The sequence below is a fragment of the Lathamus discolor genome, chromosome Z (assembly GCF_037157495.1).
Source record: "Lathamus discolor isolate bLatDis1 chromosome Z, bLatDis1.hap1, whole genome shotgun sequence".
NCBI classification, from domain to species: Eukaryota; Metazoa; Chordata; class Aves; order Psittaciformes; family Psittacidae; genus Lathamus; species Lathamus discolor.
The window spans coordinates 88,153,680-88,219,281 of record NC_088909.1 but is presented as its reverse complement, the minus strand read 5'-3'; the positions used below and the strand labels follow the sequence as shown (position 1 = coordinate 88,219,281).

Here is a 65,602-nt window from a genome sequence, read left to right as displayed (position 1 = left end):
TAATAAGTCTTCTGAACTGTTAAATACTTGTCTTTCTATGAGCATTACATTTTCCTCACAAATATGCATCCCAGTTATCCTGTAGGGTCTTATCAAGACTAGATAAGGGCTAGACTTGTCTGAACCATACTGTAGATCATACTAACCCATGTTACAGATCAGCCTCAGACAAAATGATCAGTATTTCTGAATGAACCATTAAATGGAATGAACAGAAGGATGTTTGCATCATTGCATTGCACTGAATGCATTAGAAATGGGCGTTTACCATGCTTTTATGGCTAGGTGGAAGATGGTAGCCAAGTGTTGCATAAGTTAATTCATTCTAATAAATCCGACTCCCTTTGATCACTTTTACCGGGGGTAATTTGTAGTTGCAAGCACTATAAAGCATAAAATCCTGCTTGTTTTATCTAAGAAATTTCTTCTGTTGGATGTATAGCTTTATTTCAATAGTAGCTCGTAACTGCAATTGGAAAGAGTAGTATGTCTCTGTAGAAGTGATCATGTTTCATGGCTTCTATGTCATCCTCTGCCTATAAGATAAGAAATTTTTGCCTTTATTCTCTTTGTGGAGAGAAGCAGACATCTTAAAGGCGAAAATTAGTATTTTAAAGGCCGTATCATCCTTCCAGATCATAGTTCTCAGGAGCTTTATAAAAGCAGTCGAGTATCATTCCTGTCTGCTGCCTTCCTCAGGTTTAGAAGAGCATAAAAGGCCAAGTAACTATCCAAGCCTGCTGCTTCTATTGTTGATTCATGTTCTGAATTCCGGGCACGCACATGAAATGTAAAATGCTTAACATGGGTGATGAAACATCGCTGGTGGTGATTATACAGTTAATTTAAGCCATGTAAACTGTTGCTGCCACATGGTGCTTAGCTAATTGGAAGCTGTGACTTTTGGGCAGAGGAAGAGGTTTGGGTTTTGGGGTGGAGGGCGAGAGCTCTGTGAGATTCATTCTCTTTTTGTATTATGAAAGCGTGAACTTGTGAGGTAACTGAGATGGAGTGGAAGATGAGGTGCGTAGATCATGAGGGCTTAATGGCTGTACTGGTTGAAGATGACTGTGTGTGTGGAAGTGAGTGGGTTGAAAGGTGAGACAGAGCAATGAAATCAGTTTGCAAGAGAGAGGCCTTGATGTTAGATGGGAACTTAGGATGCTGATTTGGGACTTTACAGAAACTTGACTTTACCACTGTGATTTGATAAACTTTAACATCAGCTTTCCATATCACCTGTGGTGGTGGTGCTTTTGGATCATTGTGCTACAGTTGATGATATTCCCTTCCCAACACATCCTTTCTCTTTTTCTTTAAATATGGTTCTGTGTATCACTTAGCAACACTTTCTAATTGTAGTCTGGGGTTCGTTGTAGCACTACCTTGTTTTGAAAATGTTGCCCTTCATTGGCTTAGAACACAGACTGGTTGTGTGTCCTGAGAGGGAAAGAACTCTCTAATGTTCAAGCCCTTTAAGGCTTGTTGAGGGAATTGCAGTGCAGAAACAGATTTTTCAAGCCAGAATCTGTCCTGGAATTTTAAAAAATACAAGCGTGAAGTGTGGGAAGAGCGCTGTCTTTAAAAATAGCTGCTATGCTGCGCTGCAGTATAAACTTCAGTGCTGGAGCACCCCCGTTTGAGCTGTTGCAGTAATGCTTCAGATACTGTTTGAAATCCTGCACATTTAGACGTTGGTGTATGCTACAGGTTTTGTTTCAAGCCTGCTGCAAGGCACCACTATTTTTAGTACCTGACCACTGCTATTTTAATACCTAATACAGTAGCAATCTGCTAAAATGCACTGGAATGTGGTGTACCTATTCATACATTAATAGGTGATACTCTGTGTATGGGTTACAGGGCCTTTTTAGTAATATCTGAAATAAGTTCATTTGGACTTTGAGGATGTACCCAGTTGATTACCTGGTGCTTTGGACCACCATAAAGAGACTGAGGCTGATGTATGCTGGAGCTTTACATTTGATTACATGCAGCTAATTACCTGATGAAATTTGTTTGAACTGTTTCTTTTTTTTGCAGGGAAAAGGTAATTTATAATGCTTGGGAGCAGGCACATGCTTTTATTTAATCTGAAGCAGGAGAAAATTAACTATATCTGAACTTTGTCTATGACTGCAATGAGAGTTGTTCTAGTGCAGAGAAGAGATAGGAACTGTACAGCTGAATTCTGCTGATACGGCAGAGCACCATGGTGTCAATATGCAATATTGAGCCTCTCAGGCAATGCAGTTGTTTCAGGGCCCAGATACACTGGGGGTGCTGGAAGGACAGGCTATGCAAGTGTAAGGGTATAAGGAAAAATAAACAGAGTATCATCTTCCGTTTTGTGCCTGGTGCTTGAAGTTCTGTCAACTTGTTCTCTGCATCCAAGCCTTCCCTTCTTTTTCCTTGAAGTTTTCCAATAATCAACCAGTATTAAAAAAAATCGCAAACAACAAACCCAAACAACAAACCAACATGAAAACACAATTGTTCTTGGAAGTTAAAAAATTGTATTCTCTTAAGACTGCAACTGCTTCTTCCGTGTTGTTTCTGTAGTTGCACTTTTCTTGTTTGCTTTTGCAAAATTCCAAGGGTCTTCTCACCAACATTGAATGAACATTGAAATAGAGTGAACAGAATCTTGTATCACTGAATTGTGTTTTAACTGTCATTGGAGCTAGGGCTTTTCTCAGCATCCACAAAATCTCTTATGTTAGTAGTGGAAATATTTTTACTTTTTCCTAGTGAGATCTTTACTAACAATGTTAATTTTCATTGAGCCAATGTATCTCATGTAAATTTTATCTTAACTTTTCCACAAATGGTCTATAGCATTGGAAGAACATTTCCAACACACAGCGTAACCAGACCGAACAAATTAGAGTGACTACGTGCAATAGCTTTAGTATTTCTGAGGCACTAGCCCATGCAGTGTGGAGAAGCTACAATACAGTGTGTCTAGATAAATAGCTTGTCTATGTATGTTGCATGGGCATTGGCGATTACAGTTGGTTTGAGACAGCTATGATAATTAAAAATTGCAGAAACATGGGTAGCCTCCGTTCCAGAATTGAATGTGTAGTGCTTGAATATAACATACAGAAGTCGCAGTGGCTGCATTCATTTCAAGATAGATGTAATGCACCAAAGCCATCCAGATAGTGAAAGCAAAACCACAGCTGTCATATTAAAAGGGAATTACTGAGCTTTATGGGTTCTAGAGCTGATGACACCCAGCCACCATACACTTGAACTGAATGCCAGAATGGTTATTTAATAGCAATTCACAGGAAAGTTGAAGGTTGCTGATAGCTGAGTGTCTTGGCTTGAACCATGACCAGCAAAATTTACCAGTAGCAGTCAACTGTTTGGGAAAGGTCAGAGAAATGCCCATAGGATCTTTATAGTTCTGCTATCGATTTCTGTATGAGCAACACATCAAAAACTGGCTGCAGCCTACAGCTTGCAGTCAAAATAGCATGTCTGCTACTTTCCAGCCCGCCTGTTCCAGTAAGGGCCTGGACATGTTTCATCGCAATTTCCCTGGCAGTTGGCTTCTGTCCTGGTCCAGGGAAAGCTGTGTGTGAGAAAATCACAGAGCACAAGTCTTACGAGGAGCAGCTGAGAGAACTGAGGTTATTTAGCCTAAAGAAAAGGAGGGTTGGGGGGACCTTATCGCTCCCTGCAATAGAGGGACTGTCATCTCTTCTCCCAAGTGACAAGCAATAGGAAGAGAGGAAATGGCTTCAAGTTGCACCAGGGGAGGTTTCAGTTGGATCTTAGGAAAGATTTCTTTACAGAAAGCGTTGTCAAGCACTGGAACACGCTGCCCGGGGCAGTGGTGGAGTCTCCATCCCTGGAGGTGTTTAAAAGACATGCAGGTGTGATGCTTAGGGACATGATTTAGTGGTGGGCTTGGCAGTGTTGGGTTAATGGTTGGACTTAATGATCTTAAAGGTCTTTTCCAACCTAAATGATTCTATCATTCTATTCTGTGAAGCAGTAAAGGGGTCTCTGTGTATGGGTGATGTGAATGACCTTTTCTAGCATGGCAGGTAGTTTTCAATTTTATTAATGAAACTTGTGCTTCCACAGTAGAAATAAAATAGATATGGGGATGAGATTATTCCATGCTCTCTGTCCAGTCCGTCCCGTCTGTCTGTCCCCGTTCCACACTGCACCCCCCCCCCCGCCCTTTTTCCCCTCCATTGGCATGGATTGATTCGTCTTAGAAGCAGTCTTCTGTAAACAGCGCTCAGAAGTGACTGATATAAGCTGTCCCAGGTTTTATTACCTGCTTTCATACAGATACCATCAGTGCAGTACCAGGACACAGTTAACATCACTCAGGCAGTAGACAAACAGTGCCATCAACAGAGAGAAAAACAGGTAAATGAAGAGCCTGTGACACAGTCAAGAGCTTTCAGACAAGTATCTTCTGTAAATACAGGACTCTAATGAAGTGTTTCACTATTTTACGATTTTTGTGGCAGTAATGGGTTGACTGAGATTGACAGGATGCCCCTGTGCTCTTTGCTTTCAGGTGACAGTCAAGTGCAGATGCCATAGTGCTACAAAGGTGTCTTTTAAGGTTGCCAAAGTACCCCAAAGGCTTAGGATTTTAGGGGATTTGTAGCTATTCTGTAATTATTCTATTTAGTTAATACAGAGTGAAAAAAACCCTCTAGAATATTGTGGTTGTGGCAGTTTCTTACTCCAGGCTGAGTAACTGTTTATCTTGTCTCTGAAACTCTGTGGTAATTTTCAGTGCTGTCTGAATACTGCACTTTAGTCTGATCTTAAGTGTAAAAAAAAAAAAAAAACCCCAAACCCCAGGTCCCCAAGCCCCCACAACAACAACAACAACAACAACAACAGCAACAGAATCCTCATGTCTATATTACATTAAAATATGCAAGAAAATCATCTATGCTGGGTACCAGAAAAAAAAGAAAATCATCTATGCTGGGTACCAGAAAAAATAGGTATGTACTAACTTTGCTTTGTGCATGTTTTTAGAGGCCATATTAGAGACTGTGTATTACATTCCTTTCTTTGTAAATATAAAATGTTTAAACACTGTAACCCTGCAGTACAATACCCCGTGCTATAAATCACTATGCTATGTGCCTCCAGACCTACAGTTAGCTGTCTAAACTTTTACAGTGTCAAAGTTCTCACTATTGCTAACACTGGTTCTGAGCTTCCAGATTTGCCATTTCACTCCTAACAACAATACCAAAGCTAAGAATACTGAAGCTAAGCATCCTACGGAAATCACCTGAACAGTACTACAGCACATGAAATACCTATCTGTAGAGGTAGGCAGGCTTCTGCAGTCTGTATATGCACACATTTCTATAAACTGCCTGAAGAGGCCAGCCAGTTAGACCCTGATTGTTGTGGGTTCCTTACAACTGAACTAAAAATTACCACAGAAGAACTAAACAACAACAACATAAACAAATATCATTCCCCTTCCCCCCACCCTGCAACTGAAGTTAAACACATGAAGAGATTTAAAAGACTGCTCAAACCCTTGAGGTGGTCTGGGGAATGCTCCTGTTACCCCTTCATTTGAGCGGAGGTAACAGGGATAAGTGGTAACAGATAGATTGCTTTGTGGCAAAACAATGCATTTTAACTGCTAAGAAAGAACAAGGCGAACTCCACAGTGAAATGCAGGTTGGTTCCTGCCAGTCCTAACAGACATAGAGTGAATATAAATAAGGGAAGTGAATAGAACAGGTTTTGTTTTGGGGCCTCACTGAATCAGTCAAGCAGGACATACACAATTTCTTTAAGCTTTTTGTAAGATGGCTATTCTATAATTCATACTGCCTAATATGCATGAAAGTATTTGTGTGAATATGAGTTGTCCTTCACTTTTAATGAGAGAATTTTAAGAGATGTCTGTCTAAGGAGCCTCCGGTGCTTACAGTACAGTGGATCAATTTCTTTCTTCACAAAATAATTATAATAAAATGCTCTGTAAACTAGAGACAGCAACAATAAAGTGAGTAATCTACAATAGCTGCCAACCATTAATGCCTACAGAGTTCATGGGTGGGAAGCTCTCCTAAGATGGAAAACCAATTCAGACTCCTTTGCCAGAGATACATGATGGAGTCAAATAAAGAGGATATTAGGGAATACCCTTTTATTCCCTATATCCCAGTGATTTCTCCTCAGTGCAAGCTTTGGAGGGCTGAATAACAACTATCTATTCAGCTCCTGAAGTCTGTTCAACAGATACCATCATTACCTGCACAGTGAAATTGTATCGGCAACTACATCTCGTAACAGAACATGAATGGATTTCTATGCCTGTGTAGATAAACATGGAAGAAACAGCTTTAATTTGAAGCAAGTAAGAACTCCAGCACTAATACAGATACTTATTATCATCCTCATTTACACAGTGCTATTCATCTATGATAAATAAAGGTGTAAAGTTCTAATATATAAAGCATTTAATAGTGCTTTACACAGATGAATAAGCATAATTTTCTATTCCTATACTGGAGGCTTTTCACTCTTTTGGCCAGCTTTGAACAACTGGACAGCTTCTTTTGGGGTGTTAGACACTTTTGCTGGAATTTTTACTGAAGAAATTATCAGATCTGAATATTGGGTCTGAAACTGGTTGTAGTGAGCTCTCCTGATAACATTGTGCCTTTAAATGGCTTCCTGAGTGCCCTGGGACTAAGCACCTAACAAGAGGTACCTCCCTGGAAGGTTTTTCATACAGTTTCCTGGAAGTTTTGCCTGTGTGGAGACAATAGGATTTTCCACAGAATTGACTGCAATGAAATAGCTAATATATAATGAATTTATCTCACCAAGGAATTTTATTGAAGTAGATACTATTGTCACAACTGTCCTACTGTAGTCTTAATTACAGGTTTAAACTAACAATAGTGTGTGTGGCTTTAAACTAACATAGTAAAATACAGTAAATTGCTCTAACTTGCCAACATGTAGAGAGAAAGGTGTGTCCAGCTAATGGGGGAAGGAATATCACAGGATTTACAACAACTAAGGAGACAGTAAACAAGATTAAGGATGTCAGACTTCAAGACAGCAGAGTGGCACTCAACATGGAGCAGAACAGAAGCAAGGACATACCAGCTGCTAACTCAGCAGTGGGACCTTGCAAACATGCACAAGGACTGAGATAATTCAGTAAACACAGTGACGAAGAGTACTGACAACCACCGAAGACCCCCACTCAGCAAGAAAGAGCATGTGTAGTTAGGATGCAAATATTATAATTAGTTCCTGGAAATATCATGAATATGTAAATAACTTCATGAGAAATCTGTAAATATGCATGAATATGCTAAATAAACGGCTGCTGCTGGCAAGTAATGGGTGCGCTCACCTTTGCAAAACGATTCACGTGTGCACCCAGCTCTGCAATGAAGAGTGCTGCTTTCTAAACTCCAAATTGAGTCTTAGAGAGTTCCTCTGACCAATTTTTACAGTAACACTATGTGGTCCTAACGGCTTCATTCAAGCATTACAGGTTTTGGAACTGGATTTTATAGTATGGGAAATTATGTTTTGAAATTTGAAAAAATATGAAGAAATTATGGCTTCAGTTTGAATTGACTTGTCCCATGAGATTTGGTCCAGATGTCAAGAGTGCCAGCTGGTTTTGTTTGATGTAGTCTTGGGGAGCAAACAAACACTCATGCTCAGTTTGTGCTGGCTTACTGCTTAGCTCCATTTTCAGATGAGGATGAGCAGCTCTTGCAGGCAGTTTCACTGTCAGGCTCATCAAGGCTTTTTGGCTGATCTCCATGCTAGTGTAGTCACCCAAGAGTGGTACGGTAATGGAAATGATTCCTTCTTTTTCACTTGTTACTACTTCTTCAGGGATTTCTTCCTGCTTTAGGCTTACGTCTAAGTTATTGCTAGGTTCTTCTGACTGCCCAGTGTTACATTTGCTGTCTTCTCCACCATCTGTAAAGAGGTCTAACTTCAAAGGAGCCTTTGTCTCATGCTCGATGACATAAAGACTGGTGGTAACATTGTCTGACAGGGCCTGAAGCAGTGACCTTGAAACAGGTTTCCAATTAATCTGCAAGACAAAGCAGGGAGAAAGAATAATTTTAGTGTCGTAGAATCATAGAATATTTAGGGTTGGAAAGGACCTTAAGATCATCTAGTTCCAACCCCCCTTCCATGGGCAGGGACACCTCACACTAAACCATGTCACCCAAGGCTCTGTCCAGCCTGGCCTTGAACACCGCCAGGGATGGAGCATTCACAACTTCCTTGGGCAGCCCATCCCAGTGCCTCACCACCCCAACAGTAAAGAACTTCTTCCTTGTATCTAATCTAAACTTCTGCTGTTTAAGTTTGAAACCATTACCCCTTGTCCTATCATTACAGTCCCTGATGAAGAGTCCCTCCCCAAAATCCTCATAGGCCCCAATACTCATATGTCATACTTTCATGAAATGCAATTGTCAATTTACTGAAATAAATAACAAAAAGATAAGAGACAGGCAGCCTGGTCCTACCTATATAATATGCTGACTAATACATTTGATCTCATCTTCATTGATTTTAGAAAATTGAGTGAAAAAAATTGATTTCACTAACTCAGAGGACCATCTTCTCCTCTCCCAAACTCAATAAGCAAAGTTTTTCTTGCTTTCATGTGTGATTGGGATGAAATGTAGTGATGATAAAATGTAGGCTTCATGATGTGCTATTCTGAAAGTTTAACAAATGTGTTACTATAAAAAGGTGGCAGCTTGAATTGTACAGCAGCTGAACGAGCTTTATCTACCAGCTGCTGCTACTGGTTTGTTATTTAGCTTAATGCCATCTTGTGATCCAAGGGTTAAATGGGTACCTTGGGTTACAAGTTTTTGCAAGTTCTACATGATTAAAAGGAGAACAGTTTGTAAGTCTTCCTTTCCACTTTGATCGTTCTGCTGGGTTTGCCCACTTTTGCCAAAAAGTTCCTTAAATTATTGCCAAGCTGGTAAATTCTCTGGTATAATTATTTGCTTTTTTTTCAGCTCTTTTTTTTTTTTTTTTTTTTTTCTCCTCAGCTGTTCTAAATTTGTTAAAACTGCTATGGTTCCTTTGCAAGAAATAAAAGTGTATTGGTTTTAATTTTCTTTCTTTTTACAATTTGTATTCTAACTTGGAAATTAGTATGCTATTCTTTGAATTCTCAGTAATCCCACATAAAATATATCTCTCTTGTAATGGGGTAAGCAGGCACCTCCACATGGTCAGATTTTGCCTTGTTTTAAATAAGGACCTGTGTGATATGTACCTCCATTATCATATTTATTATGAACAGCAGACCAAATCTAAAATGAGCTCTATGTGAGCTTCTGTCTGAAAGAGGCAATGATGGATGAAGAGAAAGCATCATCTTTTAAGAATCTTGTCTAACCATGAAGAACAGGACACTGACAGGGTGGCTGGCTGGCCATCTTGGTCCCTGTAGCTCATTTCCCCGGGCTCTGTGTCTGACTGAATGGAGAGGGTTCCCAATTCTTCCTACTGCTCTGTACTGTGGGATGTTATCATTGCCTTTGATTGCAATAAAGAATGCTCTGGATTTAAAGTACAAATTCTCTTGCCACCTCCCTGGACTACACGCATGTGTCTGTCAAGAGCTGCTACATTGCTCAACTAACCTGATGGGGCTCAGTCTTGAAACAACCTGCAAATAGAATAAATATACAGAATATAATAAGATTTACTCCTTGCCTCCATTTTACAATGCTCATTTGGGGAATACTTTTCTCCACATTTCATGAAGTGTTCATAATATCAGATTACTTCTAGGAAATATACCCAGAATATATCTTTATTGTGCTGTCTCCTCACATAGAACTTCTTCTGCTTTCCACCAAACTCTTACCTGATACCTGTAATTTCTGTTTCTGCTGTGTTATCAACCTTACCATGTTAATCTGCCAGTCTTGGCTAATACAGACTTCATTTTCTTTTATAGTTACTTTGCTTCTGCAGGAGTAGCTTAATGCATTTTAAACAGGTATATTTTGCTTTTGCATTATTTGCTTTTGAGCTACAAGTGCCAAATAAAGTTCTGGCCTGCCAGAAAAATCAAAGAGATTTAGAAGAGAGAAGCAAAAATATAATGGTTGGTGGTCTGAGTCTTGGGAGATAAACTGAAGTGCTTCTTCAGTCCTGAAATTCAGGTACCCTTTCCAAAACACATGTGAAAGCCATGGGCAAGATTTGAAAAAGCTGCTGAACCCTGGTGCCTGTTGACTAGTAGATGGTCCTCAGCCAGCTACCAGCTGACCAGACAAAGCCCCTGGATCGCTCTTTGGGTAGGTAGAGGCTGAGGGGTGAGAAACAGATATCAGAAAACACCATTTACATGGCCTTCATCGGCAGAGTTCTTTGGAATTAGGCTGCAATGTTAATTTGTATTTTGCGTAACTTGTAGTTAATTATCAGTTCTGTTGGTGGAAACTGACTGGATAGAAAACCTGAATTTCTCTCTTTGGATTCCATCTCCACCCGTTCAACTTGACTTTGTTCTTCTATCAACCGTACCTTTCAATACACTCTATCCTGTTCTAAAAAAAGTCTGAGAAGCTTTACTAAATTAAAACCTGCATACAGCCTCTGGCTAAACAACACTAAACCCTCCCCAGTCCTGTATTTCTAGTATTACACTAGCTTCCCAACTGTTGATATTAGACATTTGCTGGGGTGAAGTGTGAAAAGACCAGTAACTAGCATTACTGATTAATCACTAGAAGGATCTCCTTTGTGTATTTTTTCACACCATCAGAAGAGCACTTGCCATATTTTGGAGTGCACTGCTGTTTCTCGGACTTGGTACACTGGGCCAGCATGAAATTTTCAGCCTGTAAAGAAATATTTAAATTTATTTTCAGGTTAATTGACATATCCTGTTCATTTAAATTAACTGCCATTTATACGTAACATTTTATTGGTATTTTCATGATCATAAAACCAAGATGTTCTATGATGACTATTAAGCATAATGCCAGTTAAAAACAGAAGGCCAAGCTTGGTCTACACCGAATGCTGAGTTAGTGAAAATTAGAATCTTTGTTTAAAGACAAAGGAGCTGTGACAGGAGCTGTTAATGTCTCTTTCTATACATTTAATCATTGTATTTTCCTAATTTTCTATCATTTCCACAAAACCTCCATCTTTCTTGAGGACTTTGGGACACCCAGGAAGATGCTTGTTTTAGTAAGTATTTGTTCCTGGGCTTCTACTTAGAAGCTTACTTTCCCTCCAAGAAAGAGCAAGCAAGCTATTGCTGTTCTTATTTTTGGTGCAGCGACACTGGTGGCCTTGAAGAAGGTCTCCCTGGTAGCTTCAGACCAGAACGGGGTACATTACAGCTCCTGCTCTTTCCTCATCATTTTGAGTTCGGCTTTTTCTGGGAAGGGGTTTCTAAGGTAGAGCTGAGTTTTTCAATAGAGGTGTTCAAATGAATTTCAGCTGGCTGAAAGGTCTTCCATCAGAACCCTTTTCTTCATGCTTCTTCCTTGCATTGAAGGACTCAGAAAGAAAACTGGCAACAAGCTGCTATGTTCTCCAGCCTCCTTGGTCCCCTTCTGTCATGGGTACTACCTTAGGCACTGTCATCCGTGTGCCTTCCCAAGCAGACAGGCTGCAATGGTGACCTGACTATTATTCCCACTGCCCTGGGATGCTGGTGCTGGCCCCAGTCTGGCAGGGTCTAGCTGTGATTTCCCTATGGAGGGGCAACAGAGGGGTGTGATGGGAATTTCAGAAGGAGTTTCTGCTGAGTTGTCTGGTCCCATTGGCACCAGTTTGCCCCTGGCTGCTCATGCCTGGCTTCTGTGGGAGTAGAATAAGATAATCTCTTGGCATTTGTGAGGTGATTTCCCTGTCAGTAGCTGCTCTCAGAGTACCCCCCTTGGAGTTTTGCGCAATGACTCATGTCCATGGGCAAAATACTCAACACAGCTGTGAGAGGCTGTGGGAGGCTGTGTAGCCCATCAGCCTGCCTTGGTGTTGGTTTCAGTGTTGTCTGGTTTTCAAATCAAACCTAGATTTCATTAGCTGAAATGTACTTTGCCTCTGTTTAGCCTGTGGTTTGAGGTGAAGCCTGAGGTTGTAGAGTTACTGGTTCTCTGATCTAGGTGAAAACTTCTGTGTAAGTCTCAGAAGCTGTTCTCAAAGACACTGGATCAGATGTAAAGCAACTTAAAGTCAAATCTGAAAAGGCAGTGCACAGGAGTCTTAATGTGGAGTGCAGCCTGTTTCCCAATGGCAAGGGCAGGAGTTTAGCCTGATGCATAAGCTGAAATGAGCTATGTCTTGCCATACGGCTTTCAAGCTCTGTTTTGTGCCATCTGTCTGTTCTGTCCTTCAGCAGCTGTGTTTTCAGCTTCTGAGGCTGGTGCTTTATAAAAAGTAGAAAAATGGAGTGTAGTATTCTAGGACACCAAAACAATCATATGAATAGCTGCATGAAACTAGGCTTATCAGAAAATGAACATTAGAACCCATTACTATGCAAACCACTTTTCTTATATGCCCCTAATATTGCACCTCAGATTAATTTGAGAGGGTGGTGGTGGGGTGGTGGTGGTGGTGATGTACTCTATTGCTACAGAGAACAATTTCTCCTAAAATAAGAGAACCTCATCCATACCTTACTACGGATGAGGCACCCTAGTTACTCTCTTTTCTTCCTACTCATCCATCTATTACTCCTCCTCATTATGTGCTTATATGCATAATTCATACAGTTGACATCCAAATGTGTTTGCAGGAAACTGCTTAGATAGCAGCATCAGTTTGTGTATGCCACACAATGGAATTTATTTTTGTATTTCAATATAAGAGAGGATTATCAGTTGGGAATGAAAGTGCAAAAAAATTGAATGCATGCTTTTTCCATATATATAACCCATTTCCCACTGTGAAGAATGGTTCTTGCTCTTTTCAAGGGTGTTTGAGAGAGGAGGTAGTCAGATAACTGTATTAAAAGTGAAAGATTATTGATTTTGAGAAACTGATCAGCTTATAGTGGTTCGCAATTGCTCTTACTTTGTAAATGCAAGGTGTGGCTTTTGTGTTGTGTGCTTTCTAACTTGCATTGCTTTTAATGACAAAAAGGGCCCAGTGCTATGAAACTCAGGGTTAAACAAACTGGAAGTGCTGCTAACAACTTCAGTCAATATTCCCTTACCTTTTAAGCACCAGAGAACAAGTGAGAGGTGCAAAAACCAGAATGAATATTGTGCTGAAGCAAAGGCCAGTCACAAAACCTTCAAATTCTCCTTTATCTGGTGGGAAATGGAGAGATTGAATCAGCTTTATGGTATCAAGTATAGAAAGACTATTTGCCTACCCAAGAGAATATTTCAAACAGAAGTCAAACCTTACACATGTTCTGGGATGCCTGTAAGTGAAACCTAGTTAAAACAAGACCCGGGTTTTCTGGGGGGTCTGAGGCTTTCAGGTTTGTATTTTTAAATACCTAGATTTATGTGCTGAATTATTAACCCCACCATTCACAGATAAACATGTTACAAAACCTGAAGTATTCCTAATCCCCATGCTATTAGGTGAGCTCTACGTTGTTTAACATCTCAGGACCCTAATGCAGGCCTGACTTCATAAGAAATTAGTTGAGTGAAAGTGTTTTTTAATCTCTTTCAGGTTTTAGTAGCAGGGCTTGGTTTTTTTGGTGAGATCCTACCTGGTCCTGTTAATAAGAATATGGTTTGTGTAGCTGGTAGGTGCCACACTTTCCCTATTGGGTACATTGAGACAATTTTATCTGCAGTCAGCTATTTGTCAATCCTTGCTGCAAACCTACATCTCCTTTTGCCTGTGTTAATAACTGCTTGAGATAACTTCTCATCACACCCCTGCTTTCTGTGAGCAGGGAGAGCAGTGCTGCTCACACAGGAGCCAAAGCAGCCTGTTGTCTGAAGAGTGGGTTGATTTGAGGCGTTCTTTACAGATAGCTAAATCAAAAGGCTCAGAATAACTCCAGGAAAGTGTGGTCAGCATGCAATTGTGTTGCAGATACTGACAAGCCATATTTGCAAAAAGGTCACTTGCTTTTTCTTTTCCTTTCCACCTACCAACAAAACTTCTTTTTTTTTTTTTTTTTAATCAGCTACTTAATTTTGCTTTAAAAGGTACTTGAAAACCTGCAAATTGCTTTGTTGCTGAAAACGCTTTTATGAGAAAGAAACCTGAGGTTGATTTAATGGATTACGTAACACATGAAATGTTGGGGAGGGGGAAAATACTAAATGTAATGCTTAAATTCAGTGTAATTACTTGAATTTTCAAAATGTTGCATTAAGTTAACCCTGCATTTTTGTAACTTCCTTGAAAGATTCAAACCTATCCTCTGTATGTTCAATATCCTATTCTATATGTTCAATGGAATACACGGAATAAAGTCCTGCAGAAAAGCTGCAGTGGAGACACTTTAATTTCTTGTGCTGATGGGAGAAAGGATTGGGGTGGGGGGCAGAAACCCTTTTTGATTCCAAGGAATATTTTTAATTTATTTTACTTTTCTTTCTGCTTCACATGTTTGACTATTCAGCTGTTTGTATTTACACCTCCATCACCTAATACAAAAAAGCTGTAGCCATTCGCATACTTCTGTCTCTGAATTTCACAGGTTACTTTTCCTGTGCCTGATACCATCTTAGCTTGTTCTTTTATTTTCTTTTTTTGTTTAGAAAGCTCCAATTGAAGGAAGCTGTGGTAAAACCAAAAAAAGTCTACTGCAATGTCAGATTTAGTTAAACCGATAAGGTGCTAGAAGTGTCTGAGAAGCCATGTTTAGGCAACCCTATATGATTGCAAATTATGAGACTTTGTAAGTGTAAGTGTATTGATCTCAGCCTATCCAGGCACCCTTGAAAAACAAAACTTTTGCCAGCAAACTGTAGGACTTGTTTCATAAAATGTACTTCAATTATTAAAACACAGGATACTTTGATTAGCTGTCACCCACAATAGGAGCAATTGAAAAAGACTTCTATTTTTTAATGGTTAATGGCTTAGGGAACTGGAAACCAATTTTACATGATTGCTCAGGGGTTTGCCAAGAGCAAAGACTAGTGACCCCCCTCAGTCACAAGCAGAATATTTAAAATGCTGAAATCTATGACAGGAGTCAGTAATAAATAAAGGTATGTACATATAGCTAGCATAAAAAGGTCAGAAAACATTTCAGAGATGAGGAGATCTAGCTAAGTCTTTCCCGTATGTTAGATAGTGAAGTACAGGCAGAGTTGTTCTGTGATGCATAGTTTACCTGTCACAAAGGAACAACTTCGTGTGTTTGCATCAGTAACTAAGGTCTGAATAATAAATCCCCTGCATGAGCACTTTGTTACTCCCTGAAAAGTAGGAAAGGGTAGAGAATAATGGCATATATAGTGCATAATGCAAGGATTGATGCTGGGTACCACAGATGCATAGAGCTTCCACAGTACCGTATTTTGGAGTGCTGAAAGGTTGTGAATGAGTCGGAGGTCCTTCACCCGCATTAGTGAATCCTGAAATCTGCACACGGTAGCTGGTTTTTTCCTTCAATCTGGTAAGATGGTAGCTTGTGGTAGAAGAATTGAGAGTAACAACTGAAAAGCAAGAGGGGATGGGGAAGATGGTTAGATGAACTCTGATGGTTGAGTCTGTATCAGTGCAGCTGACAAGGGAAAAGGCAAAATTTCTGTGCCCTAATCTATATCTGGAGGAAGCCACACCTTGCAGATGTTCTTTGAATGGGTACAAGATTTCCCAAAAGTACTTATGTATGTTTTAAATCCGGAGGTAAAATGCATCAGCTTTTAACACACTAAGGATGTTCAGGTGGTGAAAGCAGAAGGCTGTGTATACTGCATGACAGGAAAACACACCTAACAACCTGAACAGTGGTTTTCATGTTGCCTGTAACAGTTGACATAAGGACTAAACCCTATCACATGCTTTACTTTCACTCCAGTAGTCAATAGTTGTTCACCTTAATTAATACAAGTGCTATTATTATTCAGTACAGAAACAGGTCTGTGCATTCTGCTTCTCCTACTTTGTAGGGCTTTCAGCTCAATGTTTGTCTTCTGATGTTGCAGTGCCCTTTCCCCTAGCCAGAATAATCAACCAATGATGCTGTAGTACACTGTAGGGCAGAATTACTTTTTCAATTTTGCCACTGTGAATTTAAGATCTTCATAGAGGTGGAAAGGGTGCTTCAGCCTTGTAGGCTTCCTTTCCCCAAATTCTCTGATAAAATGATTCTTTCTGCCTGGGAAACATAGAGATCAAGTGCCATGTCAGAGAACCACAGAGATATTAGGTTGGAAGAGACCTCTGCAGATTAGGGCAAAATAACCAAACCTCATAATTAAATCCAGTCCTGGACACTACCCTTCTGTCTCCTCTTACTCTTTCTTACAGGTATTCAGGTGGAATAGGGCCCCCTGAAGATGGTGCTTACTTGAAGATTTTGTCACTTTTTGTGCCCTCTAAAGGCTTAGGCCAACATGAATTACAGAATGCTTGCTGTTCTTCGCCAGGTCTCTGGTGCTATTTGTCTCCTATAGCATGCCTTCAATTGTATTTGAAAGTCAGTATGTGCAAAGTCAATGTATCATTATTTATAGCAAGAAGACTTTCCACTGAAGACCAGAAGTAAAATATTTATCAAAAGGAGTATGGGGATTTTTCTTTTTTTTATTTCTTTTTTAACTCAAGTGCTTTAAGCTCACAACTATTAATTTATTTCAGTGTGTAGAAGTTCCATCATTTGTAGGCAAACACAAAAGCTATCTATTTAAGACAAAATTTCTAAAAATGAAATAAATAATAGTGCCTTTGAAAACAGGTAAGAAATACAAACTGTATTCGCTTCTAATTGAGTTCAAAAAAGAAGTGTATAATTTCTCAAGTCCTACAGAAAATCAGAGTTGAGCTTGTCTGAGTTACAATGAAACATAAAAGTTTTGTGACCGAAGACTTAACAGCTCAGAAATACTGACAGCATGTATCTTCCTTTCAGTGTTACTAAGGAATTCTTCAGTAGAAGAATTAGAATTTAGAACTGAAATTTTTTAGGAAATATTTTCTTATCAATATTTAATACAAGATGACACCTAAAAGACTCTAAGTACTCAGAGGACCATCCTGAACATTAAAACTATGACCAATAACTGACCTTTGAGAGGGCTCAATTCCCACAGAAATGTAAGGAACTCAGTACTGTGCCACAACAACACTTAATTGTTTGTATGAATCTTTTCTGTCATGACTGAGCTGCTGCTTTGTTCTGAGCAGCGGTGACTTACCCGGAGACTTTTTCCTAGATGTGTCTGTGTAGCTGACCCTGTATCCCTGCAGAAAGCCCAGGCAGTCTTCAGCAGCTATTTGGGTCCACTTCACAAGTGCAGAATGCTTTGTGATATTCAGGATTGTCACATTAGCAGGACCTGTCCTAGGAACTTAAAAATCAGGTAAGAATTTAAGCTCTACACCAATACTTATGCAATAAACATACAAGACTAAAACCTAGCTGCTTCCTTGGCAGCCTGATCCTAGTTGTCATAAATCTAACATCAGGGTGAAAGATAAAGGAGAGATCTTAGAGAGTAAAACCCCTCATCTTAAGTAATACCAAAGTAGGTAGAAACTGTAACTGTCTCATTACTCCAACAGCCACAGCCGTTATAATTTCAACTTGAAATATCAGACACTTCCAAATTGGGATTGGAAAATCTGACTTTGGACACAATTACTAACTCTGAGACACTGTTTCTGTTATTTTGGTAATGTCTTACGTAATGATAATATTTCTGTGGACCTGTCAGTAAGGAACAACATTCAGGTCATTCACTGCCGGAGCATAACTGCTAGAACCAAAGGCAATGCTAACTGGACAATGCTGTTAAGCTGCCTGGAAGAGAAATTTTATGTAAATTGCTGCAGATAGGAAACAAGAAGAAATATGAGAGATGAGGTCATACAAAGGGGAGGAATACCTCCTTCAACTGAGTAAAAGTGGGTCACTCCAAAAGTCTTTTCATGTCCTGTGAAACTTTCACACTGACACACATCAGATGCATGAACCATTATTTTGTACAACTTAAACGGCTGAAAATTGTCTGGAAAACAAATAAAGGTACATCAGAGTTCATTGAAAAGTTAGAAATTACAAAGAAGGGCAGGAGAGACAAAAACTGTGTAGCTTTTCTGTATAGTCCTTACTTTCTGAGATTCAAAACGTAGTATAGGTTTATGGTGTTTTACACTGACTACCAAATATGTGCATCCTTCTTTATTGTCTCTAGACAGTTACCACAAACATTTCAAAAGCAGGATGAGATATAACTTTTCTTTTAAAGGGTGCCAGACCTATTTGCAGTCTCTCTCTAAAAGACTTGAACTCCTAAAGGAGAAGAAAGGAACTAAAACGGCTGTTGATATCTTAGTGCAAGGACTGGTATTTCGCACTCAGCCATCATATTTAAAAGCAAGCAGAACAACTAGATGTCATGTGGCAGCGTGGATGTTGCGGAAGTACCAAGGAAAACAGTGCATTCATTTGTAGAACTCTGAAGCTGAATATTCTTTACTGTACATAAAAGCCAGTCCTGCATGGCCTTTGCAAGTGTCACCTCCATGATTTTAATCAAGATTTCTGATGATTGCCATGTAAATGATCCTTGGCTGCAGCTCATCATGCCTGCCTTGGTCAGCAGAATACTGGAGTTGAGATCTTAGGTTTTCAGAAGGACAGCCATTGGGGTAAAAAAGTTATCTAAGAGAGACTAAAGAGCAGTTCATAGTTAAAGTTAAGCTTACCTAGACACAAGAGAAATATTTTATTTTTGCTTTTAAAGCCAGTAGTGTTTAGGTCTCCCTGGGACGTGGGCAAGGAGGGATATCATACCAGCAACAGCAGTTTACATTTCTTGCCCAGCTGTGACCAGAAGAATCCTACTAAAACTTTTGCATTTTGTCTGCCTTGGTGTTACTAAGAATTGGCTGATCTCAGTACTGGACAGAGATAAGGGTTGCACTTATCCGTATCTTCAGTTTGCTCTTAAAAATGGGGTGGTTGCTGTTACCTAGTGTGAAATTTCCGGTAGCTGTAGTTACTATTTTCATGCGCATATCTTCTTTACCCGTGCCCCAGTCAACCACAAAACATTTTGGATTGTATTCTGGAGTCCAGGTAACAACCGCGCTAGTTCCCTGGTGTTTGACGTGGATTTGGCCAGGCATGTCTGTAAACAAATATGCCATTAGAGATCAATAAACAGGAAAGCAGGTTTCTCTTCTCTTGACTGCTTTCTCTCTTTTGCTTTTTTTCAAAGATTATTCAATACGTAGTTATCACTGCAGCTGATGTAGTAAGTTTTACATGATTATGTCAGTAAAGGAAACTCAGCATCTAGTACTCTGCAATGGTGTCTGGGAATCCAGTGTTAGCTGCTGGTCATGAGCTTTAATTTCCCAAATTTGGAAAAGGAGAAATGGCTGTTCCAAGCCTTAGGAAAAGGAAGCCTGACGTTGCTAAATAACCTCCTGTGAGCCACTATTAACTGCTATACATAGACATAAGGCAACTGTGAGGTAGAGTGTGGAGGGGGAGAAGGGGCTAATTGTGGATTTTAGCCATATAATTTTATATTCCATATACTTCGCATTTTCTGCAAGGATGTTAAACATTTTGACATTTTGAAAGACAGAGTATTTAAATAATAGTAAAGGCCTTCTGACTGAAACTAAGGGCACAGAACAACCTGTCATTTTGGAGTAAGAAGTGGATCTTGTGACAGACTAGATCATCTTCTGTCTGAAAACCAGTATAATAAAGTCAAATTAAAGAAAATATCTGTACTAGCTGAAAAGTTGTGCATGGTGAGAAGGAATGCACTTAATACAAGTATCTTCTGTTAACTCATGATAGATACAGCAAACCTGCATATAAGTACAACCAAGTCTGAAACGCGTATCTAAGAAGAGTCATGAAGAACGGGCTGAGAGGTTCAGTAAACAAGTAGCCGTCAATCGAAAAATGGCTTGAGGTGGAAGTATATATTTCATCAGAAGGGAGTGAAAGCAGCCAAACACAGGGCATAACCAAATTGTTATGTCTTTGCAGGGCAAGGAGAGCAGAATGAGGGGGATGTGTTAGAAAACCATGGAATCATAGAATGGTTTGTGTTGGAAGGGACCTTGAAGATCATCTCATTCTAACACTCTGGCCACAGTTGCTCAAACCGGGTTGCTCAAAGCCAATCCGACCTGGCCTTGTACGCTTCCAGGGATGGGGCGGCCACATGTCATTATAGCTAGTCTTAATCTCCCCTCTTCTATTTTCAAACCATTATCCCCTGTCCTACTAAAAAGTCTGTCCCTACCACTAACTGACCTAGAGAAGCTTCTTTTGTTGCCCTTGATGTTCCTGACCAGATTATTCTGTCAGGGCTTTAGCTTCACTCACATGATCCCTGGCTTCTCAGACAATTTTCCTGTATTCCTCCCAGGCTACCTGTCCTTGCTTCCAGCCTCTATAGGTTTCCTTTTTGTGTGAGTTTGTCCAGGAACTCCTTATTTCTGGGAAAATCAATGACTTGCAGCTGTCTGGAGACCAACAAAGGCACTTGCACACTTACACATGCTATAGGTTAATTTAAGAAAAAAAAATAATAAATCTTACTTTGGAAGAGAGAGGTTTTCTTTTATTGCAATAGCTGTACATCAAGATTATAATAAATGAAACTAGCTTATATTATAAGCAAAACGATGTTAAATTGTTTTCTTGTTTAAATGAAAAAAAAAACCTGTGTCTTTAGGCATCATAATAGCTTACATCTTCATTGGAATATGACATGTACATTCTCCCTATTGCCCCCACCATGTACCAGCAGGGCTAATACTGAAATAAAGGACAGTAGCAGGTCTTTAATAGTTACTTAACTTAAAAACATTAGATTTGCACATCATTCTTCAAACTTTGTTTAAACTGCTGGCATCTACTTAACTTTGATGACCCTCCTTTTGATAGGTAGATCTAGCACATAGCTATTTCTCTGGCTTGAGAAAATGGGAAGTGATGAACAAAATGTTAAATTACTTAGTCTGTTTGTTAACTTCTATTGAAATTGTTTCCTAAGAAACAGCACTGACTCTTGCTATGCAAAAATATCAGCCTAAAAATATTCAAGCAAATACTTAACCGTGTCCCAAAGACTGACAAAAAGTATATTACAGATTGCTCATAAAACTTCCCCACTGCTCTAATGAATGAATGATGAAGTAAGTACCTGTTGCACAGAAGTCTGGGACGATGTAGATGGCTTGTGGAGATTCTCCTGCTTGATTATAGGCAGAAATATTAACTCTGTAATAAGCCATAGAAATGTTTACAAGAACTTTTCTGTCCTTTAGAAAGATGCGATTTGGTGAATCACTGCAGTTGGGTATTCTTTCCACATTAATGTAATATCCAAGGATATTCTCACTTTGTGTTACCTAGTAAGAGAAAAAAGATTATTATTCTATAAATATTATTATGTTCTGTGCAGAAAAATCAAGAGGAATTAAATTGTAAAACCTAATTGTCACCTTTAATGTGGGGGATAAAATCATACTGTTTTAATTAGGTTATTAGGAATCAATGAAGCAAAGCATTTCCTTAAAATTAAGAGCAGACTTAAATTTAGGGGATTTAAGCATGGTATTAAGTGTTTTGCTTAATTGAGATCTTAGTTATGTGTATCCAAGTAGTAATAACAGCAGTAAAGCAGCAGTAACATTCTCTACATTTGAGTGGAACTTACCCCTCATAATTAGGAACTTGAAAGTTAATGAGAGGTGTTAAATTACAATTCATGCCTCTGGGAATCTTCATCTACTAGGCTTTGTTAGGCATCTGGTCTCTTTGAAGATAAATGCTAGTAATTACACTGCAACTTTAGAACACGTTGTGTATTCACTGATTCACATTTTTAGGTGGCGATGGTTCACATGTTATTTTACTGTACTAATCTTCATGACAGATTGGAAAATGAGTGCATAGAATAGAAATTGCTGTGATCTAGATAGAAGCTGGACTTCATACATGAAGGCCTGTGAATTCCTCAAGGAATATTTCTGATATCAAGATTGTCTGTTATTTCTTGGTACAAAATTAATAGCGTGAAGATACTGCAAAGCCGAGAAATTGGGTTATGTTAATGCAATTCATAGAATCTTAGAATAGTTTGGGTTGGAAAGGACCTCAAGATCATCTAGTTCCAACCCCCCTGCCATGGGCAGGGACACCTCACACTAAACCATCCCACACAAGGCTTCATCCAACCTGGCCTTGAACACTGCCAGAGACGGAGCACTCACAACCTCCTTGGGAAACCCATTCCAGTGCCTCACCACCCTAACAGGAAAGAATTTCCTCCTTATATCCAATCAGAACTTCCCCTGTTTAAGTTTTAACCCGTTACCCCTTGTCCTTTCACTACAGTCCCTAATGAAGAGTCCCTCCCCAGCATCCCCATAGGCCCCCTTCAGATACTGGAAGGCTGCTATGAGGTCTCCATGCAGCCTTCTCTTCTCCAGGCTGAACAGCCCCAACTTTCTCAGCCTGTCTTCATACGGGAGGTGCTCCAGTCCCCTGATCATCCTCGTGGCCCTCCTCTGGACTTGTTCCAGCAGTTCCATGTCCTTTTTATGTTGAGGACACCAGAACTGCACACAATACTCCAGGTGAGGTCTCACAAGAGCAGAGTAGAGGGGCAGGATCACCTCCTTCGACCTGCTGGTCACGCTCCTTTTGATGCAGCCCAGGATACGGTTGGCTTTCTGGGCTGCGAGCACACACTGCAGCTGGCTCATGTTCATTTTCTCATCAGCCAACACCCCCAAGTCCTTCTCTGCAGGGCCGCTCTGAATCTCTTCTTTGCCCAGTCTGTAGCTGTGCCTGGGATTACTCCGACCCAGGTGTAGGACCTTGCACTTGTCATGGTTAAACTTCATGAGGTTGGCATCAGCCCACCTCACAAGCGTGTCAAGGTCCCTCTGGATGGCATCCCTTCCCTCCAGCGTATCAACCAAACCACACAGCTTGGTGTCATCAGCAGACTTGCTGAGGGTGCACTCAATCCCACTGTCCATGTCACCAACAAAGATGTTGAACAAGACCAGTCCCAACACCGATCCCTGAGGGACACCACTCGTTACTGGTCTCCAGCTGGACATCGAGCCATTGACCACAACTCTGCATGCGGCCATCCAGCCAGTTCTTTATCCACCGAGTGGTCCACCTATCAAATTGATATCTCTCCAATTTAGAGACAAGGATGTTGTGTGGGACAGTGTCAAACGCTTTGCACAAGTCCGGGTAGATGACATCAGCTACTTTACCCTTGTCCATCAGTTCTGTAGCCCCATCACAGAAGGCCACCAAATTGGTGAGGCAGGATTTCCCCTTAGTGAAGCCATACTGGCTGTCACCAAGCACCTTGTTGTTTTTCATGTGCCTTAGCATGCCTTCCAGGAGAATCTGCTCCAAGATTTTGCCAAGCACAGAGGTGAGACTGATTGGTCTGTAATTCCCCGGGTCTTCCATTTTCCCCTTCTTGAAAATGAGGGTTATATTTCCCTTTTTCCTGTTGTCTGGAACTTCACCTGACTGCCATGATTTTTCAAATACGATGGCCAGTGGCTTAGCAACTCCATTCGCCAGCTCCTTCAGGACCCGTGAATGGATTTCATCAGGTCCCATGGACTTGTGTACGTTCAGGTTCTTAAGATGGTCTCGAACCAGATCCTCTCGTACAGTGGGCCCAAGGTCTTCATTCTCACAGTCCCTGCGTCTACCTTCCAAGACTTGGGTGGTGCAGTCAGAGCCTTTGGGCCTTAGCCTTCCTAACCTTGTCCCCAGCTTCCTGGACAACATCCATGTTCTCTACCCAGGCCACCTGTCCAAATTATTGGATGCTTTTGGAGTAACATAAACAGGGTGACAATTTAAAAGCAGAAACACCTGTGTTGAGAGGAGTTTCTGATAAAGTTGGAGGTTCTTTAAATGGAAACATGTTTTTCCCAGGATAGAGGGAAGAATTAGTGCCTTTATTTGAAGCTCTGGTAAAGCTATTGGGAGAAGAGTGTTATGGTTCTCTCATCAGGCTTTGAAACTGGAAAATGTTTCTGTGTAGGAGAAATAATTCCCAGGATATGTGAAATTATGAGGTCTATTGCACAAGAAGAAACTAGTAGAATTTAGCTTTCTTAGTTTAGCAAATTGAGACCAGAAAAAGTTAGCACTGCTCTATATTGTGCAGTCCTGCAGGAGGTCCCGTGTTATATGCAGCCATGAAAGCAATACATGTTGTCTAGTCAGGTGTTTAGAGCTGAAGCCAGCATCCTGTGCCTGTTGATCCAAACTATGTGGAGGCTGTTACCTGAATATTAGCAAAAACAGAAGAGCGATGGCTAGCTGAAATATCTCTAAGCTGTTTTATTTGCTTCAGACCAGCTTAAACAAGTATGGCAGCAGAGCTGAGGATTTTCCATCTACATTTAACATGCTAATTATTGAGTTCACTCCTTCCCTCTGCTCCTTTGATGTTTGTTGAAGCCATCTGGGTTTGAACCCTACTTTGTATAATAGACTAGTATAAGTATTATCTTGAATGAAGATCCTAGCCCTGTTTCTATATTTAATATTGCTTTTTTTTTTTTTTTTTTTAACTAAAGCATTTAGATGGAGAATAATTTATTCTCTTAACTTGACATTTAAATTGGCATGTACAGTCTATTGCTTGGTCACAAAATGAATAATTTAGTGTGCAGCTTTGCCTTTTTATCAGTAGATAAGAGAAAAAGGGGATCTTTTATGCTTATCAGAAGATGTCTATTTCCTCTGCTGCCTTTTCTTTCCATTGAGAAAAGTGCACAGGGTAACTACAGAACTTTCCAATTCTGATATTTTAAAACTCTGCCAGAGTCTGTCCTTTCAGTCAGGGATTTTCCCTATGTCAAACCTGGAGTTTGTAGACACTCCTTCTCTCAGAATTTAGATAACATCAATTAATTTCCATGCAAACGCCTCTAGTACACCTTGTTCACTGAAATTGCCTGTGTACCCATTGACTGTATATTCAAGGCTGTCAGTTGCTCATTTCTTACCAAGAGAACTTCAGCCGGTAAAGCTGTTGTAGTCGGTCAGCTGATAACAACTCCTGCTGCAGAAAAGGGCATGCCTCTGATGTGTAGGTTTGAACTTTAAATGTCATTATGGGAAACATGCAGTTTGAAGCTGCTCTTATAAGCCAGAGGCTCTTTTTCCATCTCTATCATAATGTATTTGTACTTCTGAATTAGTAAATTAGTAGATTGACAAAACTTTTCTAAAAGATTTTGGTCTCTTGAGAACATGGATGTTCCTTATGAAATGTGAAACACAAGGTATGACACTTGTATGCGTTAAAGACTTAGGCTCTTTCTAGGAAAAGTGTCAAACTTGAGGCACACCTATTTTTAATGCAAGCTGGGAATAATCTTTATTCTAGTCAATGATTTTGAGCACAGAGATTGCTGGTTTAATAATTTGTCAAGATTGTAAATTGGTGTGTTCTTTCCTTGCTAATTTCTAGCACCTAAAACACCACCATAAAAATGCAGTGAATCCTGAAGTAAGACTACAGTATTCAATGCCTTCTACTTATACAATAGTCTCATTATGATGAGAAAGTCTACTTTTTTCCTACAAAGTAATAAATTAATAGCATGGACATATAGAAGGTACCCAGACTCAAAGTGAATGTTACCTCCCACTTCAGAAGAACACTTCTTCTGCCTGGAGCAATTTCTGTAGTTGCACTGTATGATATTCTTGGCTTGTTCATGAGTTCTGGTAAACATGGAAAAAGATGGGAACATGCACTGATATAAATCAATATGATCATCATATTTTCAACAGTATCTGACAATGCTATTTCATATATGTAAGATTTTAAGAGGCTTTTACATTCATGCTTATTCCCAGTAAGACAAAACTATATTTCACTTACTGTGAGGGACTAAAATCTCTTTACTCCAAATGCAAACACAGTAGAGACCATCCTTGGCTATGCATCTAAGCTGAACAATGTATGAAGACATAGCATTTAAATCCGAAATGGTGATATTGACAGCACTGCTTTTGACAGGCACCTAAAAACAAATGAGGTTTAATTTATGTGGCAGCAATAAAACATAATCTTGTATTAACTGATTTCTCAGTCAAGAACCAGCCACCTGACTGCAGCCAAAAGTAGGGGTCCCTGTTCATCAATGAAGATTTACTAAACATTTTAGCCAATGTCTTTTCACTCTTTCTTTCAAGGCAATATCCTCTGTTTCATGATCTGCTCAGTCACAACATATAAGCAACAGTTTAGGTCTAAATATTGCTTTTAAAATAAATTAGGCATTATATATAATGAAAAATAATGTTACCTAACAAACTTGCCTTGTTGGCATTCTGAAGAACAAGATGTTAAGGTCAAATTAAACATTAAAAAGATACCTTTATTCTCAAATGTTACAGTATGTCTAAATAGATCCATATGGCTGATGTGTGTAAAGTTTTGCTTTCTTAATGCTATGTAATTCCTAAAAAGCCTATCAAAGAACAAAACCAAACCACCCAAACAAAAAAACCCGAAAAAAACAACCCAGCTCTTTTCTGTTTTTTTGCAGTGCTTTCTTTTTCTTTCTTTCTTTTTTTTTTTTTTTTAATTAAAATTAATCAGTTAACTTCTGTGTCAGTGTATTTACTGCTCCAACCAGACGTTTATTTCACATAACCCTCTTCAAGTGATAACCACCAGTGGTGGTCGTAATGCACCATCGACAAAGTCTGGGACTAAGTCTGGATCCAGCTGCACCTGAGCTCCCCTCAGGAAGGAGTTTAGAATACAGCGGGGGCTCTTCCTGAACCTCATGACTCAATGGAAAGGCCTCCCTGACAGTTTTGTCTAACCCTGTCCTCTATGCAGTAAATACTCAAGTGTACCTTGCCATCAAAACTTGTTAAGTCGCTATCACATTTACTATTGGGCTTTGTTAAATTGCAGTTTTATATCAATTACATATTGCTATTCTCTTTTGTGGATGAAGTGACACACTTCACTTATAACAAATAGATTTATTTGATAGGTTGGCAAATAGTACCACTGATTATTTACAGAGGCATGAAGTGAATCCGAGTACCAGCTTCTCAGAAAAATGGGCTTATGACAATTGATATAATTGGAAAGCTGTTGCCCTAAGTATTCCCAGAGCCATGATTCAAGGTCAGCCTGCTGAAGCCTCCCAGAAATTAAGTAACAGTGAAAAGAAGGAGCCTATTTCAAATCCTCCAGCACCAGTCCTCAGTAAGGGACACAACCTCTACCTTCCCCTTAGGGAGGAATTGCAGGGCCTGAATCAAAAAAAACAGAGTAATGCCAGAAGGCAATTTGCCTTCCTGTCTGGAAACTGGAGGCTTATCAGAACGTAAGTGGTGATGGCCCACATATTTTAATTCCAGTTGGTCCTCAAGGACAATTAGTGGAATTTTTAATTGATAGGGGAGCACAAATTTCAATACCAACACAAGAAGATAGTATTGAAGAATATACTTCAATATACTGAGAATATATTGAGAAGCTGGCCATGCAATCCAGATGGTTAAGATCAGTGGTCTGAAGGAAGCAAGTGTTGTTTGTTAAACTGCCAAGGTGAATTTATGGCTCCTGGTCAAGAAGCGTATGGCTTCTCCTCCCCCACTCAAAAATTACTAATGTACCACAATAACTGATTTTTGCTGTGGCATGGAATGGAATTTCTGGAGATTTAGAGAAATGACAAATGACATCCAGAACCCATTCCCCACGTAAATCACCTGTCCGGCCAGTTGGAAACCAAGCAGGAGGCAGCATTTAACAGTTGACTGTCAGCACCTGAATGCTAATACAGCCCTGCTAACAGCTGCTGTACCAAACACCCCAAACTTAAAACTACTTTGCAAGCAGCTGAAGCTGCACAACCATGGATGGCAGCATTAGATGTAAAAGATATGTTCTTTATGAGTCCCCTAATGTATAATAGAGAAGTTTTCTCTTTGAAGGGAATAGTACATACTTTAAACAGCTTCCCACAGGGGTATTAACATTCACCCACAATTGCTCATGCCACACTTGCAGAACTTTTACAGACAGTCTTACTCCCCAAGGTTGTGAAACTATAACGATATATAGATGATATTCTGATTGGAGGAACTTCCCCTGAGAAGGGGGTGAAAGCAGCAGCAGCAGTATGGCAAGCACTAAATGAAGAAGAAATTGATATTCCATGTGGAAAATGTCAGGGACCAGGTAAAGAAGTAAAATTTTTAGATACTTGGTGGATAGCAGGCAGTGAAGTGATTGCTCCAGATACCTTAAGAAAAACAAAAAAGCTGCCAATGCCCCAATAAAGGAAGGAGTTGCAACAATTAATAGGAACTTTAGAATATTTAAGGAAGCATGTACTTGGGTTTTCTATCACTTCCCATCCATTATACTCATTCTTGTGGACAGGCAAACCCTGGGAGTCAATATTAGAACACAGAGAGGAGCTCAAAACTCTAACTGAAGAATTATCATAACTCACTGGGGTTTCACTCAACAAGCTACTTACAGTAACCTGTTCCAAACTAGTCTCAATGGCCCAAAACAATCTTCATTGTTTAGCTTAACCACATTTAAAGAAACAAAACAATGATACTCTGAATGGGAAAAGGGTGACATGCTGTTCTATATTTTACTGTGTAAGACTATTAATCCAAATAATTTAGGATCTGTTAGAACAAGCCAAGATCTTTGTGAGATTTGCCTACAGATTATCTGCATGCTGTGCCTCCTTGCTATTCATGTTGTGTGCGCTCTGCAGTAGCATCCTGTCAATGTCCTGCACCTGTGATATGTACTGCTGAGCTGACAAAGTACCTCAAGTTCTCAAATGATTTTCGTCTCTTAAGTACATACCAGTGTCCAATGAGTGGATTCTGCGACTGCCTCTCTGTACCTCAGCTCATACACTGTAGGAATTGCAGGCAGGTCCCACTTCACTATCAGTTGGTTTGTGATCTGATGAGCATTTATATTCGATGGTGTCAAGCATTTCCCTAAAATGAGGAACATACAGCTGTTGTAAATACAAGAGAAGGATGAAGGTTTTTGGTAATTATGTCTGTCAGGTGTGGTTTATAAAAAATAAAATGCTTGGCACAGAATACTGAACACTGAAAGATTTTAAAAAGACTGAATATAAATAATTACTAAATCTTTATGGTATCAACAAAACAGGGTTGATCCTCCTGTCTTTCTTTTGTGAATATTTCTACTTATTTCAGAAAGACCCTTTTTCTAAACAGGTGTTAACCTGAGTGAGTCTGAAAGGCAAAACAAAAATGCCAAAAGTACCTATATTTGTGGATTGTACAAAAAATTTCCAGACATCTTCTAATTTCAGCAACTGCTTTAGCTATGCAATTTTAAGTGCAAATACATTTTTGTCTGCCTCTCTAATAAACACAAGTTGGCCAAAAGCCTTCGAGAAGGTTATAGGGATAATTTGGTTTGTACTGGTAGTTCTCCGTGACAGTAAGGAGCACTGTTTTTTCTTGGACTGTGATTTTTTGGGAACTTTAGGAAAGCTCGCAAATTTATCTCAGTGATCAGATACTGTAGGGAATCTTTAAATAAACATCTGAAGGACATAGTTGATAAGATTTACCTTTTTTTATATCTCCCCTGCAGCACCATGTAATGGGTAACTGGCCTTCAAAAAGAGTGAACTTTGAAAAGGTTTCTCAAAATGTCAATGTTCTATGACAAGGATTCCATAAGTGCATGGTACCGAGTCAACCTACTCTTCATAAACCAATAAAGATGTTCAGTAAACCATTAAAGAGAACACAGGAAACTGGTTAAGTACTGTACACAAGTATTAGTATATATTTTCCTGGCTATGACTATTTCCTAGTCTAGCAAATGATTTAAAATACAACTCTTCTCCCATAAAAGCTGATAAACTTCTGCTATTGACTTCAGTAAAGATTTCTTCCAAGGAAGCCAAACTGCAGCTTAGCTCTCTGGACCCATAAAAATAACAAGTGTATATTGGGAGTTACAATTTTGGAAATAATCTTTACAAAAATGCTGCCAGTGCTTCAGCTTGGGTCTGCAGTGACACAGTTCATGAAGCCATTGCACCTGCTTTGCTCGGTGTAACTGAGATCTTCTTTCCTTTCACACAGCTGTCATGGGCATAATTGACTGCTATCCAAATTGATGCAGATCGCTTCATGTAGAGATTCTTTCGTTCTATCGTGATGGAAGTTGATGACGTGTTTCGCTGGAAAAGTTTTGGTATTCTGTCCCTTTGGAAAAAAGGAAGCAGAATGTAAAGCAAACATTTTATTGGATTAAATTTACTTATTCCTGCCTCACAACACAATTTTACAGCAATTAATAGTTTTTCAGGTGCCTATACACAGAATTCAGTGTCTTGAAATCTTGCAGGTGTGGCCTAAGCAGCTTGAAACAGCAAATGTAATTCCAGTACCCTTGTAAATCTAGCAAATTTGCACATGCAAATCTTTGTTGTATGGTAGAAAACTGCTAAATTCCTTAAACTTGCAAGGTACAGCATGATATAAGACAAAATCTGCTTGGCCTTCTTTTGTATATACAGTGAGATTTAAACAAGGTAAAAAGTTAGGTTAGAAATCGTTTATGAAGTCTACCTGCCACCTACCATAGAAGCACTTAAAATTAGAATCATAGAATAGTTCGGGTTGGAAAGGACCACAAGATCATCTAGTTCCAACCCCCCTGCCATGGGCAGGGACACCTCACACTAAACCATCCCACTGAAGGCTTTGTCCAACCTGGCCTTGAACACTGCCAGGGATGGAGCACTCACAACCTCCCTGGGCAACCCATTCCAGTGCCTCACCATCCTAACAGGAAAGAATTCCCTCCTTATACCCAACCTGAACTTCTCCTGTTTAACTTTTAACCCGTTACCCCTTGTCCTGTCACTACAGTCCCTGACGAAGAGTCCCTTCCCAGCATCCCTATAGGCCCCCTTCAGGTACTGGAACACTGCTATGAGGTCTCCACGCAGCCTTCTCTTCTCCAGGCTGAACAACCCCAACTTTCTCAGCCTGTCTTCATACGGGAGGTGCTCCAGTCCCCTGATCATCCTCGTGGCCCTCCTCTGGACTTGTTCCAACAGTCCCATGTCCTTTTGGAACCCAGGATACGGTTGGCTTTCTGGGCTGTGAGCGCACACTGCCAGCCCATGTTCATTTTCTCATCGACCGGCACCCCCAAGTCCTTCTCTGCAGGGCCACTCTGAGCCTCTTCTTTGCCCAGTCTGTAGCTGTGCCTGGGATTGCTCAGACCCAGGTGTAGGACCTTGCACTTGTCATGGTTGAACTTCATAAGGTTGGCATCAGCCCACCTCACAAGCGTGTCAAGGTCCCTCTGGATGGCATTCCTTCCCTCCAGCGTATCAACCGGACCACACAGCTTGGTGTCATCAGCAAACTTGCTGAGGGCACACTCAATCCCACTGTCCATGTCAGCAATGAAGATGTTAAACAAGACCGGTCCCAACACCGACCCCTGAGGGACACCACTCGTTACTGGTCTCCAGCTGGACATTGAGCCATTGACCACAACTCTTTGTGTGCGGCCATCCAGCCAGTTCTTTATCCACCGAGTGGTCCATACATCAAATTGATGTCTCTCCAATTTAGAGACAAGGATGTTGTGTGGGACAGTGTCAGACGCTTTGCACAAGTCCAGGTAGATGACGTCAACTGCTTTACCCTTGTCCATCAGCTGTGTAGCCCCATCATAGAAGGCCACCAAATTGGTCAGGCAGGATTTCCCCCTAGTGAAGCCATGCTGGCTGGCACCCCCTTGAACAGCAGAATTCCCCAGTTAACTGAGTTTAAATTACCACAAAGGTATGAAAAACTTCTTGCAAGTTATATGCTTGCCTTCTGACTTTGTTCCTTCAAAACATCAGAGTTTGACATAGGCACTTAAATGACACCTCAGTCCTCAGCACTGAAGACTTCTCCTGGTATACCTAATGTACACAGCACAGGAAGTGCAAGAGGTTTAAGTCCTCACATAGGAGGTTGTTCCTGTTCTGACTAGGTTTCTTTCCGCATCTCTCTCTCATTTACTCTCTGCCACACAAAGTACAGAGTTTTTTTAAGGTTAAAGTTGTGCCAGTTGAATGTTCTTAAAGAAATGGGCCAGCGTACGAATTGCCTGCCTACGTATTTCAAGTATTAAATGTGCTGATCATGATACAATATTTAATAACTGAACAAAACTACTTGAAGGTTTATCTGCCTTCTGCTTCAGTCTAGCTGTGAATCAGCCATTAATATTTAAAAGCGTGACTTTGAATGCTTGGTTGGAACTTCTCTGTGGGAGTATTTTTCTTTAATCCTTTTCTTCATGACAACTAAATCATACGGAGCAAGAATAAGGAACAATTTCAATGTCAGACTGATGTCATCTGCAGAAAGAGGTGATGTCCTCTTCTAGGCAAGCAAAAGCCCTTTCAACCTTTTTCTTGTTTGTTTTCCTCTTATCCCAGTAAGGGGTGAAGGGAAGTTTTTCTTTAAGACAACTGGGCTGAAGTGTTGGAGACTGTGAGGTTCAAGACCTACCTCTGGGTTGGGAAAATCAACCTCTCTCTAAGGCAATTGCCTCCCTGGTCTCCTACCCACCTCCTCTTTCACTCTTTCTTCTGCCTTCTGTGCTCATAACACCAACCCTGCAGCCTAGGAACAGTACGGTCTGATTTTGGCTGAGGACTCTTAACAGCAACTAGCTTATAAATACTTAGGCTGATGGTATCTCTGTAGAAGCAGAGCTGTTTCACAGGTGCTTCTCCCCTTCAAAGAAATCAGGATGCCTGAAAGCCCCGGGAGGCAAGACAGCAAAAGTCGTGCGATTTGGTGCTTACTGCAGCTTGGCGCCTGCTGCTATCTCCAGTGGGAAAATACTGAATCAGGTCATGAAGTGGACTAACCTCAGCCCTGAGGTGATTGCTTTGCTCCTCTGCAATGTGTAGAAGATCACTCTTGCGAATTTCCCAGTGTAGTGACTATGCTTCTAACCACAGCTCTTATTTAAATGCAGAGTGATGGGTTATGTGGCAAAATAATCGGCAATGAGTATCAGAATCTGCCAACGTCACACAATGTGGTACTCTGTGTACCCCATGATATGGTATCACCATAAAGATCATCTCTTCTGATCTTAGTTCTCTATTTCTAAACATATCTTAATCTCATGAGAGATCCCAAATATGTAGAAAAAATAATGAGGAAAATCCACCTTGTAATGCAGGCACTGAGACAGAAATCTGCTTACTTTAATTTATTTTTAACAAACCAGTGGGCAGGTATTGATTTAATCTGCCCATATGGTTTACTTGGCTTTTTTGTTGTAGCTTTCTCAAGAAAGATTAAGCCTACAAGTTCATTCCACCCATTAAACCAGTACTTGGTAACTCAGAATTGCAAGAAAATACATTAAAATTTATTATTCTTATGTGCCACATCCGACATCAACTTGGATACATGGTATAACACAATATATAAAGTATAATAAAAAACAGCTTAGTTTTTTGTGTGTTTTGCATGCATTAGTATTGAATATTCAATGCAAGTCAATAGATGCAAATAAAAGAAATTGACTAAAGTGCTATTTGGCAATAGTGTTTCAAACAATGTGTGGGCGTAATGGAAAGATGTATAAATGACTCTTTGTACTGCGTTTGCATCTCAAGGTTTTGGTAGTAGGGGGACCACGGGGTGGCTCCTGCGAGAAGCTGCTAGAAGCTTCCCCTGCATCCAATCGAGCCAATGCCAGCCAGCTCCAGGATGCGCCCACTGCTGGCCATAGCTGGAGCAGACATCCCCCTGCAGCCCATGGTGCAGATCATGGGTGAGGCAGCTGTGCCCCTGCAGCCCATGGGGGCCCTCACACCGGAGCAGCGGTGTGACCCCAGGAGAAGCCTGCACTAGAGCAGGCTCCTGGCAGGACCTGTGGCCCCATGGAGAGAGGAGCCAGCACTGGAGCAGGTTTGCTGCACAACTTGTGACCCCACGGGGGGCCCACACTGGAGCAGCCTGCTCCGGAAGGACTGCATCCGTGGAAGGGACCCACGCTGGAGCATTCTGTTCCTGAAGGACTGCACCCATGGAAGGGATCCACACTGGAGCAGTTCATGAAGAACTGCAGCCTGTGTGAAGGACTCACACTGAAGCTCATGGAGGATTGTCTCGTGGGAGGGATCCCACACTGGAGCAGGAGATCAGTGTGAGGAGAAAGAAGTAGCAGAGACAACATGTGATAAACTTACCACAACCAACATTCCCATCCCCCTGTGCCACTGGGAAGGGGAGCAGATAGAAAAATAGGGAGTGAAATTGAACCGAAAAGAAAGGAGGGGTGAAGAGAAGGTGTTTTAATGTTTGGTTTTATTTCTTATTATCCTACTCTGATTTGATTGGTAATAAATTAGATCACTTTCTCCAAGTTGAGGCTATTTTGACCAGGAAAACCTTGATCCATGGGCTTTTTGATGTATTTTCTTTCCCTTGTCCAGCTAAGGAGGGGGAGTGATAGACCAGCTTTGGTAGGCATCTGATGTCTAGCCAAGGTCAACCCACCATACTCTTAGCAAATCAATATGTACTGATAAAATGTGAAGACAGGTTTTGACCAGTATTATGTAACAACCTACAATGTGATGAAATATGTTGGAGCAAAACTCTTAGCAGGCAGGAATCATGCTGAACAGCAGTGTAACAGCTTTTCGTTTTCTGAAATGACTTTTTAGTCTTACCATTTTAAGAAGATGGTATAATTAATTATATTCGGAGCACTGGGTACTGGCAGCCAGGTACAGGTTAGATCCTCAGTTAATTCTTTGTAGCATACCAATTCATTGTCCCAATCTGCAAGATGAAAATACGAAGATTAGGGAAGTCCCATCACAGGCAACTACTTACCATTAATCAGTGCAAGGTGACTTGAAGCAAAGCCAAATACAAAACAGGCTATACCCTTCTATGCAACAAAGTAAGAACTAGCTGTGTGTGCCATTATACCATGTTTACTCCCAGGCAAGTAGTTCACTAATATTTAGAACAAGGCAGACATTTAGGAAGATTAAACCTTATCAGTCCTAATGTTTCCAAGCAAAACCTAGTTTTCCTGCATGAAGGAAGAAAGGGATAATTCTTCATGTGTGTTATGATGCCATTACCAGCTGTTATGTACCCAACAACATAGTGCTGAAATGCTTGTTGTGGTGTTTCCTACAGCTTTGCTATGGCTACATATTTGAACTGTGCTTCTCTCCTATTATAGTGACATCTTGCTTGCTGCTTGCCTCTGAACCTTTTTAAAGCTTAATTGTTTTTTCTTTTTTTCAATTTTTAACAAAATATCTGTTATACTGCTGAAAACACTATCACATTGTTTGGCACAAAAATGCAGAAATAAATTGCCTATATTAAAGGAATCATCAGAGCTTTTGGCATTCTGCTTCAAGGAAAGTTACTGCAAAGAAATCTTGAACCAGATGACAAAATTACTGTGAACATCTGCCGTAAGAGACCTTAGATTTTTATCTCCCAGCTTTGCTCCGGTTTCACACTGTACTCATCTGATACACAATGCCTGTCATGACACTATGTTTCTGGAAGTGCTCAAATGCTTGCTGAAATCTGTACAAAGCTTTCTCTTATGGTGGGTTACTCTGGGTCTGGGGAGCAAGCTCCTTCCCTGGAGGAGCTGCTGTGACCTAGGAATCCTGGAGAACAGAACCGGGAGAATCTGCCTTGCCTGGAAGGCACTGTTCACCTGCAAGAGCATAAACCAGGATTGGCTCTGCTTGAGCAGCTTATTGAATGTTAAACACAAATTTATAGAGATTTCTGAAAGTATAGGCCAGAACTGCCCCACTTCTCTTGTGAAGCATCTTAGAAATTAATTCCATGCAACTGAGTTGGGGGGAAAAAGGGGTGAAGGACTGCATTTTAGTAACAACAAGGGCCAATGTGATGTTTCAGAAATTTTCAGCTGTCAAGAATTGCTTTGGAATTTCTTGCAAAGCATTACACACTGCAGCGTAGGGCTAATTCTCAACAGTGGAACCAACTGGCTTGGTTCCAGAATCACTCCAAACCCATCAGTCATCTCTATCCAGAGTTCAGAATAATGCACTATCACTGGAGAAAAACAATATGTCTCTTACACTACCAGCTTCATAAAGATCACATTATAAAGTAGTAGGAGCATAAGCTTATATACAAAATGATTTGTGCTTAATTTTTTGAAAGAAAAATATGGGAGTTTTATGCAACTGAACATACACATTTTTCAGCTGAAGGAAAGTAAAACACTGATGACATTCTTAAAGGAACTAATTTTTGGTCTTTAGCGGTTAAGCTTATTTCTGTTTCAAAAATCTCTTATCAGTAACAGTAATGATAAAATATGACTGTTCTGCTTTTGCTCTACATCTTACTGTCTGAACTGGCAGTTCAGAAGAATCAGCTATGATTTCTTAAAGTACCACCCACACCTTTACAAAAAGACCCTGTTTTTTTTTCTCTTCAGAAAAGTAGATCAGGATCTCAACAGGTACAGGATACTTCAGGTGATAAAAATGAATTTTTCTTGATGAGTAGACTCACATGTCCTTTATTTCTCTTAGGCTTAATGAGTTGCCAATATGCCTATCAATTTTGACTAAGAAATGTTTTGCTACTGGGAAAGTAACTATGCATATCTCTGGAGTTGGTGTCACAGCATAGTTATGGCTATGAAATAAAAGGTCAGTCCTCCTCTTTTCCACAGTCAGCATATCCCCAGTATTCTTTTCATCATTCAGATGGCAGCTGTATATTTAAAAGTTGATTTGGACAAAAAAGAGTGTCAGATGAGTACAGCTCAGACTTCAGTACCCTCACCCTATGTCACTTCCTCTCTCCTACTAAAAGAAATGTGGTTTTTTAATAAAGTTATACTACATCAGTTTAGATGTGTGCAACTTCCTTTCAGGAAGGTGGAGATTAGTTTTTCCTTGTTTCTACAGCAATATGAATAATTACTGAATTCTTTGCTCCTACTCTGACGACCAGCCACATCTTGGCTGTCTCACCCATAGACATAGTGCTCTAAAAACTGGGGAAACTGGCAACTGCTCTCATATTCTTCTCCTGTTTTACCCTGGATTAAGCCTTTCATTTACTTTGTGTTTCTTTTTTTTGTTCTTTTTCTTTAAAATAAACACCTGAAAACAAATGCATTTTGGAAGTGCTGTAATACTTTATGTCAATATATTTGTAACATACTGCTTCCAAAACTACTTGAAATAACAGTTTTGGAGAGAATAACGAGAAGGAAATATTTTGGCTCTTCCACTAAATTTCTGCTAACTTCTTCCTCAAATAATTTCTATTAACTGAGAGCCAGATGGTTACCACAGTGTTGCAGACATCTGCTTACAGAAGAAGGGGGATTGTATTTTGCCTCATGCTCCCAATCTTCCGAAAAAATTCTGTCTTTGTCTATGAGATGATGGTGTTAGAACAGACAAAGATAGAAATAAGAGATTCTATGTGTGGAAATAGAGTGTAAGCTCAACTAACACATCAATGCATTACCCTACTGCCAATATACTAAATTCTATGTTACTTTTTCCAGAAGAACATACTGAATGCTACACACTTTATGTTTTCACTTGTTCTATTCATGGGAATTAGTCCACGAGCATATTCAGTTCTGTCCTAGTGCTTTTTTTTTGTTGTTTTATTGTGCTGCTTCCACTTAAAGAACGTGTGTATTATCAGTACTTCCCAGACTAAGAACAGTACTAGACCTGTACCATGATTGTGCTCCAAGAGCTATGCAAAGAAAGAATAAAATTGTTCTCTGTTCTGAAGACATCTCAATCAGTTTCTTTTTCTTTAGAAAAGAATAATAACCTCCACTGAAATACATTGGGCTGTCCCTTTTTTCCATTAACAGTAATGTATCAGTTAAATGTAAAGCATCAACAATTGTCACACATAAACATTACACACTGCACTGTCTTTTGAAACTGGTGTTGCTTTTGAGACAAACTGTCTCAAGACAGTGTGAGGTGGTCCCAGCTCTATCTCAGCAGACAGGGTCCCTGGTGGCTGCACACAAGGGTGCTGGTGTCATCCCTTTGCCCCTTGATCAGTCCATCCAGCAGGGTCCCCATTCAACAATGATGTTCATTGGTGCAATTAAGTAAGATATTATTTGAGAAGTATTTACCCACCTGGGAGCTGCTGGCAGAATGGGAAACCCTGGGTTATGCAGCTGCAGGAATCTGGGAAATAAAAAGCTAGTGTTCAACAAGATAACGGCAATAGAGATAGCAAAAAAATGTTACTGGCTGTTGTTTCTCCCACCTACAGAAATTAATTCAGTCGTGATTTTGGCTGTACAGCCTTGTCTTTGAGTGGCATTAAGAATTTTTACTATTTATAAACATTAGTAAGTTATGCAGCTTATGAAAGCTTACCTGTTGCAAATAAAAAGATAGCAGCAAGCAGAGAGTTGTTCATCTTCTCTGTAAAGAAGCATAATGATTACAATCAACATTACAGTCTTCAGTCTGTTTTTCACACTTCCTCTTCAAACTTCCTATTTATTCATCTACCTATACTGTTACAGGCTGAACACAAGTAATGGATTTATTAATGACAATGTGAGAGACACTTGACATCTAAGTCATTAATTATACTTATGAAATCCCAACAACCCCTTGGAAAACAGAAACTTTCCCACTTGGTGTTTGTAGGAAGTCACAGTGAGATTCTTAATGGTGTCTGAGGTATAAGCAGTGCAATTGAATTACTTATATGGGTATTATATATGAATAATATGAATTAATATGAAATAATATGAATTAAGATTATATAGGTACTTCAAAATCCTTTGAAAATCCTAAATGTCAATGCTGTAATCAATTGATATCAGCAAAAAGTAAACTTTGCTAGTGATGTTAAAGATAACAGGAAGGGAATTTTTAGTTAAATTGCAAATAAAAGACAGACTAGGGACAATGTGGGCCCCCTCCGGAAGCTTTCGGGAGAACTGGCTACCCTGGATTTGGAGAAGGCTGAGGTTCTGAATGACTTCTTTGCCTCAGTCTTCACTGGCAAAGGCTCTGACCACACCACCCAAGTCTTGGAAGGCAAATGCAGGGACTGTGAGAATGAAGACCTTGGGCCCACCGTAGGAGAGGATCTGGTTCGACACCATCTTAAGAACCTGGACGTACACAAGTCCATGGGACCTGATGAAATCCATTCACGGGTCCTGAAGGAGCTGGCGAATGGAGTGGCCATCGTATTTGAAAAATCATGGCAGTCAGGTGAAGTTCCAGACAACTGGAAAAAGGGAAATATAACCCCCATTTTCAAGAAGGGGAAAATGGAAGACCCAGGGAATTACAGACCAGTCAGTCTTGCCTCTGTGCCTGGCAAAATCTTGGAGCACATTCTCCTGCAAGGCATGCTAAGGCACATGGAAAACAACAAGGTGCTTGGTGACAGTCAGCATGGCTTCACTAAGGAGAAATCCTGCCTGACCAATTTGGTGGCCTTCTATGATGGAGCTACAGAACTGATGGGCAAGGGTAAAGCAGTCGATGTCATCTACCTGGACCTGTGCAAAGCATTTGACACTGTCCCACACCACATCCTTGTCTCCAAATTGGAGAGACATCAATTTGATGGATGGACCACTCGGTGGATAAAGAGCTGGCTGGATGGCCACATGCAGAGTTGTGGTCAATGGCTCAATGCCTAGCTGCAGACCAGTAACGAGTGGTGTCCCTCAGGAATTGGTGTTGGGACCGGTCTTGTTCAACATCTTTGTTGGTGACTTGGACAGTGGGATTGAGTGCACCCTCAGCAAGTCTGCTGATGACACCAAGCTGTGTGGTTTGGTTGATATGTTGGAGGGAAGGGATGCCATCCAGAGGGACCTTGATACGCTTGTAAGGTGGGCTGATGCCAACCTTATGAAGTTCAACCATGACAAGTGCAAGGTCCTACACCTGGGTCGGAGTAATCCCAGGCACAGCTACAGACTGGGCAAAGAAGAGATTCAGAGCGGCCCTGTGGAGAAGCACTTGGGGGTGCTGGTCGATGAGAAAATGAACATGAGCCAGTTGCAGTGTGCGCTTGCAGCCCAGAAAGCCAACCGTATCCTGGGCTGCATCAAAAGGAGCGTGACCAGCAGGTCGAAGAAGATGATCCTGCCCCTCTACTCTGCTCTTGTGAGACCTCACCTGGAGTATTGTGTGCAGTTCTGGTGTCCTCAACATAAAAAGGACATGGAACTGCTGGAACAAGTCCAGAGGAGGCCACGAGGATGATCGGGGGACTGGAGCACCTCCTGTATAAAGACAGGCTGAGGAAGTTGGGGCTGTTCAGCCTGGAGAAGAGAAGGCTGCGGGGGGACCTCATAGCAGCCTTCCAGTATCTGAAGGGGGCCTTTAGGGATGCTGGGGAGGGACTCTTCGTCAGGGACTGTAGTGATAGGACAAGGGGTAACGGATTAAAACTTAAACAGGAGAAGTTTAGATTGGTTATAAGGAAGAAGTTCTTTACTGTGAGGGTGGTGAGGCACTGGAATGAGTTTCCCAGGGAGGTTGTGAGTGCTCCATCTCTGGCAGTGTTCAAGGCCAGGTTGGATGAAGCCTTGTGTGGGATGGTTTAGTGTGAGGTGTCTCTGCCCATGGCAGGGAGGTCGGAACTAGATGATCTTGAGGTCCTTTCCAACCCTAACTATTCTATGATTCTATGATTCTGTAAGTCAAGGTGTTTGACATACTTTACTATGAATGGCTGGATACTGTAGAAATGGTAGCATCAGAAGATCCTGCCAGTCTTCACTTTTCAACTTTTTTCCCATTGAGTGTATTTTCAGCACTGGAAAGATGCTGTATATCTGCAGTGTTGGTACCAACACTGGGAGCCCTAATGTATACAAAAATCACCATAGCTGTAAATCCGGTGTGATTATAAACTTCACATCCATGAAATCTGGTCAGAGACTATTTAAAGTGACTCTGGACACAGAAGCCATCAGAGCCACAACAGCTGCTACTGCTGAAACAGTAAAGGGAAATTTTCAGAAAATGTTGCTACTGTGGGAAATTTCCCTTTGGTTTTAGGTAGCTGCAGTCAGAGACTGGATTAACACCTACCTGGTGAGAGGCAAATTATTAACTTATCTTGGCAACTGTGGTATATGTCAGGTTGAATATTGAATATATGTATATGTAAAAATCTGTTTAAAATTAATCACTTAAAGAGAGTTACGGGCATACTTCTGAGCCTGGTCTACAGTAGGAGTGGGTGACTAATACATCAGCTATATCTTATCAGATTTTCTGAAGAGCACAGTTACGAAGTGCAAGTGAACAGGGAACTTATTCTGAGTGTTACAGGGGGTTCCTAATGATGAAATCATCTGGGCTTGACTGCAAGCTCTGAAATGCTGAAGGGTGGTGGATACAGAATGTGCATGGAGGTGTAAAACCCCTCGTAACCTCATCAGGTGAGCCCTGAGAGAGAAGATTAGGAAAATGCAGCTTGGCATGATAGGTGCTATAGCAAGATGGTGTAGAAACCACAGCTGTATATGAGCTCAGGGAGGGTAAGTCCAGCTGTTGCTACTGACCTATGCCTCTGGAAGTATCTAAATTAATGATTGCCAGAAGCTAAGGAAGAATCAGTGCAAGGAGACAGTGCCATTATCTGCGCAGATGAGTATCCCCAGCTGATTGCTCTTAGAGATAGGATTCTGGGCCTTGCTGACCTTTAATTTGATCCTAATTGACCTTTTGCCTTTTTTTAGGTTTTTTTTGATAATCAAGGTATTTTGGAAAACTTTTCATTCTCTTGTGAGACCTCACTTGCAGTATTATGTACAGTTCTGGTGTCCTCAACATAGGAAGGACATTGAGCTGTAGCAAGTCCAGAGGAGGGCCATGAGTTTGATCAGGGGACTGGAGCACCTCGCCTATGAAGAGAGGCTGAGAAAGTTGGGGCTGCTCAGCCTGAAGAGAAGGCTGCGTGGAGACCCTCATAGCAGCCTTCCAGTACCTGAAGGGGGCCTATAGGGATGCTGGGGAGGGACTCTTCATTAGGGACTGTAGTGACAGGACAAGGGGTAATGGGTTAAAACCCAGTCTAGATGGGGTCTAAGGAAGAAGTTCTTTACTGTTAGGGTGGTGAGGCACTAGAACGGTTTGCACAAGGAAGCTGTGAATGCTCCATCCCTGGCAGTGTTCAAGGCCAGTTTGGACGGAGCCTTGGGTGGGATGGTTTAGTGTGAGGTGTCCCTGCCCATGGCAGGTGGGTTGGAACTAGATGATCTTGAGGTCCTTTCCAACCCAAACCATTCTATGATTCTATGTAACTGAGTGACCCAAAAACCAGCCTTGCTAATGCTTCCCAGAAAGAACAGCCAAGAGGATGGTGCTAATTCACGAGCAGTAAGGAAAAACTGACAAAAAAAAAAAAAAAAGGGGGAGGGGGGAAGTCATATGTGAGAGAGATTTTGACTGTGAGGGTTGAAGAGTTAAGAGACACAGAGTAGCACAGAATTCAAGAGATGGAGAAAACTGCATCAAGTCTATGTATTGGTTTGATGTGATCAGGATAATCACATTTAAAATAACCTATCCTAAACAAAAAAATCTAAGTATTTCAATGCTAGAGCAGAAACTGGATTCAGCCTGCATAGTATTAGGAGAGAGCATACTGGAGAGAAATAAACCTAGTAAGGCAAGTCCATATCATCTTTGCTGGATCTCTAGGTCTATGTGTTACTGTCATTTAAATTAGAAAGTCAGTTGTAACAAATACAGATACTACATTGCCAATCAAAACAGCAGAGGAGATGATAGAATCTTGAAAACTGGAATCTGTCATAGGGGTAAGAAACTTTTTTTAATTATAGCTCAGCTACCAAGTTGCTGTAGTAACCTTTTAATGTATAACAAATCCTGGAATATTATTTTTGAGGTACCTTTTGAATAAGAACACTTTTTCAAATGTTTAATATTTCAGGTCTTTCACCTCTATGGACTTGTATCAGAGTTGTAAATGCTGTAAATTTCCTGTTATTCAGATGAGGATAAACTATGCCATCTTCTGTGATATGCTCAAAAGTGCAGAACAACTGGAGGATACCACAAACTTCACTTCTCTTTTGATATAAACGGTTTCTCATTCCTAGGTTTATGCATCACCCCAGATGTAGTTTTCTATAAATGCTTTTCCTTGTCACTTGCTTAAGTTCTGCAGTAAAAGACATGCCAGGCTCTTGGTCTCCCCAGAATGCAATCTTGAAATAAATGAACTTTTCTATTTAGACTGGATTACACCATTTAATGAATAGAAAACCCGCAGTGTCTTTCTCTGTTTCCTCTCCAAATTTATCTGTTAACTGTTACACTTCAAAGAAAAATAAACTCAGAAGACAGGTGGACACAGGGATTAACACGCTGTCATCTCCCTTGTCCTGTTCCATCCCTGTGGAGCTCCACCTCTTGTAGCTTTGCACGTCACAGGAGGACTGGTCAGGCCATGAGCTTGTGAGTGCACTTATTTGCAGGTGACCTTTGAGCCCGTGAATGTTAATGAACTAGAAAGAGTCTCAGATCTTGTTTGCTCAGAGTCCTAAATATATCCCAAGAAAGTCTGGGTTATGTGCAACCAGCATTCTTGTTAAATTGCAGTCAGAATTCAGTGGGCAGTAGAAGCAGAATGTAAACTGCAGAGGTATCACATCAGGAAAGGAATACTGCATTTCTCTGTGACGTCTTACCTTGTCTGAAGTGCTAATTAGTGAGGTTTTCATTTTCTCTTGGTTGTGTCTTTGTTTGCTCGCTCTTTCTCTGGTGAAAAGTCCAGTTCCAGTTGACTACAGTTGATCTGTTTCAGGCACATTGTAAGAAATTCAATATTGTAGCAAATTCAAATTAAATTTTGGCCTATTAGTAGCACCTTCTGAAGTCCTGCATCTTTTCTCTGCGGATTTACAACTGAGCTACAGTACTCTTCGCAAGTCACTTCTGCTATAACAGCTTCCGATAAGCAGACCTTCAACTTTGTAAAAGATCTGACAGATACTTGCAGAGTGGTTTTTTGCCAGAGAAGGACACGAGTATCTAATTCAAAGAGCAGTTTTCATATGGCGTTTTGGGAAAAGAAAAAATCTCACTCAGCCCTCAGCCACACCCCTGGCAGAAATTTGCTGTGATAGGGAGAGTCTCCTCTACACCCTCTTTCTTCCTTTCCGAGTTCAAGCTACATCGTGAAGCAGCTTATCACTCAAACAGTTCTGTGCTATCTTAATGAAAATCACAATCTTCATCCTAACAAATCGGCTGAGCAGAGACTATCAAAAAGTTGATATAAGACATTTGACCTGGAGGTTTAAAAAATCTGAGTAGAAATGAAGCATAAATGTCACTGAATAAACTAGACAGCCAAAGCAGAATGCAGAAAACACAGATATTTATATATTTGGGTGAAGATTCTTAGAAAAGAAAAAAATTAGTAGAGGAAACTAAATTGATTTAATTAAGACCAAATAGCCTTAATCAAAACACTAAATTCTGCTGATACTAGAATCAGTCTGGGGTCTCACCACTGACAGTGATGTGATGCTGGATCTCCCTAAGTGCAGATGAAGACTTAGCTAGTACGTCAGCTAGAATATTTGTAAGAGTTGGGGCAGCATGATTAGACGAGACAGGCAACTTCTCTTTACTGCAGCACCACAGTCAGTGCTACAGGCATGTTTGTGGGATGATGGGAAGGAATTCTCCTGGGGATAGCTCAGACCAGTGGTTTGGAAACAGAGTTCAACAGACACACGTTGACTGAGCTGTGTGTGGGAACAGTCTTAAGTATTGTGATTTGAATTGGAAACAAGATCCTTACGTCTGCTAGAAAACCTTTGAGCACATCTTAGTTAACAGTTTTACTAAGTTGGAGTCTCTGACTGTTTTAAAAATATAATGTGAAAGTCTGCTTAGATTTGTGATCATTATGTCTTCCTCTGCAGGCAAGAGAAGAATCAAGGATGATCCTGAATTTTCTCCATTACATTTAAGACTTTATTAAAGAGAACTTAGTGCTTTTGGTATGCAAGCAGATGAGCAAGAAAATAAGCCTTCTTCCTTGCCATCTTGTTTGGCTTGTCTATGCTCTTCCTATGCACAGATGTGGGAGTAAGTTTTACCTTTTTGAAGTCTACAGGAAAGATTGTTGGGTTTTTTTTGTGAGTGGGTTTTTGTTTTTTCTTTTCCCAATGCCAGCCTTTTTTATCCCTGAGGGAAGTGGGAGGAGATACAAATATCTGAGTCACCATCACCCCCTTTTATTTTTTCCCTGATGTTCTTGGGACTTTTTTGCCTTGGGATTGCTCTTGGACGAAGAAATGCTCCTAGTGAAACATAGCTTTTGTAGAAAGCATGTTTAGAGAAAGCCCAAGAAAGCAGTATGAAGATGCTCATTTAGTACAAGGCAGAAGGTGAACTTTTTTAACGTTGTTCTATGTTCATGGTATATTATCCTGCCCTTCAGCTTCAGAAGCAGTGCCTGCATTTGTGCTGTTCATGTAATTCCTTCACAGAAGCTTTTCTCCATGGTATTTCTTCTTTCAGAATTTCATCCAGTGTAACTGGGTTGCCAAGTGATTGCCTTTTCTTAATCCAAATCTTTTCAAGCATCTTTCCTGTCTTAGAACAAAGTGATTTAAAAATAACAGTTATGTATAACTGAGTCATCAGGGTTTGTATACATGATCGTTTGTGGCTTTATTACTCTTGGCCATTTTCTTTTACCTTCCCCAATAAATGACCTGAGGGAAGTATTTTTTTGAGAGATCCTTTATTTAGCTTTATCGGAAGTTACTTTAGTCATCTTAAAATAACTCACAAATAGCTCTTTTACATTCCTGTGTAGAATAGAAAGCCAGGGAGGGACAAGATTTGCCAAACAGGAGTAACAGATTTTCATTATCCTGTGTATCAATGACTGGAACAATTGCTCATTAAGCGAGATCAGTTAAACTTACTTTGAATGTATGAGGGCTTTGCAAATGGGACTAACCACCATGTTTTCAGACATTCTAGCATGGCCTGTTTTGAATCTCCCTCTTTATGTAAGTAATAATTCACAAAAATCCCCTAAGCAAGAATTAGTATCTAGTGAGTCATGTCCCATCTAAGTATTTTAACTGTTGACCTAGAGCATCGTGTAACAGCAAGAGTGACCAGAAAGCGCTCTTACTCAAAATACCTAGCTATCCTAGTAGTTAGGGTATTCTGACAGCTGAGAAACCGAGGTTTCTTGTATGACAGGGTAAGAAAACAGATATTAACCAAATGTTTGTGCAACTTTTGGTTTTTTTTGGCTGCCAATAGGTTAGTCACACAGTCCTGATTATAGGAGGAAAAGCCAGTCTGTCCACAAACTCTGAGAAGTTGTGGATTTCCTAGCTTTTTTGCAACACAGTGTGAACATTCACACTCACTCTCGGCCTCCATCTTAGGCTTGCTTCTAGGAACAGAGAAGTGCCAGAGGTGTCATGGCTGCCTGAAGTTGCTGCCTTGCTATCAGGGGCAACAGCTTCTTGCTGTTTCTGTTGTGAACTGAACAAGTTTAATCTTTAAAAAGTTGTGGGGTTTTTGTCCCCATCCGTCATACTGGAAGCTGTTCCTGAATTTAGCAATTACTGATGAGGCTTCCTTCTATCTCCCAGCTTTATTTTTATTCCTGGCTAGGTTGTATTTCTGTTTTTGTGCCTAGTTTAGATATTTTCTTTCATCTGCCATAGTGATTATCAGCCTGTGTTTTCCTAGGGTTAAACAAGCCGTTCTTTTTTCTTTTGGTCTCTTATTATATGATAATATCCCATTTTCCCAGTTATTTCGTTACTCTGTGCAGTCAGATTCTCTGAGATTTTGCTGCTAATGAAACAGTACCAAAGAAAAACACTTGCTTAGGCAGTTGCTGTTGGCTGTTGCTGTTGCAAGTGCTGTTGCCCCTATTTCATCTCCCTTTCGCTAGGAGTGCCGTCGGAGTGAAGCCTTTCCCTGCTGACCACAAAGGCTCATGCTTTTATTTCTTGAGTTGGTGAAGTGTGGTTCCGTGGCCAGCCAAGGAGTGTGACAGCCTCAACCCAATCTGGTAGGATTTTTTAATTCTAAATTTTATGTCTGAGGGACTGATTTGGATGCTGGGGAGTGGAATGGCACCAAGTTGTCATAATCTGGGCTTGTCTGCAACTGCATGGCAAGGGCCTGGGGGGCAGAGAGGGTTTGCATGGGCATGGGGCATGTTACAGAGTGAGCACCTTCCACTTGCAAGCCAAGAGCTTGAAGCAGCATGATGCACCTTAACAGAGCAGTGCAGGCATGGCCCTGCTGTTTAATCAATGATTATAAAATGCCCTGGGATTAAAAAAATAAGAAACAGAATGTTTAAGGGCGTAAGGGATATCTTTGCTAAAACCCAAACATTTCAAGAAAAGCTACTGATGAATCCCTATCATACAGTAGTGCTAAACTGCCTGCTGCAAATTTCCCTCTCCTGCTTTGAAGAATGCAAAACATTCTTAGCTCTCTCCAGTTAAAAAAAGTTCACTTAAAAAATGTTCATAGGATTTTCTCCTGTTTTCTGAGGCAAAAAAAGGCAAATTTAGTTGTGTTAAACGGTGGTGAGTTTACACTTAACAAGTTCTCAGCAAGAGCTTTAAAGAAATGTGATAGGGGACATGATGTGAAAGTGGCTGCATGAGACAGTGAAAGTGCATGATTATGATTCAAACTCCTTTTTCTCCTAAAGGGAGAAGAAAGGTGTGGACAGAGCATGACAGGAAAATAAGAATCATATTAAGTTAAATGACATGCCAAAGAATAAAATTGAGCTGAAGGGGGTATAGGAAACCCTGAAAATGGGGAGGTTTGTATCTAATCTTCGTGTCTTTTTCATATTTATGTAACCAATTAACAGTAATGGCTTAGAACTCAGTTTGCTCTTCAGGCATTGGTTCTTGGCAACAAAATTGTGTCTGTCTGGTCAATATATAGCCTCCTGTGCTCAACTGAAAAGGATATGAGAAAGATGTGAAGGTTAGGCCTTCCATGCTGCAGAAGGGGTTGCTGCAAGATGAGGTGGGACTGCACTCAAGAGAAAATGCTCAATTGTAGTTTTCAACTCCCAGACCTGAACTACTGGCAAAATAAGAGCTAGAGAGGAGAGTTGCATACCTGTTGGTTTCTTGCTTGATTTTTCTGTTCTTTCTGAATGCTTAGAGGTAGATGGAGATGAAACATGAAGTCTAAGCACCAGAAAAGAGATAATTTTTCCCTGTAGAACAATGCAACTGTTAAAGAATCCAGTTCTCTGTCATGTGTTGCTGTATACACAGACAAAGCAAGTGCTGCCACTCTGGGATAATAACACTTTGCAGTTGTCCTCGGCAGGGGACAGTCATACTCAAGATGTATTTGTTTGAGGGGTTTGCTTTGGCTGTGTGGGTGTAAGAGGATGTGCATGCAATCTGATATCTTCTGTTTTTCAGAAAAGTGGGGCCTGCACAAACAGGGGAAATATGCCTGTTAGCTGAGAAAAGCAGTCACTGACCAGCAGTTATCATCAGGTCATGAAAACAGTGTCCTGCCTCACCTACCAGGAGCTTACACTGCCATGGGAAGGAGACACATCAACTCTGAATGGCAACAACAAACAGCTACAGATGGTTTATAAAGCTGCCTTGCTTTGTTTCTAAGAGATGCTGTGGCCTGGCTTACCCCAACTTGCTGTGAGCACCCCTTCAGTAGTAAACAAAGCTGGAGAACTGATGCCATGCTTAGGCACAAATTCGGCCTTCTAAAAGTGAAACAAAGTGAAAAGAGCTCTCTTACAACAACAAAGGAACAACATTGCAACAAACAGAGAACAATTTTATTTTATTTATCCCTTCTGCCTCAGGCTCTTAAATGAACCAGTTCCAGCCCTGTTGGAGGCATTTGCAGTCAGCCTGTTTGTGAATTTGTCAGGCTCCAACTTAAAATTGGTTCTTCTGATTCCCATTACTCCTGATGGAAAGCTGTTCCAGAGCTGAGCGTCTCTGAGAATGCCAGAAGGCATCTGAGTGTCTGTTTTTTTTACCTTTTGGAATAATTTGGAGGAGAATCATAAAGGAATATTACAAATCACTTTTTGTTTTTACTTTTTAGTGTTCATTAGAAGGGAATACAGTCTTGCAAGACACTGCTATGATTAATCCCTTGTCTTTGGAGTCATTGTGGCAATGGCCCTCTATTTCCATGTTTAAACGAGCTTGAAGGTTAACAATATTCTTTCCTAACATAACAGATTCTCTATATGATAATATATCTCTATATGATAATAAGAACTTTGGTGCAATCATTCCGTTGCACAGCCTGATAAAGAAGGTCTGTGTTTCTTTGTTTTATTACATTACATTACAATTGGCATCATAAATGTATGGCACAAGAAGCATTCACAGTTCAGTAACTTTTACTGGGTGTAATGGTCTTTAAAGATCTCTCTTAGTAGGCATGGATAGGTAGAGAAATGCAAAATCATACCAGTCCTTGATGGCTCTCTATCACTGTTTTCCTCAGTCTCTCACACTCTGCATTTATTGATTTATAGGTATTTATACAATTTTCCACTGACCAGGAAATCATTAGCATTAAAACTAAATATGACTCAAGCAATGCCCGTGTTTCTATGTAAGCCATAGTGAATGGGACATAGTATTGTCAGCTGGGTCTAAAAAAGCCGTGCTTTAGGCACGGCACACAGGCTAGTTGCAGAGCTGGGCTGCTGCTGACAGGCCACAGGTAGAATTATCATGTTGTTGTCAGCCTTCTGCAGTGATTACCTGTAGGTATTAAGCAGAAGATCTTGCCCCCTTATCTGCCTCTTCACTGATTTGTTCCATACAAAACTTAGCTATGAGTTTTGTGCAGACTGCTTAAACTTGGCTGTGACTCACAAAGACATGAATACAGTAATGCCTTTTTTCTTAACTGAGTTTCTTAAACATTCAGAGCAAGAAAAAAAAAATAAAAAAATAACACATGTACACCACAGATCTGAAACTTTGATAAGCTTCTAAGTAGTGTTGTATAGGCTTTGTTCATCTTCGTATATCAGATTCTCACTCGTGGTACTGGATAAGCTTAGCACAAGAAAAGAAGCATTTAATAAAAGGAAAAAATCCAATAAAGGTCACATTTCTGTACATTACTTTCTTACAACTTATTTAAAGGAGAGGGGTTTTTTTAAATTAAAAGTAATACAAAAACTGAAAACTAGAGTGCAGGCCCAAAAAAATTTATGTGCATCCTGTACAAGTTAATCTGTTCACCTCAAGGAAGTTTATCTTCAGAGATCAGAAGACTTAAATCAGACTCAGATATATGTTCTCTCACGTCACCTTTCATGCTTTAAAGAGCAAAACTTAAAGCTGAAGGAGATTCTGATGCTCCTGTTGATATATTTTTTAGGGGCTTTAAGGAATTTGATGGAGCTAACTTTGTCTTTGTGAGTACAGGGTGCAAGAGCTGAAATTCATTGTAGCTTCCAGTGTGCAAATCACACCAAGAACGTTTTCCTATTTGTTATTAACCCATGACAAAAGGACAAAGTCTGTGGAGCCATTTCTGCAATACTGACAAACCCCAGAAATCTGTTGCTCAGGAACACATTTTCAGAGAGTACTGTACAGTGAAATTTTGCTGCTAATAAAAAAAGGCACTTGACTCCCATTGCAAGTAAAAGGCCGTAACTCACAGCAGCAATTACAGCAACCACCAGTGTATTGAATTGTCATAATTTAAACATGTTGTGCTCATCTGAAATTGTTTTTTCTGCAAAAGTCTTGTTTGTGTAACCGTTATGTGCACATCATGTTATCAATCTGGACAGACTGTGTAGGTTGGAGAGCGGCTTGACAGTAGTTCTTTCTTGATAGAAAAAATTACATTAATCTTGCGTTTCCATAACATCTACTAGAAAATGATTTCTTGAAATAGAGTAAAATTAGCCCCATGACTTTTCTAACACATACTTTCTTAAATAAAACCATATTTGCTCTTTGAGTTCTTATGAAAAGCTTAAAATGAGAGCATGCTTCAGCCCAGAGGAGCTTTTTGGTCCTGGCACTCTGAAAAGCAGCAGCCAAGAGCCAAGTGTGGTTTGGGAGCAGGTCGCAGAGTCCAGCCTCAATCAGCCTTTGGGTACTCTTAATTTTTGTGCTCCTGGCATCCTTCACTCCCTTCTAAAGGAAGATTAGGCAAAGCCAGAACAGTTGAACAAAATTTCTTATGTGTTAACATTCTTCAGGGGAAAAGTGCTGTCAAAATTCCTCATCCATTTCTGTATCTCAGTCTACGTGTGGTTTATACTGTATGGCCTTAACATAATAATTTACATAATTGAATTGCTCATAAAGGCTACTATAACTGAATTTCCCAGACACTTAGATACTGAACTGTTCTAACAGCAAACCCATAAAACCACTACAGAGATTAATAAAGCTGACAAACCTGAGCTGGATTTCTGCAGCTGACCAAATTTTTCAGTTTGGCCACAACATAACATAATAAAATTTATGCTGACATTTTCAAATCTGGCTTCCTGACCCCAAACACTCAGTCCTTAGATAGACAGCTGTACAGCCTTGAATAACTTACTGCTTAGGAAAATCAGTCCTACAGCTGTCAAATGAAGGAATTTGTGACACTGCAGAAGCCCAAGCTTGAAAGCATAGGCTCTGCTATGGAAGCCTGTAAGAATTCATCCTGTGTATGACTTTAGGTATTTCACATTCAAAAGCAGTTCCAGTGCTGATGAATTCTGAGTGGCCCCCTCCACCATGTTGCCCACCTCGTGTAGCTGCCGGAGGGTGCAGACATGGCCCAGATAAAGCAAACCCTACAAGCCTCCTCCACCAAGTGCTGGACACAGCCTACGACTTCCTCTTCTCAGGCACTTTATTGGCAGCCTGTGTTGTGTGTCAGGGTGAAGGTGCTGTCCCACAGCCCACCCACCCCCTGTGCCTCAGTGAGGGCTTGGATTTTGTGTTTATTACCTCACAGTGACACCTGCTGGAAAAGAACCGTCATTCAGCCGGGGAATATTTTCTTGTAGCATGAATTAAACATTAACTGGACATCATGTGTGGCAAGGACCACAGTAAAGACTGGCACAAGTGAAAGATACCAGAAGAGTATTATAAAACTTGCTGATATCCACCACAACCCAGTAAAGGAGCCTGTTCCCAATTCTTATCTCATTAATGCGTACCTCAAAGGTGGGTGTTAGGAGGATGGTGCAAGGCTCTTTCAGGTGGCACCCAGTGACAGGATGAGGAGCAGTGGCCATAAACTAAACCACAAGAAGTTTCACCTCAACACAAGGAAGAACTTCTTTACGTTGAGGGTGGCAGAGCACTGGAATAGGCTGCCCAGGGAGGTTGTGGAGTCTCCCTCTCTGGAGACATTCAAAACCCACCTGGATGTGTTCCTGTGTAACCTGCTCTAGGTGGCCCTGCCTTGGCATGGAGGGTTGGACTAGGTGACCTCCAGAGGTACCTTCCAACCATAATGATTACGTGATCCTGTGATATTCCTAAAAACACATAATGGTTGACAAGAGTTTTACAATCAAAGTCTGGCACCACTGGAGTTCCAGACCAACCCTCAGAGGAGCATGCTGTGTTTCTCTGCAGCGATCTCTGAGGATATGGAAGTCGTTTCTCAGACACCGGGTGTAGTTTTTACCTCCAGTCCTTGCGGACTTTGTCAGCTTCCTGTGGGATTCAGAAAGCGGAAGGAAGGTAGGGAGGAAATCTGCCACAGGGCGTTCCAAGAAGCTATTCCTTGATGTAGGCGCCTAACGCTGGATACCGGCAGACTGCATGGGCTTTTCCTTCTCAATAAAATACCACTAGGTGTCACTAAACGCCAGGGATTGACAGTACTGGTCTCGCAGGATGTGCGTGAAAGCGGTAACGCTGCATATTTCACGGGCACGCCTGGTTTTGACTACGGGGTTTTTCCTTTGCAATGTCCAAAGCGTGAGGTCATTGTAGCTTTTAGCAAGATTTGCATTTGTTTTAGGAAACACCTCTGGCTTCCAAGCAGTACACATAAACACTAGACTTTCTAATTTTAATGGAAAAACCTTATTTTGCATACAACATGAGTGAAATAACCTTGGTCTGTAGAAGCTATTAAATTATATATGTTAGTATTTGAGAGGAGCTAATTCGGTCTCAGGATTAAATAGTGGTGGTGTTTCACATGCAGTTTTCCTGCCATGTGTATTTGCCCTTGGTGGAACTCTCCCCATTATTTCATGTAGGCAAAGTAAAAGCTGTATTTGCTTTTACAAAATCTCTTGTGCACCTTCAGTATGTAACCAAGTGTTAGAACTGAGGCTGGCAATGAAACTTCAGCAACAGCTTTGTCCAGCCTTCCTTCATTTTGCACAGCAAGCATGGTGTAAACCATTTTTTTCCCCAAGTGTGGTATTCTACTATTCTGTGTCTCAGTCTGAGTCATCTTTTCCTCTGGAGGTGCAGGAGGACACAGAGAGGAAGAACATTTTGAGTACAGTGGCTGATGTGGGAGGTGTATCAGGGGTCTTGCAGCAGCCTCTTGACTAGAACTCTGCTCCTTTCGCTGCCCCAGTGTCTAGTTTCTCAAAAAGGAAGAATGAAGAGTCAGGATGTAATTGTGAACAGCCAGAGAGCAGGGCTAAGGGTCCTACACTGCAGAATGGATGCAGCCTCAAAGTCTGTGGCTACCTCTGCCTCTAGCACCTGTAAAGTGTCTAAGAAGTGGCAAATGTCTGTGCTGGAGATACTGATGCTGGGCTCTGACACATGGCCCCAGGTGTAGCTCCATAAGGCACAGCTTCCTTAAACTGGCAGTGCTGAGGAGCTCCTGGGAAAGCTCCTGAAGATATTTTGTTTCTTCAGTTGCATATTTGGCACCAAAGTCAGGAGGGAAGTGTACGCTGGAGAAGGAATAACAGAGAGAAAACTGAATAACCATTCCTTCTACTGAAGGAACAGAAGTTCTGCAGAATAAAAGTAACATTTGTGCCTACTGGTAATGACTTCTTCATAATGCATACAGAGGAACTGCGCTGAGACTACCTGCTTAAGTTTTGTTCTTTGTCATGTGATAGAAATATTCTCTGAAATTTTCCTTTGCTGAATGAACACTCAAATTAATAGCTCTTTCAGTGTATATTTAGTTCAACCTCTCCTTCTCTGAGGGAAAAAAAAACACAGTCTAGTACCACAGATTTTATAACTACGATTTTCTCTGACAGGGAATAACAATAATAAACCTCTTACTGCTCTGATTATTTAGCTTGCCTGTACTTCTCTTCCCCACTCAGACAAACTGTTGTTAATTTTGATCTTCGATGTAGTCTTCTCATGAACAGAGCGATAAAATTCTCTGGCACAGGTTTTTTTCACATAGGAAAAGAAGATGACCTTATCTTAGGTACCTCACAAGAATATTTTAAGGTTTAGTACATGCCTGTTTGCAGAGAAGATTATATTATATTGAAGCTGAAAAGCAATAAACATGACTTTATACTTCTTTGATCATAAAAAGTGCATTAGTGCTTTTCCTCATCTCTCAAATAAGCAGCATTGCTGCCCATTCCTAGACATCCATCAAAAATATATCTATAAAACAGGAAGAAAAATAATTATAAGGTAAAGAAGATAAAGAATTATAAATAAACAAATACATAAGTAATTCATTTTTAGATGACAATTGGAATCTCTTTCACTTGGTTCTTTTGATCTCCGTGAGGCTCATTAAATTGTGGATGGCAGATACTGCTTCCATGTTTGAGAAAGAATCTAGAGTGCTGCTTAAGCTCAAGCAAAACTTTCAAAGGTAATGAGGCTTGGGACTTATGGACCAGAAAGTATAGCTTGATTTGCATGCATTTTCCACCTCCCCTGCTGCTTATTTGCATTGTGTTCTTCATTTTTCAGCCAGCTCATAAATCCTCTGCTGATTTGTTAATATTTGCACAGTGCCCATAAGCACTACCAATGTTCTTCAGGTAGGCAGGGAGGAAAAGCGCTGGCCCAGTCAGCTTCCAATCAAATGACTTGAGTTGTGATACTCTCACTTTCATGGGCTGTCTATCCTGGAGGAACATCAAGGATTTTCCATAGCAACTGTGAATGATAAAATCATGAAAATGGGTTCTAAATTGAAAGCCTATAATTGAAAGGAAGAGGTGAAAAACACATTTCCTTGGGTTCCACCTGTAAAGGATATAGGCATTCTCTATTTTTCTGTGTACATCCTGTTTTATTTTTCTTTCTGTTGGTTTTGTTGTTGTGGCTGTTTTTAATTTATATTCCTTTGCTGGTTAGGTTTGAGGTTACCTGCAAAACAAAGGTCTGTGTAAGGAATGATGTGGAACTGCCTCATCAGAGATTCTGAAAACAAAATAGCTCTTTGGCTTCCAGTTGACTACCTTTGCCCAGGTTGTGCCACATGCTGCACTAATTATCTCTGTAGGCTAGTGCTGAACCTCAGCACAGAGGGAAGTGAGACCCTTTGCATCTGGAATGGACTCCCATGGCAAGGAAGGCTTGCAAACTTGCCCTGTATTATGGACAAGAAGTTGTGTCCTAATACCCTACCAAGACAATGAAAGTGCAGCATCATAAAAGCAGAAGAACAAACATCTTCTGTAAGGTAAAACAGACAAGCAAATTCTAAACCCACAAACAGCTTGTATTGTAACTAGGTTTATTACCAAAGTGCGCTGTAATAGGTTCCTCCCTTTGTTCTGGTGCTTAGCAATTTCCTTTTTCATACCAGTTGACTTCGACAAAGATACCCCCGATTAGTATGCTGAGGTGTCATAAAGGAGTGTTATAAAGTACATGAAAGAAGAATACAGCTATATAAGCATGCCTGTACACCTACTGATCGCTCCTGCATGTCCTTGCTGTCTTCAAGCACAGAGCATGAGAACCTGCTACTGAGGTGAGCAGCCGCGCCCATTTCAGCCTGCTCCCCTGCCTGGCACTGGGATGGCTCCATGCTCGCAGGTACATGGCAAGAGCCCGTGCATGCTGCAATCTAAAACAAGTTCTCACCATGCTGCCTTTTTACTTTGACTTAGTAAAGAGATCAAGAAGTGTGGCAATGGAGATAAATTTAGTGCTTGTTTTTATGGTGAGTGATGTTTCATGTGCTGTTGGAAGTCTCTGAAGGAGTTTTAAAAGCAGAGCGAGTTGCAACAAGACAGAAAAGGATGAAGAGAGCTGTTCACCCCTACATGGCAATACTAGTATGGAAGCTTTTTGTATAAACTGCATCATCTCTTTGTATATAAGCTCCTGCTGAGATTGAATCCTAACCAGGACAAAAGCACAGAACAAGGAAGCTGCTATTGCTTAAATATGTGATAGATTACTTTCTCCCTCTTTCCTGTATGGTTTAAAGAGTGAACAGCAGGCATATCATGTTCCCACTCTGCAGCACTTCTTTTATAATGCAAACAAAATTTCCTTAAAAACTACAAAGGAGCTTCTGAGAATATGTTGCTATCAACAAAGCCTTTGACAATAGGCAAGAATAAAAACTGAAAATACATTTTTCTTGTAGCAGTCCTACAAATTCATTGAAGGTTGATTGTGAAAGTACAGTACCTCTTATTAAGCCAAATCACAAAGAAACCATGAAATCAAAGACACGGCTATGAAACATATAATCAGCTGTTAAAATAGAAAAAGTAAATCATGCTCAGAGAATAACATTTTGCACTATAAAGATACCAACCAGTAGCTACAAAGAGGAAAGCAAAAAGGCATTCTCTCCAGTTTCCAAAAAAAAAACTTGTGCTCAGGAGCCTAAGATTTGAAAAGATTTATAGCTTCCCTTTCTATATCAAAATTACTATGTTTTGACACAAAGCACAGATTAAGAATGGTATGTGGATAATGGCTGGAAGATTTTAACGGTGAGATGTTGTGACCATTTCCCTCCCTCAGCTGTAGCTGTTGCTAGACAGGAGCGTGTGGTTTGCTGAATGACCCCGTGGTATGTCAGTAGGTTTTGTCTTCAGCGTTAGCCCCCTCAGTGATGAGCCAGGGTAATCAGAAGCCTGTCTGAACAGAGGAAAAGAAGAATATCAAAAGGCAGATTGGAATTGGTATTCAAATGAATAGCATGAAATCTCAAAGTGAGATTACCAGGGTAATGGTAACACAGTTATCTCAAAAAGAAGGCTGTTACTTTTAGAAATGGGATTTCACCAAAAAAGAGAATAAAGGGATCAGCACCAAAGAAACTGTGACTGTCAGATGAAAGGTGAATCTTTAATATGAAACACTTCTTTACCTACTGTCATGACATCGGCAAATACGTTTATATTGCAGATTTTTATCTTTAACCAAACAATAACATACTAAAATAAACAGAATGAAAATTTTATGCTTTCTCCAGAATCTGAGATGAAAAAACCAAAAGGGATTTTTTGATTAACAATATTAGTTATGATGTTAGATATATCCTTGTGAATAAAACCCACAAGAAGCATGTATTGTAACTAAGGAAGTTGGCTGGTTTACCGTCTTCATTATATGATTATTAAAAGATTGTAGTACTTATTTGTATTTACTTTGAGTAAGATGCTATTTATTATTCTGTGGTTTGTAACAAAGGCTAAATTGCTCTGAAAGGAGAATGAAAGAATTCAAGTGAGAGGCATTATTGCCTAAGGGAATGTGTCTGAAGGTTCTTAGATGCTATAGAATCATAGAATAGTTCGGGTTGGAAAGGACCTCAAGATCATCTGGTTCCAACCCCCCTGCCATGGGCAGGGACACCTCACACTAAACCATCCCACACAAGGCTTCATCCAGCCTGGCCTTGAACACTGCCAGGGATGGAGCACTCACAACCTCCCTGGGCAACCCATTCCAGTGCCTCACCATCCTAACAGGAAAGAATTCCCTCCTTATACCCAACCTGAACTTCCCCTGTTTAAGTTTTAACCCGTTACCCCTTGTCCTGTCACTACAGTCCCTGATGAAGAGTCCCTCCCCAGCATCCCTATAGGCCCCGTTCAGGTACTGGAACACTGCTATGAGGTCTCCACGCAGCCTTCTCTTCTCCAGGCTGAACAGCCCCAACTTCCTCAGCCTGTCTTCATACGGGAGGTGCTCCAGTCCCCTGATCATCCTCGTGGCCCTCCTCTGGACTTGTTCCAACAGCTCCATGTCCTTTTTGTGTTGAGGACACCAGAACTGTACACAATACTCCAGGTGAGGTCAATGACCAGAACATGACAATGACCAGAACATAAGGACCTGTATGGAACTAAAGTATATGGAACTAATGTGCAAAATTTCTTCATGTGTTGGTACCATGCTTCTTTACAGTCAAAAGTGGTGAGCCAATAAAATGGTTACCTTTTGTTCTGGTCTTTGAATTTCACATTTCTTGCACACCATGTAAGTGTGCTTTTGGTTGTCTGCAATATTTTATTGATAGATGATTAACTTAGAAAATGCCTTGTCCATCAATTCTGGGTTTTGAAAGAAAATTGGAGGCTACTTTTGAATGTTCAGAGGTGAATGAACCCCAAGGAATTCCTCAAATTCCAGGAGAGAGCTGGCCATTGACTGTACTTGCCAGTAGGCACAGCCACATGCCAGCTGCATGAGAATATGTGTAGGTAGTGTTATGTTTTATGTTTTCCTTCAAAAACATGCCAAATCTTGTGAGCCTTGTAGGTCTATACTTTTCCAGGGACCACACCTGGAGTAATGCTGTCATAGAGATTGCTAGGGATCAGAACAGTGGGATATTGAAAAGCTGATGCATTTGTTTGTTTGTTTGTTTGTTTGTCTTAAATAGTCTATATGGCTGTTAAATAACATTCAATGATTTCTTATATACATTGAAATAAAATCAACCTGAAAAAGAAAAGATGTAGTGCTGAGTTGCAAGTAGGCTGTGGAGTTTATTTCAGAAGGAATTTCCCTGCTCTCTCTATCACTCCCTGCCCTGCTTTGTTTGAACAGATCAGCACTCCTGCTCTCAAAGCCAGACACACAGTTCCATTTTGCTAAACCCTGAGAAACATAGTTTTCCAACAGGATTCTTTGTTTTTCTAAGCATCACTTGGTTGTCAGTGTTCTGTCTCCAGTGGAAAACTCAGCCTTTTTTTATGTGCTAGCCAGTTTCTTTTACTGAAAGGAAAAAAAAAAAAAAGACCAACATTTCTGTTCCCTTTGAAGTTGGCCTCTGAGCAAAATGCCACCTCCTGCTTCACAAGCAGAACATCTGACAAGCTTCTTCCATTGATGTTAGTGAGAAAAGCACATCCCGGTGACCAGATAAGCTCAAACAGACATGTGTTTCTTCTTCTGCCTGAAACATTTATTGTGCCCTGATTATCCAGAGGGATATCTAATATCAGCATCGATGCCCTTTGTGGCTCACATGGTACCTTCCCTCCCCACAGCAAAGACATCTCTGCCATGGTATTCCATTCCTGACAGCTGGCACATATGCCCAAAGATCCTGACCCATAAGACCACTGTGTACCTGAACTGTGCAAATTCCAAGGCTAGATAAGAGATAGATAAGATCCTTATTTATTGTAAAACAGGAAATTCAAGTGCTGTGCAATCCCCTGCTGCAAGTCGCTCTGTCTCTTGATGCCTCACATATTGTTTGTCCTCTTTACCCTGCGTACATCCTACCTTCCTGAACAACACGGCATATTGCAAATGGAACACAGGACTGGCAGGGTGATTTCTGTGCACCAGTGAAAGAGCTGTATGTATGCCTCTGCCTTGTCCTGCAAGAATGAAACGTTTTCTGTGGAAATGCCACAGTCCTCATAGACTATCTTCTCTTGTGTTGCAGTTAGTAGAGGAGAAAGAGGTAATAGGTACGTAATGTAAAGAAAAGTGAATGAAAGGATGCTAGTTATAAAATCATAATGATTTCATTAATTTGATTACAAACATCTTGATGAGGTGATGACAGAATCCAGACATCTTTTTTTCACCATGTTTACCAGCAGGCTGTTGAAAAACAGCTAACTGCATGGGAACATGTGTTTTGGGCCCTTTTCTAACCAACGCATGCAGCTGTACATCCCCTGGCCAACTGCAGAAGGAGCTGCAGTTCACAGTCTGCGGGCTGAGCAGTGCAGAGAAGGACACAGTTCAAGCATTGTGATCTTGAGAAAGTGCTAAGCCTGTGTGCACTTCTGTTCTCAATGACTCTTATAAAAATGTGGAATATTTTTAACTTGTAGTCAGGGTGTCTTAGTTTTCATTATCTTGCTCCTGCCTAGGAATTACTGCTGTGGATGTCACCAGTGTCTTTTGTATCTTTGCAGATTTGCATACCAGCAAGCACCTGGACCTTTAGCAAATACAGATGAGAAGGTGTTGCAAACAAGCAAAGGAGCCTTCATGTATTACTGTTACTGACAGGTTTGTTCAGTGTACAAACTTATTGTGCAAAATCTGAAAAACACTGTCAAGGAAGTACCCAGACACAATTACTTGAATGGATCAGCTCTGCTTGGTCCTGGGAGGTGATCCATCTGACACAAGCAAATGGACTGAAAAGCCAACTTTGTAATGCCGCCAGGGTATCGACAATTGCTTGAATAAAACAAGAGATGCTGCAGTCGTCAGACTTTCAGAAAGATGCAGCTAATTAGCGGCACAGTTACTGATGCCTTCTTCATGTAGCATTAAATCAACAGCTTGCTCAAAAATAATAGCTGAGACAGGGAACGAGTAAGTCCCTTGTGTGCACCCAGTTCTGGTTACCTGAATGATGCTTAGGCTAATTCGTATCTCACGGTACAGAACATCTTGCTTTCTTTTGTGGAAGGCAAACAAGTATCTTCATCTTAATCAGTTGGGGTCATTGTTCTTTTGCTTACTTTCATCCAGTCAGAGAAGTATGGTTAATAGTCACATTTATTAATTTGTATCAATCAGATTAATAACTTGTTTTCTAACTCCTTTATATTCTGTAAAGACCAAGATTATTTTTTTGTAGAGCAAGCAGTCCTGGAAGGTCACTTTGTCCTATGTGACTTCAGGTGTAACTTTGGCAAAACTCACTGTGCCATCTAAATAAATAAATGGTATTAGACCTCTCCGGCTGCATTGGTTTTTGAAAAAAAACCCACCATGTTGTTGCAAAGCACCACTGCATGATAGATTGTCCTGATAAACCGCTACACCTGCTTTGGAAATTTTAAAATGTATCTTTGATCTGCTGCTGCTGATTCATGTAGCTTTCACAGGGCACTTGGCAACAGAGCAAAGCAATTTGTAATAAGGAACCACCGAAATATTACTACAGAAACATACTAGAAAAACATCATAAAGCATGTAACAGGGTTCAGTAACTAATTCGTAATTGCTACCTGGGGGGAAAAAGAATCACATTTTGTAAAGTTTCAGTAAATCTGCAGTCTAACCTGTGAATTTTAATTAAGTAACTTGAACCAGCAAATGAGTGCACAGGAAATGCTGCTGCTCTACTGCACTCTAGTGAGTGCTGAAATCTACTGCACTCATCGTCTTAGCAAAAATTGAGCCCTGCTGAAACACCCTTCCAGAGGGACGTAGCCTGACAACTAATTTCAAGGCAGTGTCTCACCAGTGAGATTTCCTTAGATAAACAAGTGTCACCAGCTGGGCTTGCTGCCGTTGCTGTGCCATGCTTTTTGGTGCTGTTGCCGTGCCTTTGGTGATTCCACACCTCTGACAGCTGTGGTCTATATTCTGTGGACTTAATGTGATCAGACATGGGAAGGCTGGCCACAGCTAAGGGGACACATGAGCACGTGCTCAGGTTCTGAACTCAGCAGAGTCTCAATGTGCATTAAAGTGCTGTGCAGAAGAGGTATGGCGTTAGTTCTGCACTTAAAAGTTCACTACTGAATTATTAAGAGGCACCTTTGTAAGCAGATTGTTTAAGTGGAAGCTGAGGTAGCCCTGACAACAAAACTTGCATAGGGTTGGTTCTGCTAATGATCCATGTGGCACCAAAGCTGAGCTACATGAAATCACGGATCAGTTGATTTTGGTACTTGAAGAAGCTGCCATTACATCTTTGACTGCAGAGAAACCAATTCATAATCATAGAATCATAGAATCATAGAATCATAGAATCACAGAATCACAGAATCACAAAACGGTCTGGGTTAGAAGGGAATTTTATAAATCATCTAATCCACTCCCCCCTGCAATGAGCTGGGACATCTTCAACTAGATCAGGCTGCTCAGAGCCTTGCCTAACCTGAGCTTGAATGTTTCCAGGGATGGGGCATTGTTGTTGTTTACGCCCAGGTGGTAACTCAGAACCACGCAGCCGCTCACTCACTCCCCTTGTGCCCCCCACCTCCTGGAGGGATGGGGAGGAGAATCAAAAGCATGTAAATCCTACGGGTTGAGATAAGAACAGTTCAATAATGAAAGTATAATATAAAGCTTTAACTACTACTACTACTAATAATAATTATGATAAGGGAAATATCAAGGGGAGAGGATATAACACTAAAAAGGGAAGAGAAAAAAAATCAAGCACAAATAGTGCACAATGCAATTGCTCACCACCCCCTGACCAATACCCAGCCTGACCCCAGCAACAATCAGTCCCTTCCAGGTGACACCCGTCAGTTTATATACTGGGTATGATGTGCTGTGATACAGAATGCCCCTTTGGCTAGTTTGGGTCAGGTGTCCTGTCTCTGCTTCTTCCTGGCTTCTTGTGCCCCTCCTCACTGGCAGAGCATGAGACTGTAAAGTCCTTGGCTGGGGTAAGCATTCCTGAGCAACAACTAAAACATCGGTGTGTTACCAGCGTTGTTCTCAGACTAAAGATGAAACACAGCACTGCACCCCAGCTGATAAGCAGGAGAAAAATAACTGTTACAGCTGAACGTAGGACAGGCATCTATCACCTCTCTGGGTGATTTTTATGATGACCTTCATCATAAAAAATGTCTTCCTTATACCCAGTCTGAATTTTCTCTCTTTTACCTTAAAGCAGTTACCCCTTGTCCTGTCCACCAGGCCCTACTGAAAAGACTGTACCCATCTTTCTTGTAAGTCCCCTTTAGGTACTGATGACTGTTATAAGGTCTCCCAGAGTTTTCTCTTCTCCAGGCTGAATAACTCCACCTTTCTCAGCCTTCCTTCATAGGAGAGGTGCTCCAGTCCTCTGAGCATTTTTGTCGTCTCCTCTGGACCCGCTCCAGCAGGTCCATGACATTCCTGTACTGAGGATTCCAGAGATGAACGCAGTACTCCAGGTGGGGTCTCACAAGAGCAGAGTAGAGAGGCAAGAGCACCTCTTTCGACCTGCTGGTCATGCTCCCATTGATGCAGCCCAGGATACGGTTGGCTTTCTAGGCTGCGAGCGCACACTGACAGCACATGTGCAGCTTTTCATCCCTTTCCGCAGGACTGTTCTCAATCCCTTCACCCCCAGTCTGTATTGATAGGATGGTTGTCCTGACCCAGGTGCAGACCTTTGCACTTGGCTGTGTTGAACCTCGTGAGGGTCACATGGGACCACTTCTCTGTTTTGCCCAGGTCCCTCTGATGGCATTCCTTCCCTCAGGTGTGTCGATTGCCCTGGTCAGCTTAGTGTCATCTGCAACTTGCTGAGGCTGCACTTGATTTCACTGTCTATGTTGTTGATGAAGACATTAAACAGTACAGGTCACAAGACCAGTAACAAGACAGGAAATCTCTGTAATGGTAGATGCAACTATATTGAATAATTCTTGGCTGCTTCTCATAAATGAATCTAGAAGATTCTTTTAGTGGCATGCTGTCTAGCTTACATCTCAAAAGATAAAAATATCAGTGGACTACATCATATTTGCTCTGTGTAACCAGACTAATATATGACCTTCTGGAGAAGAAGAAGAGGGCATTGGAGTGTCTGCCAGTGTGATGGTATCCAGTTTGATTTCATCAGAGGGATTCTAGGTGAGCAAGTTTACATAACACCCATTCAAGTAAATGCATTATTGGGCACCTAATGACACTCAAGCCCCAAGCCTGCTGTTCATTGCTACCATCCTTTCTTTAACTTTCAACAATGATTATTCTGTTTAGCAAATTCTCAAGTGTAAATAGTATTTGCTTTATTACTAATTTATGTGCACATGGCATAATCCCATTTTCTTTCCTTTGAATGGATTTCCCTAACTGACCCTGTGGAGCAGAGGTTACTCCATAGTAGACCTCTCCTTTTGCACCCTTGTCATGAATAAATTGAAGGGAATGACTGGCATACTCAGCTGATTACCAGTGAAGAAAGGAGTTTTACTGGCAAATCTGATTTTGAAAGCCATGTCTTCTAAGAGAAGAATATTTGACAGGACAGATTTTTACATAAATAATGTGTTGAATTCATTACATATATTCTTTCAGAGAGCCATAAGGGATTTCCCTCTTAGAATCACAATGTGAGTTATAAGATACTGAGAGCAGCACTATGCTAGTATTGTTATTTGGAAGATCATATTTTTCAAGGCCCTCCAGTGTGAGCTGATGAAGATTCTGTATGTATTATTATGCATTAGTCCTCAGCTGCAAAAATAAAACCTTGTGTTCCAGCACTTATCCTAGAGCTTGTTATGTTAGTTAATTTTGAAAATGGATTGAGGTAGAAAATTACATACCAAGAAGATAGAATAGCTTGTATGTGACTCACAGTGTGGAAAAAACCAAACCCATTGTAACAAGCACATGTACGTATATTTTCACTGATAAGTTTTGTAACAAGATAGTTCTGATTTGGTTGTTTTCTAAAAAGGAATCCACATGCTTCTCTTAGATCTGTTTAAAAAATGTCCTTTCATTTAAAATGCTATTGCTGTGCACATGCGTGAATCAACACCACCTTGCTTTCACTGTGATCTTTACTTTTTGCAAAGGTGGTTATAAAGTAGTGACTGGTTCTGTTCATAATCACTACTTTCACAGCCCTCCTGGTGGTAGGGTCTAGTCCTCGACTTGGGCTTCTCTGTGCTTCTATCAAACTACTAATTTCCAGCATGAAAGAGAAGCAGGAATTGTGGGAGCTTTGTAGGTCCGTGTTGCATATTCAAACTCCCTCACTGCAGTTTTACATTTCCTTTCCAGGCTATGGAATTCTGTGTTCTTGCCAAGACTCATTACAGCTACGTTTTCCATGGTCAGGCAAGGATAAAAAGATCCTGATCTGATACACATAAATGCTCTTTAAAAGAGATCCTTCACATGACAGTTTGCTATCTGATTCTTTTCTACTAAAAGAAAAATTG

General features: G+C 40.7%; 1 protein-coding gene across 1 annotated transcript; it reads right to left on the bottom strand.

The window, feature by feature from the left end:
• Positions 1-7,108: 7,108 nt before the first annotated feature.
• On the bottom strand, positions 7,109-38,725 carry LOC136005374 (interleukin-31 receptor subunit alpha-like). The gene is made up of 15 exons (XM_065662789.1): positions 38,683-38,725; positions 38,437-38,487; positions 34,963-35,074; positions 30,288-30,454; positions 29,058-29,197; positions 26,079-26,220; positions 25,836-25,918; positions 21,333-21,540; positions 19,128-19,286; positions 18,039-18,161; positions 17,349-17,501; positions 15,501-15,644; positions 13,220-13,316; positions 10,823-10,886; positions 7,109-8,092 (listed from the first exon to the last, which is right to left on the bottom strand). Exons 1-15 carry the CDS (start codon positions 38,723-38,725, stop codon positions 7,607-7,609), a joined length of 2,172 nt encoding a protein of 723 aa, XP_065518861.1. The 3' UTR covers positions 7,109-7,606.
• Positions 38,726-65,602: the final 26,877 nt, after the last annotated feature.

What these genes read in the sequence shown, in the direction of transcription:
- LOC136005374 (XM_065662789.1), bottom strand. Translation starts at nt 38,725, where the DNA reads ATGAACAACTCTCTGCTTGCTGCTATCTTTTTATTTGCAACAG. An exon ending in TATCTTTTTATTTGCAACAG is followed by an intron (nt 38,488 to 38,682) that starts GTAAGCTTTCAT and finishes TTTATTTCCCAG; the next exon opens with ATTCCTGCAGCTGCATAACC. An exon ending in GTGTTCTTCTGAAGTGGGAG is followed by an intron (nt 21,541 to 25,835) that starts GTAACATTCACT and finishes TTCTCTTACTAG; the next exon opens with GTAACACAAAGTGAGAATAT.